Below are 66,856 nucleotides of genomic sequence, written 5' to 3'. Positions count from 1 at the left end.
GGGAACTGCATTCTCTTCTATTTTTATCGAGGCGGTTACGCCTTTAAGCGTGCCCAGTTCTTGTTGAAATACCTCTTTGGCGTTAGCTAAGATTGTTGACAATCGTCCAGGAGTGACGTCTTCATCTTTTTTACCGTCCACCGTCATTGCATGAATGGAGTACCAATCTAAGTTTATCTTCCTGATCCATTACCGTCCCAATAATGGTGGTCCACCATTTGGCAGTATGTAGAGATACAATTTCCGTATTTTCTTGCCGTTGTATTCGACAGGCACCCTTATTTTTCCTCTGGGGTATACTTTTTGCCCCGTATACGTCGTCAAGACGATGGATGTCTCTCTCAAGGGTATGTGTGAAAATAGCCGCTCGTAGTCTCGTCGATTCATGACGGTTAGCGCTGATCCTGTATCCAATTCCATTTTAACTTGGGACCCTGCTATCGTGAGGGTGACCCAAATGGTTCGGTGATCCTCTTTTGCGATTACATTGTGAAGTTTGAGACAGCTTAGTCTCCTGTTCCCGGATTCACTATCGCTCATCTGGTCTTCGGAATTACTGTCCATCATCTTTTGTACTTTCTTGTACGGTTCCTTAGTAGCCTTTTTGTTGTCGCTGGTCTTCTTCCCAGACCTGCAAACTCGTGCAATGTGTCCCATCTTCCCGCATTGCCTGCATATTTTGTCTTTGGACCAGCAGTCCTTCTGGTCATGGTTAGTTCTGCCGCAGCGATAACATTTTGCAAATCCCCGTGTCATTTCGTGGGTGCCGTATTCCTGTGGTTTTTGTTGAATTTCTGCAGCTCCCCTGGCTGCTGCTTCATACGATACTGCCACGCTGAAAGCCTTATCTAGCGTCAGCTCTTTCTCTGAGAGTAACTTCTTCTGTGTTCCTTCACTCAGGAGTCCACAGACAAATTTGTCCCGTAGGGTATCTGCCAGTCCTGCTCTGAACTGGCAGTGCTTTGATAGCTTGCGTAGTTCCGTAAGGTACTCAGCATTGCTCTCATCTTTATGCTGAGTTCTCCTGTGGAATTTAAATCTTTCTGCTATCAACAGCGGTGTAGGGTTTAGGTGTTCCTGTAGGACAGCAACAATTTCGTTAAAACTCTTCGCCTTCGGTTTGGCTGGAGTAATCAGGTCCCGCAATAAGCCGTACGTTCTAGCGCCCATTAAGTTTAGCAATATCGATGCCTTTTTCTCCTCCGCTATTTCGTTTGCCTCGAAATATACCTCGACTCTTTCCACATACGTGGTCCAGTCCTCTATTGTATTATCAAAAGCAGTGATACAGCCAGTCTTCGGCATCTTGCAAATCTAAAATGGTGCCTCCCGCGCTTTGCCTTCTTCCCTGATTTAACAAAATGGCGCCTCCCGCGCTTTGCCTTCTTCCCCGCTGATTAAGATGGCGCCTCCCGCGCTTTGCCTTCTTCCCCGCTGTTGCTAGCGCTGCTTTCCGCGGTTCCTGTTGCAACCTGCAGCTCCTCGCGGTTTCTTGCGCGTTTAATATTTCTTTTTTTAAATTATTTTCCCGTCGTGGAACAACCCTGTGGGACTCTTGCCTCCCTCTTCGCGGGTCTATACGCAGCCCGGCTTCGTAGCACCGGCCGCGCCCTGTGTGCTCCACCCTCTCTCTCTCTCTTCTTCCCGACAACGCTGCTCGGCCCCGTTGCAAACCACCCGCTCGAGTTCGCGACCGCCGCAGCCCAGGAAGGATCAGTGCACTACCTGCCACCAGCCCGATTAGCTGAAGCACCATCGACAGGAACCAGGCCCCGCTTCCGACAGCTTCTCCAGCAATCTTCAACTCCGATATCACAGGGGCGGCTTTGCCCACGGTCGACGCCCGTTTCTACTGCCTCTTACTTTCTTTTCTTTCTGGCCTCGACCTCTGCTCACTTCGCTGTAGGAATGGATCCCAGGAGGTGGTGCAGACTGTAGGTAGGTTCGTATCTGTTTGTCGCCAGTATTACGTCCGTGATTGATTGAGACACGGACAGCATGAGTTGAACAAAGCACATCTTTACTGATGGAAGTCAATAGTGAAACTGAAAACAACAGAGGCTCCCTAGCGCCTTTTATACAGGGGTGGTCACTGCCGGTACTGCAGTCTGAGACCAGTTATTCTCTTAAAGGTACATACACATCTGCGAGCTCCGTCATACATGCCGAGGCTTCTGATGAATCCCGTAGGCGTGGCCATGATTGTCCCGATCCTGTTCGAGTAGTGACTCCGCATGCTACCTGTGTACCTTAAACTTTTCCACTTGAAGGTTGAACATGATCCCTAAAAATGACTTTGGGATCCCATTCTTGTTGCCAAAAATGTAATATATGTGGGTAGAACAAATGAAGGACAGAGACAGGCAACACTTGTTAGTCGATGTGCTTGCCTTACTAGGCCAGAGCAAACTAAGCATGCTCATACTAAGCCACGTGACAAACCATGTGATAATACATTACAATGATCAAAAGCATGGTCCATGAGGTGGGTTTGAGGGACAGTCTTAAAGCAGGAGAGGGAGGTGGCAGGGGGATTGAGAGGGGGAACACCAGAGCATGTGGCCTAGATGGCTGAAGGTGGTGGTGGGGGATGCACAAGGCTATGAAGGGATTTAAACAGAAGGATGAGAAATTTGATTTGGAGACACTGGGGGACCGGGAGCCAGTATAGGTCTGCAAGGGCAGCGGTGCTGAACCAACAGGACTTGATGTGGGATAAGAGAGGGTACCAGAGTTTTGGACGAGCTGAAGTTTACAGCACACGAAGGACAGGAGACTGGCCAGGAGAGCATTACAATAGTTGAATTTGGAGGTGACCAAGGTTTGTAGACAAAATTGTCTCTTACAAAATCTAGAGACAGCCAGAGTAGTCAGTCAGTCAGGGTGGGCGTATGTTCCAACTTTCTGACATGTGTTAAAAAAGCATCAGTATTTGTTTGAAAATGCCATGAAATCAATAATTCAAGCCATTATTAGTCAGGTGGATCCAAATAATCAGTGCCATACTGGCGTTTCCATGTTTTGTAGGAAGATATTTGTAAGGCAGTGTATGGTTCAGAACACTCGTTATTATGTGTATAAATTGGTGAATTTAAAAAATGAACAGAATTGCCCTTTAACAAACTAAAATATTTTTAAACTCAAGGATTCAGAGTCAGTGGGGCACATTTGGCAGAGTTTATTCAAGTGTAACTTACTTAAATTGACAAAAAAATGTACCAATGTAACTAACAATGCTGGTTAAAAATAATTCTGCAGTCTTTAACCAGCAGATGGCACTAATGAAATGCACTGCCGGTATATTCATCCATATAACTATCTTGCTCCATTTTATTTTTGTATCATCACCAACCTTCTCATTGTGAAATAAACTTTAAAATATTGGGAAAAAATGAATATTTGAACTTTAGTTCTTCTACTCATTGCTGATGGTGAGGATATAGTGAATTTGTGGATATATAAATGAGATATGGGAATTCTTTTTTAGGAAACTGACAAAATGACCTGTTAAAGGGACCAGTGAAGAGTTTAAAGATTCAGAATACATATGAATAAAATAAAGAGCCCACCATTAATGTAAATATTAATGCTAACATACTTTGTTAAAGTTAAGTATTAAAATTGATGGATATAACTGTTTAAACTTATTGTTGCATCCAAAACTTTAGTTTTTTGGCCATTTGAGTGTCTGACTCATGAAGAAACACATCACCGTGCTTAAGAGTCTCCAAACCAAGCTACTGAGAAATAGGTAGAGCTTCTGTTTGCACAATATTGAGTGCGCATTCTCTCCCTGTAGTGACACATCTCCAGAAATCTGATGCATTGGTACTAAGAGCCAAAGTTTAGGGCCTCCCAGGAATGCTGCTGGAGTTTAACCATCTAAAACCACGTAGCTTACCAGCACAACGATTTGGTAAGCTTCTGATTGCTTGTCCAGCCAGGACTACCCTAATCATTAGCTTATAGGGTTGTCTGGAGCGGAGTGGAAAGAATCCCAGCCTTCAGTGATAGAACAATCACTCCAAGTCCCACTAATGAGCCAGATTGACTGGTCAATCATCAATAGTAACCTGGTGTACTCTTTTGGTACAGACCATAAACAAATAGACTGTAACTTAAAAAAATTAAAAACGTAACAACTTAAATTAAAATTTTGTTTCCGGGGGTGATGCACTCCAGTCCCTCCGCTGCCCACCGGTCGCGGAAGGCCTCGAGCGTGCCCCATCTCCAGGGTCACCCAGGCGCGAACATGGTAACCTGGTGTACTGCGGATTGATGGACCATGTCAAATGTCATGGAGAAGATGAGAATAAAAACATGTCTCAGTCAGTCACAAAACATGTCATTATTGACAAGAGTATGGTGGTTTCAGTGCTGTGGACAAGGTGAAATGAGGACTGAAGGAATTGTAACAAGGATCGTGGTCAGGTGAGCATGGAGCCGAGAGGTGACAACACATTTGAGGACTTGAGAGGAAGGCTCAGATATTGAATTTCCAAGTCTTCAATCTTTTTTCTCCAGGCATATCATCTGTAAGCCACGCTTACCCATCCCCAAAGGATGGTCAGTTGTTGGTCATTAAGCAGTTGAGAGGCATGGGTTTGAGCTCTTGCTAGACATACAGTAGGTACCTGGAGTTCCTTATTAACACAGTAGTGAGCAACACAACTCAGCATAAAATGCGTGTGTATTACCACCATCTCCTAACCACATCACAGGCACAGATAGCCCATCGAGCAATGTTTCCACAAATTGGAAGTGCGAAGCTTCAGCAGCAGCTGCTTGCATCTGCAACCCAATCATGGTAGGCACCAACCGATAGATACTTGAGCATGTGTTCCCATACCCGATCTTCAGATATCAACTAGCAGCTGTTGAACCAAATCTCAGTTTCCTCATCAGCAATATGACTGAAATCTATTTTCAGAGCTGTAGAAGAACCTTGATGTTCAACAACAACTTGCATTTATATAGTGCCTTTAACATAGAAAATACCCAAAGCACTTTCGACAGAAGAAAATGGATGTCAGACAGTAGTTAGAGAGTTAGGGGAGGTGATATAAAGCATGGTTTAATAGGTTTTAACGAGGCAGAGATGTAGTGAGGGAGAGCATTTTAGGGAGTTCCAGAGGTTTGAGCTGAAATCACTGAAGGCTAGGCCACCAATAATGGTCTCACAAATAGTCAGAATTAGAGGATTGACGGGCAAAGGATGGGACATAAAGTGGGAGAAGGTTGCAGAGATGGGGGTGTTAGCTCAGCATAGAAAGGAAAATTCCCAGTGATGAGCAGAAGAGCCTGTAGAAGCAGACAAGGTAAGAAAATACAGGCAGTCCAGCAGAGAATACAGTCTTGGTTGAAAGCACGGGGGGGGGGGGGGGGGGCGTGTCACAGTAAAGCCCAGAAACCAGCAGAGAAATGTACTTTGACCCAGGAGAGTGTATTTCTGTCCAAGACCAGACACAGTAGCAGAGAAAAAGCAAAGAAGCCGGTCACCTCCTTGCTTGTCCTAAAATTGCACATCATCAGATCAGGCATGCTGTGAATTGGGCGTACGAGATTGGGACCTGATTTTCTGCTCCACATTAGCAAAGCTCTGTGTTGTTGGCAGAATCTTGAAAAATCACAACTTTCCTGTTTTTAGCTGAAAAAAGCACACGTCAAGCTTTTTATACCATGTGTTCGATGTGGAGAAGTTCTTTGTACAAGTGCAGGAGATAACTGGAGAACACAAGGTAAACAAGAACGAACTTGCATTTAAATAGCATCTTTTACATCTTCAGGATGTCCCAAAGTGCTTCAATCAATGACGTACTTTTGAAGTGTAATCATTGTTGTATAGTAAGGAAACAAAGCAATTTGTGCACAGCAAGGTCCCACAAACAGCGATGAGATAAATGATCAGATAATCTATTTTAGTGATTTTGATTGAGGGATAAATGTTGGCCAGGACACTGGAGAATACAATATACTAAAAAAGATAGAATTTATATAGCGTCTTTCACAACCTCAGGATGGCCCAAAGCACTTTAAAGCCAATGAAGTACCTTTGAAGTGCAGTCAAAAATCTGCGTCAGTTTGAGAATTTATTACTGGCATTTACAGAGACTAATTGTAGTAGTTAGAAGATAGAGGTATTGACTTTATCCATTCAAAGGCATTATTAACACATTTACCATTTACTGAAGTTAGAATTGAAGCAGGATGCAGTAAAGGACCGGTGGACTCTTGTGTGGACACTAAAACAAATAAACTAACTTTTTTTTGAAAGTGCCTTTAGTATCCTCTTTTGTTATTCACCATCCTAAGGAGATCAAACTGATGGGAAAAGGGTACAGCAGTACAATGAGCTTTTTTATTTTACATATATTCTTAAAAAGAAAAATAATTTACATTAAGGGCAAGGAACTGCACCTAGGTGTGAAAACCATTACATACATTAAAGATCATTAATTTACCCAAGAGTGATGGTTATTGATGTGTTATAAATGTGCACACAATAGGAGATTGCAATCAATAAGACAAATAGGGTATTGGGGTGCATAAACAGCATCACTGAATGCTGGTCCAAACTCTGTAACCCCTTTGAGATAACAATGTATTCAGTTTAGCTGGTTAAGTTGCAGGTCTCCGGTCTCTCCCAATGCTGATCTGTGACCAGCTACCAGAAGGGACATAACAGAAATACTGTACAATGTGCTTCTCTTCCCCCCCCACATTTCACTCATCACCTACCTTTAACAACTGACCAGAACATTCAGAACTTTCTAAATGGGAAATTACAGCTGCAAATATAATTAGCCCACTGCGTGGTGCAGGATGTGATGCATCTTAATTACTGCAACATTTGACTTATGAAATTTCCTTTTACAATACCACTTTAGTGAATAGATTTAATCTGCGAAAGTAAATGAATTAAAGCCTTTTGTGTTTTTTAAATATTGCAAATAAAACATCTGGGTGGAAAAGATCTAACCAAGACATATTGCTTTAACAGCCATTTTAGTAGTAACGGTGGACAATTTAAATCTACACATCTTGTTAGAACATACTTCATCTAAAATTGTGCGCCATTGAAGGGAAAACTGAACAGGAGTTTTGGGGTTTGCTTTCAAGATTTCTAGGCGATCTTGAATGAGGACTTTAGAGAGGAAGGCTCAGATATTGAATTTCCAAGTCTTCAATCTTTTTTCTCCAGGCATATCATCTGTAAGCCACCCATCCCCAAAGAAGGATGGTCAATTGTTGGTCATTAAGCAGTTGATAGGCATGGGTTTGAGCTCTTGCTAGACATACAGTAGGTACCTGGAGTTCCTTATTAACATAGTGAGCAACACAACTCAGCATAAAATGCGTGTGTATTGCCACCATCTCCTGACCACATCACAGGCACAGATAGCCCATCGAGCAATGTTTCCACAAATTGGAAGTGCGACAGGGTTAAGTGATATATACACTTAATTTTTTTAAAAACTACCCTCTTTCCAAAGAAAGAAAATTCAAAAGAAGCTCGTAACATTTGCAAAGAAAATACTAACACACTGGCCAATTCAGCATGTGTGTGTGTGTGTCCAGGTTATCTTGCATACAAATAAGGATATCTGAATTCCCAAATGTGTTTTCTTCCCACTAAGTAGGAAGGTGGTGCACAGAGAAGTGTGTTGGAACAAATGTACAACCAATCTGCGATATTGCACTAGATCATGAACCTTTGCTTAGTGATTAGGATCTTAAAACAAGAAACATCTGGTCAGATCTAGGCTATTTAACAGAAAATTTAAAAATAACTGAAAAACACAGTTAAAATCTCTGTAAAACTTTATTTCTACACTTATGTTACCATTATGATTTGCAATATCCCAGAACGTGTAGCTGTTAAAAGGCACAATCCTATAGAAACTGAAGATAGGTTTGTTTTTGATATTTACATTACGATGGAAAGACGTGACACAGAAAACACATACCCCACAGCAGGATGTTTGGAAAACATGGCTTTTTATAATTCCAAGGTCCAACCAAGTAACTTTTGATTTTTTTCAAAATTTGAAGTACAGTACCTGAGAAGCAGAAATGAAGCCCAGCAAGGCAGCATCACACAGAAAATAACACTCAATAAAAATCATTTTTTTTGGTACAATGTTGAAAACAACCACCTTTTCAGGGAATGTAGACTCAAGATTATGAAGCATTTCAGCAGTCTTAGGAACAGGAATGACAGAACTAGAATTTATGACCTAAATAATATCTTGCTGTACCTCATCACATTGTCACATTTTCAATTATTTATAGGTAGTGTTAAGCATTTGTGTTCTGGAAAAAGTGCAGGCCAAAATACTGTTAAAACTGCTAAAGCCAGTGGCCAGTTCAACATTACTGCCCATTTCCTTGGATTTATTTGTTTTTAATCTTCTCCAAATAGAATTTAGATTTCATTAATTCTAATGTATGACACATACATGGACTACATTCATTGATCATTGTCAGAACCCAACACTGTCACAGATAGTCTTAATAGGCCCATTTTATTCTTACATTGGCATTATAATAAATGCAGATGTATTTTACTGGAGAACATGGTTTTGCAAGAATACTATATGACAGGCAAATTTGAGCATAATTAATAATGTGCCTTTCTGAATTTTCACTTTTGCACTTTGCATGAATAATGTGAGTTGCGTGTATACAAAAAGAATGCTCAGTAGCAGTTTTATTTTTGACTAGATTTTCACATAAGGCAGAGTTCTTAAGTTTTCAGGGTGAATCTGAATTGTTGTATACTATAATAAAAAAAAACATAAGCAAAAAAACCCAGCAAGTGCATCTTTTGTGTAAAAAGCTTAAACATAAGGAAATCCCAAGCAGTTTCTGTAAAAAAAAAACCATAGAAAAGTTTCTTGCAGTTGCACGTGAAGCAGAAGGGTGTGATTATTTGTACATAGGTACTACTGAACACCTACTAATTTCAGTTTAAAATGATTTCAGCTGTGAAGGGATTTAATATATGACAACAGATATGTTTTGTCTTTGTCTTGAGAAAAAGTGATTGATTGAAAACCACAACATGGTTGTGTGTGTGCATCCAGCCATTTAAAATACAGTTTAGTCTAAAGAAGCTAGAGTTGGAACAAGGCCTTTTCTGTGGGATTGACCATTTAGAAGTGTTAAATTACTGCTGATGTTTCCATATAATTTAATCCTATTTTTAAGAAAATTAAATAGTACCATATAACAGAGCAGATATGAAAGTAAGAGTACTTCACTTGCTCTAAAATGCTATCAAACCTTCACTCCATTAGAATGATCTAATTATAAGCTCCCCTAAAACACACAAAATCTTCAAAAACATATATTTAGAACTCTAACTATGAATACCATCTCAAATGCTTTTGTGATCCATATGATTTTACATTTGGATCTGCCATTGCATTCTGCTCCAAATCTGATGAGCTGTCATTTTAGCATCCAGTTTCTTCCTTCAGTAAAGATATTCGCAGCTTATTCAAATCAACAAAGCAGAGCTGTGTATGTGGCACACTAGTAATTAACGTAGGAGACAACACATGTAATGCAGTCAGATTCCTGATGCAAGCATGCATTTCCACACTTCCATTTTCATGACAATTTAGTTTAAAAAAAATCAGTTGTACCAGATATATACACCAAATAAGTTGCTTTGTAGTACAAATCACACCCGTCTACAGAAGGTATCAAGATGCATTTTACATTTCTCAAACACCCAAAAGCTAATTGAAAAGTAATTATTAAGCTCTTTTCTTTTTAAGAGAACTGCATGGTTATATACGTATATATTACACACACAATTCTACTGTTCAGATGAAAAGGTGCAACACCCATTACGAAATTATAAATTACTGCTTTTTACTCAACACTTTTCCTGCACAATCTGCATTAGACGGAATACAGAATTTGACCTGAGGGTAATGTTTCTTTGCTGAAGGTGACACTGGTCCTACAAATATAGAAGTAGCCAAGCAAGCACCGTCAAGGCAATACAGATTCACAAAAAGTGCACGTACTTTATATTGTTTAGGTAACACTTGCTCTATTCCTTGAATGATTTGAAAATAGACATTCAACAGATACAAATTCTGAATAAAAGTAACCTACAAGATTTAGCAAACTTAAGACCGAGACAACAGCAATTTACTTTTTATGTGTCAACAGTCTACAAATAGAAATGACCATACCACAATAGAATTCATAAAAGCCTAAAAATTTATTATGTCCTCAGTTACGAGTCTGACGGAGGATGTTGCTTTCAATCAAATTGATAACTGTTCAGAATCGACATTTATTGGCCGTTAGGAATCCTGTAGAACATTACTTTGTGTGACAAGGACCAGGGGCAGGGGGGGATGCTACAAAAGCACAGTTTGTGCCATGTTACTGCGGAGAACTTTCTAAACTCATTTCAAATGGCTCAGCAAGTTGATTAAGTGATTAGGGCGGGGTGGGGGCGCGGAAACAGCTTCTCAATTCACTGGACAATCCAGCACCCTACTGGAAACGTGCATATTTAACAAGGCCATGATTGGACTTGGATGTGATGCCCCTCACAGTAAAATAGCCTGCCAACACTCACTGAAACTCACACATGTATCATGGAAAATTGACCAAGGTACTGTAGAGCACCTCCCAGCAAGGTGTCAATAACTTCAGGAGATGGGGGAATGGAGTTTCTTGGCAAGGAAAAAAAATCCAGATTACAACCTTGTTTGAAATACTGTCTCGTGAACTGGCAAATTTTAGAAGGGAAAGCAAAAAATTGTGAATGCATGTAGTTTTTGAAAGAGTGAATCATAAATAATTTTAAATACTTATTCATTTTAATAGAATTCCATCACCTATCAAAATAAATGTTTGTGAAGCAATAGATTCTAAAGAAAAGTAAAACGTTTGAGATTTCTAAAAACCACGAGTTGCATCTTAAGTTGTAAGCCGTACAGCTGCTACCATATGGACAATATGCCAAAATCTTTATACCAATATCTGAAAAGTTACTAAACAGTTTTGTGCAGTTTACTAGTTATAATGAACATCTGAGATAATCAAAAGATTGCCTCAGTGGCATCTGAACATGATTTTAAAGCAACAGTTGAATCATGGGTCTCTTAATGTTGCATTAAATGAAAATAGATAGTACTATTGCAATATTTCAAAATATGAACATTTGTAAATTTCTTAAGTCTCTCCCCCCCACCGCACCCCGCAATTGACAGGCTTAAAAATACAGTAACTCGATGACCAAGATCAAGCCATTCACATTGCAGGTCTCCTCTCAGTTAAAAGGGAGATGTTTTTACACAGAATGGCATTGGTAAATTTTCTGACTGATTACTTCTCATCACTTCCAGATGGTGTAGCTTTTAAGTAATGAGAATGCATCCATCAGGTCATGAATTAGTTGCATTATTGAATTCAAAGTGTAAAACAAACACATTGGAAAATGCAAAGGTTGCTGTATATTTGCCTTCAGCACTTCTCAATCAAGTAAAAGGTCATCTTCAAACTGTTTTGCTTTCAGTTAGAATATTTGATTGTAAATTTGTGGAGGTAACTCTGTATTAATGGTCTTGACAGCATCAAGTGAATGGTCCCTTTTCCCATACGGTAGCAGACATAGCCCATCAGTCCCACAACAGTTGTTTTAACAGCAAACTTGAATACTTTAGTGGCTAATGATGGTGGAGGAACACTGTAAAAAAAAAAACACAATATATTGGTTAGTCAGGGAAGCAGCAAAAAAAAAGAAGTATTTCACCATATAAAGTAAAATTGCAAGCAGCAAACCTTGTTGAGAAGAATTCTACTGCATTAAAAATACAGTACAATAAGCTGCACATTGCACTGTTTTTGTGTAACCCATGGCAGGTCATAAGGGCACTTATGATCCCAACACTATCCTCACACTGTGCCAACACTGGCGTACCTTGGAAGGAGCTTCTGAATAGCAATCAGGCACAGGAAACTATGCTAATTTTCCCCTCTGTCTCACAGGATGGGAAGGATAATAGAATTGCTGTACCAGGTGACATTGGCTAACTCAGCAGAGACCATTAATTTCCTGGTCTTTATATCTTAATGCCCCACCAAATTGTGAATTTCCTGACCTTTTTGCCTAACTATAGGATGCATATACCCAATGAATTGGAAGTACTGCGTCCCCACAATACCTTATAACATGTGCATATCATATTCATCTCAGAAGGGTATTTACAGGTGAATGCACCTTTATTAAATTTACATTTGCATAATTTATTTAGATGCAATGACAAAACGACTTTGTTTCATACCAATCAATCAATCCCCAGATTAACCTCAACAAATGTGTATTTTAATAAGTAACCATCACAGAGCTCATTAAATTTATATCTGCAAGACCCACTGGCACTGTAATTTATTGTTAAATCATCAGTTCAGGAAGTAATCAGGGAGGGTGTCCCCATTACCAGCAGTTAATGATAAAACCACATACTGGTATTGATAAAGTATAGGCTGTTATTGTAATTCTGCTAAAGAGTCAGTGATTTAAACTAGTGCCACAACAAGCAGGTAAAGTATATGGTTGCTGTAGATATGCGCTGCTCAGAACTTCCAATTTTAATCTTCGTTTTCCAGATGAAGAAACATCACCATTTCAATCATACCTCTGGATTGATGCACCTGCTGGGCCTCCCAATGCTGCCTCAAAAAATATATTTAAAAAAAAGGTGGGCCTCAGGCCTCGTCCCTTCTCCCGCTGGGCAGTCCAGCGCCACCCTTGGCACCCCAGCTCTCGATCTGACTCCCACCTATGCCTGAAATGTTGCTGGCCTGCCAATACCACCTGGAGCTGCCCCGCCAGATCTTCCTGCTCCGAGGGAAAATCTTCACAGGAGTCCCAGCTCCTGGCCCAACTCCCACGACAGATCAAAATTTTGGCAGCTTGCCAGCAACACTTGAAGCCCCAATCCTCATCCAACTTCAGTTTTCTAGGAGGTTCACTCCTGCTTTGGTCTCCCTCGCTTTGAGATGACTTGCTGCATTTGGGCCGCCACTGTACTCTCCGTAGGCAACGCCACGGGCAATTTACTAATCAGCAGAAAATTATGAAAGACGTGTATTTTTAAAATTCTTTTTCAGTTTAAGATGTGGCATCCAAGTAAAATGTGTATTACAAACAGAATGAAAATGATAACTGATCAGGTACAAGAAGCTTTGCCTATTGGTAACTCTTTCAAACTAAATTTTATATTTTCAGGCCTTACAGCCAAGGATAAGATTAGTAATTTCAGTTTTGAGAAAAGATCATCTCATCTAGTCGCCCGTTAGATTTTGAATTAACATGGGAATCTATACATAAACACTGTTACTATTTGATCACTGCATATGATGTGAATCTCTTTACTAACGTACCAGTTTCAGTGCCACTTGCCACCACAGCAGCTTCAAGGCAAAATTGTTCCAAATGAAAAATTATGGTAAATTTTACCTCATTAATTCTTGAATATTTAATAGATTATTCCAGTTTTTTTCAATTCCAGGAACGTGACCCATTCCAACTACTCCTACCACAACAGATGGCATTTGCTGGCTGGGCTCAGCTGTGGAATGAACAGAAAAATAATTTATCAGATCCCAAGATGATAACTGCAGTGTACCCCAATAATCAATCCTTTTCAACCAGTGGTGGCCGTGCCTTACATAAGAACATAAGGAATAGGAGCAGGAGTAGGTCATTCGGCCCCTCGAGCTTGCTCCGCCACTCAAAAAGATCATGGCTGATCTGATCTTGGCCTCAACTCCACTTTCCTGCCCGCTCTCCATAACCCTTGATTCCCCTGTTTTTCAAAAATCTGTCTATCTCTGCCATGAATGACTCAGCCTCCACAGCTCTTTGGGGTAGAGAATTCCAAAGATTCACAATCCTCAGAGAATAATTCCTCCTCATCTTTTTAAATGGGCGACCCCTTACTCAAACTATGCCCCCTCGTTCTAGATTCCCCCATGAGGGAAAACATCCTCCCTGCATCTACCCTGTCAAGCCCTCTCAGAATCTTATATGTTTCAATAAGATCACCTCTCATTCTTCTAAACTCCAATGAGTATAGGCCCAACCTGCTCAACCTTTCCTCATAAGACAACCCCTTCAACTCAGGAATCAACCTAGTGAACCTTCTCTGAACTGCCTCCAATGCAAGTATATCCCTCCTTAAATGAGACCAAAATTGTACGCAGTACTCCAGGTGTGATCTCACCAACGCCCTGTACAGTTGTAGCAAGACTTCCCTACTTTTATACTCCAACCCCCTTGCAATAAAGGCCAACATTACATATGCCTTCCTAATTACTTGCTGTACCTACATGCTAACTTTTTGTGTTTCATGTACGAGGACCCCCAGATCCCTCTGTACCGCAGCATTCTGTAGTCTCTCTCCACTTAAATAATATTTTGCTTTTTTATTCTTCCTACCAAAGTGGATAACCTCACATTTTCCCACATTATACTCCATCTGCCAAATTTTTGCACACTCACTTAGCCTATTTATATCCCTTTGTGTCCTCCTCACAACTTGCTTTCCCACCTATCTTTGTATCGTCAGCAAATTTGGCAACAATACACTCGGTCCCTTCATCCAGGTCATTAATATAGATCGTAAATAGTTGAGGCCCCAGCACTGATCCCTGTGGCACCCCACTAGTTAAAATTTGCCAACCTGAAAATGACCCATTTATTCCGACTTTCTGTTTTCTGTTAGTTAGCCAATCCTCTATCCAATCATATATATTCCCCCAACCCCGTGAGCTCTTAACTTGTGCAGTAACCTTTTATGTGGCACCTTATCGAATGCCTTCTGGAAATCCAAAGACACTACATTGACTGGTTCACCTTTATCCACCCTGCTCGTTACATCCTCAAAGAACTCTAGTAAATTTGTCAAACACGATTTCCCTTTCATAAAACCATGTTGACTCTGCTTGATTGTATTATGATTTTCTAAATGTCCTGCTATTACTTCCTTAATAATAGATTCCAGCATTTTCCAATGACAGATGTTAGGCTAACTGGCCTATAGTTTCCTGCTTTCCGTCTCCCTCCTTTCTTGAATAGGGGAGTTACATTTGCTTTCAGCTGCCCAGGCCCCAAGCTCTGGAATTCCCTCCCTTAATATCACAGCTTCTCTTTCCTCCTTCAAGGCGCTCCTTAAAACCTAACTCTTTGACGAAGCTTTTGGTCACCTGCCCTAATTTCTCCTTATGTAGCTCGGTGTCAAATTTTGTTTTATAACACTCCTGGGAAGTGCCTTAGGACGTTTTACTACATTAAATGCGCTACATAAATACAAGTTGTTGTTTAACTGAATACCCTGGAAGATGCTGTTAACTTGGGAAACCTGATTGACACAAGATCATATACAGCAGGACAATTAAAAAAATATTGACTATAATAAAGAATATAAAGACAACTAGTAACTGTTTAGACTACACAATGAAAAATAATTGTAATGCATGCACCCATAAATCAGTTCCAATAGACAGATTTGTGGTGTTTCACTGCAGTCACGTTGGACCACGTTAGCATCCATACCTATCCTTAGCACAATTGCGTAAAAACTTGTTGATAACTAGATTTACTCCAACATGCATCAACTCGGGATGACTTTACCGGTTCTAAATTCTGGGACATTCGCCTTCTCATCAGACATTGACAATATGCATCACTGTTTAAAAAGCACAGTTTGCCAGGACATAGGAACAGGAGTCAGCCATTCAGCTCCTCAAGCCTGTTCATTAAAGTGGAAATACTTCGTTAAAGAGACACTGTTCACTGCAATTGCTTGTGGAGAATTTTGGCCATAACGTTAAGACTCATTGCAGGTATTGCACCATTTATTTCCACTCTTCTGCTCAAAGCCTTCTCCTACATTCTGCATTACACCTAGAAAGCGTTCCATTTCAAGAAAATTACGGAGGTAGGATCTATACGTTGCACAATTTGTTTCTCATTGGCAATCCCACTTTACATGATCTATATGCTGGAGAAAATGAGTAGCAGGAGGCTATAAAAGAAGCCAGATTAATCCGGCAGCACCAGGGGAGAGTCGGACCTTCCCAGCACTACCCATCCAGCAGGATCGATAGACCCTGGTGCAATTTGAGACCTTTCCCAGGAGCTCTGTCTCAGGAAGCTGCATATTTGAGGATTTCCCTTCATCTCTTATTTCCCTGAAGGCAGTGACTAATGCGGCAGTGTGATTTCATGGAAGATAGCAACCAGTCAGTGTCTCATCCAAGTGGCCATTCTTCCTGTATGAGCTTTAATTCTAAATATTGGCAGGCTAGGTGCAAAAATCACCACCAAGTCCTGTCCTTCCACATATGCACTTCTAGCTAGGAGTTACTGAAGAGCAATCTATAGAAGAGACCCTGGATGAGGCAAAGTGTAGCATCCCCACTGCTGCCTTGGCTGAAATCAGCTAACCCAAAACAGGTTAGAGATCAAACCTGGAATCTCCTTGGAATGCACTGGTTAGCATAATGCACCCCTTAATACATTTAGAGAATTGGCCATCAGGAGATACTTGTATATTCGAGTACTAAACAAAATCCCAATGACAAGACTCACTCCAAGTACAGATAATAACATTTTATTCAGGCCAGTTCATATGCTTACATCCTAAAGCCAGAGGTAGTTCTAATGGCTTTGCTGCTTGCTTCAGCATGTGGGCTAGATAAACATCTCGTTCGGCAACAATGGTACGATGAAGGTCAGGAAACTCTCCAATCATTTCAGACATCATCTGCTCCAGAAGATCTTTTTGTTTGCACTTTTCTACGTCATCTTTACTGAAACAGATAGATTAGTTAAACATTTATGGACAAACATTTTACTACCAATTTTCTCTGTTTGTCTTGCTTCTTTGAACATGCTAAAAAAAAAACAAACTTCCACATAATACACAGGATAATAATTTATAATATAGATATTAAAAATATATAAATAATAGACAGATTCCATTAGTGGGAAAAATTGTGGCAGATGGACTTCAATGTAGGGAAGTGTGAGGTCATCCACTTTGGACCCAAGAAAGAAAAAAAAGGGAATATTTTCTAAACGGTGAGACTAGGAGCGGTGGAGGAGCAAAGGGATTCGGGTGTCCATGGACACATCACCAAAAGCTTGTGCACAGATGAAAAAGCAATCAAAAAGGCTAATGGTATGTTGGCTTTTATTTCAAAGGGGTTGGAATACAAAGGGGAGGAAGTTATGCTTCAGTTGTACAGAGCCTTGGACAGACTCCATCTGGAGTACTGCATTCTGTTTCAGGGACTGCACCTTGAAAGATATATTGGCCTTGAAAGAGATGAGGGTATAGTGAAGCTTCACCAGAACTTATAGGGTTAAATTATGAGGACAAGTTGCATAAATTTGGCTTATATTCCCGTGAGTTTAGAAGATTAAGGTGTGATTGAATTGAGGTGTTTAAAGTGATTTGATACAGTAGGTAGCCATTTCCTCTGGTAGGGGAATTCAGAACTTGGGAACACAATCTTAAAATGAGAGTTAGGCCACTCAAGAATGAAATCAAGAAGCACTTTTTCCACACAAAGGATAGTGGAAATTTGGAATTCTCTCCCCAAAAGGGTGTGGATGCTAGGTCAATTGAAATTTTCTAGACCGAGATTGACAGAGTTTGGGTAAGGGTATCGAGGGTTACAGATCAAAGGCAGGTAAATGGAGTTGAGGTACAAATCAGTTTGATCTAACAGAATGCTGGAACAGGCTCGAGGGGCTGAATGGCCTACTCTGATCCTAGATGGTATCATAAACCGCAAGAGGAAAGCTTAAATGTTTTATTGTGATGATGATGAGCTCAATCCTGACAAATTACTGCCTTCGAACACATTCAAAATGATTCTGTACAACACGGATGCAATATCGTACTCTATTGCTATATTTTTGTTAGCACACAGCAAGCGTCGATGGCCTCTCATGATCTAACAAGCAGTTATATCAGGACTTATTTTACTGATCTGACAAGGAAAATAAATGTTTCTATATCTTTAGGCTAATCACAAAATATAAAGATTAACGTGACCACTTCTAAGTATTGACGTTTACAGAATATTGCAGGTTTACCAGTAAAACATTTTAAAAAATGAATGTAATATCTGGTTATGTTTTGTACTTCAGCAGAACAGCACAATACAATTTTATAATTTAAATTGTTTAGTTATAAATAGCATGATTGAAGCCTACAATTCCCTAGAATTATAAAGTATTTATTCATACCTGATAGGATCAGACAGGAAACAGAGACCCCAGGCTAATTTGACCTTTTGCCAGAGGGAAAGTGCAGCGATGGCCCTTTTAAAAGTGATGGGGATGGGCCTATCCCCAAGGTGAAACTTACAAAAAGGCACTTTTCCAGCCTGAAACACAGATGTTTGCACAGGTTTTTGAAATGCATATTTCATAAAAGTTTATATTTCAATACACCATCCTATATCTATAAACCTTTATCCAAGCAGATCCCATATGCCATGCAACATTATTGGCAAACTGGTTATGAAATTAGGATTCAAATAAATCAAGAAATTAAAAAAAAATTTAAGTACAGGAAACTTTTTTTTTATCCGGCACCGATGGGACCGACGTGGTGCTGGTTCATCAAAAATTCCAGATAACCGAGAGCTATAGTAAAAGATACGGAGAGCTGAGAGCTCCGTATAAAGCAACAAACCCTGTTGCTTAGCAACAGGTGCAGAACAATGGCCACAAGTTCCAAGCGTCTCTGTAGCTTAGCAACAGCTGCAGCCACACCCAATTGCACAGCAACAGATCGAGGAAGGCAAGTAATATGAAGTAAAACTTACCTGAACCTACTCCTGAATTTTGCCGGTTAACCGAGATTTCCGGTTATTTAGGTGCCGGTAAATCGAAAGTTTCCTGTATATATGGAATACTCTATATAGTTGTGCAAGTGGAATTTGAACAATAACCCTCAAAATGCTCATTCAACTAATTCTATTTGCACAAGTTGACAGGATCACAAAAGTTCTCCAATGAGGGTGACCATTACGGACACATATGTTCAGGAGAAACCCCTTCTTTTCTTGAAGTCTTGGCTCAGTGGGAACACTCTCACCTCCAAGGGTTCAAGCTTCACTCCAGGATTTGACTGACATTGCAGTGCAGTATTGAAGAAGTACTGCATTGTTGAAGGTGTTATCTTTCAGATGAGATGTTAAGAACAGATGTAGGGGTACACTAGCGTAGTGGTTATGTTACTGGACTAGTAATCCAGAGACCTGGGCTAATACTCTGGGGAACACAAGTTCAAATCCCATCATGACAGCTTGAGAATTTGAATTCAGTTTAAAAATGGAAATAAAAAACTGGAATCAGTAATGGCCATAAAGCTGTTGGGCCAATAAATCCCCATGACCTGATGGCCTACATCCTCAGGTTTTGAAAGAGGTGGCTATAGAGATAGTGGATAGTGGTTGTTATCTTCCAAAATTCCATAGATTCTAGAATGGTTCCCGCGGATTGGAAGGTAGCAAATGTAACCCCACTATTTAAGAAAGGAGGGAGAGGGAAAACGGGGAACTACAGACCAGCTAGCCTGACATCAGTAGGGAAAATGCTAGAATCTATTATTAAGGACGTGGTAACAGGGCACTTAGAAAATAATAATAGGATTGGGCAGAGTCAACACAGATTTATGAAAGGGAAATCATGTTTGACAAATCTGTTAGAGTTTTTTGAGGTTGTAATGAGCAGAATAGATAAGGGGGAACCAGTGGATGTGGTGTATTTGGATTTTCAGAAGGCATTCAATAAGGTGCCACACAAAAGGTTATTAAACAAAATTAGGGCTCATGGGATTGGGGGTAATATACTAGCATGGATTGAGGATTGGTTAACGGACACAAAACAGAGTAGGAATAAACGGATAATTTTCGGGTTGGCAGGCTATAACTAGTGGGGTACCGCAAGGATCAGTGCTTGGGCCTCAGCTATTCACAATCTATATCAATGATTTGGATGAGGGGACCAAATGTAATATATCCAAGTTTGCTGATGATACCAAGCTAGGTGGGAATGCAAGTTGTGAGGAGGATGCAAGGAGGCTTCAAGGGGATGTAGACAGGCTAAGTGAGTGGACAAGAACATGGCAAATGGAATATAATGTGGAGAAATGTGAAGTTATCCACTTTGGTAGGAAAAATAGAAAAGCAGAGTATTTTTTAAATGGTGAGAGATTGGGAAATGTTGGGTGTTCAGAGGGACCTGGGTATCCTTGTACACGAATCACTGAAAGTTAACATGTAGGTACAGCAAGCAATTAGGAAAGCAAATGGTATGTTGGTCTTTGTTACAAGAGAATTTGAGTCCAAGAGTAAAGATGTCTTACAGCAATTATATACAGCCCTGTTGAGACCTCACCTGGAGTATTGTGTACAGTTTTGGTCTCCTTACCTAAGGAAGGATATACTTGCCATAGAGGGAGTGCAACAAAGGTTCACCGGACTGATTCCTGGGATGGCCGGGGGGGGGGGAATTGTCCTATGAGAGATTGAGTAGACTAGGCCTATATTCTCTAGAATTTAGAAGGATGAGAGATGATCTCATTGAAACATACAAAATTTTTACAGGGCTTGACAGGGTAGATGCAGGGAGGATGTTTCCCCTGGCTGGGGAGTCTAGAACCAGGGGGTCACAGTCTCAGAATAAGGGGTCGGCCATTTAGGACTGAGATGAGAAGAAACTTCTTCACCCAGGGGATGGTGAATCTTTGGAATTCTCTACCCCAGAGGGCTGTGGAGGCTCAGTCGTCGAGTATATTCAAGACAGAGATCAATAGGTTTTTAGATATTAAGGGAATCAAGGGATATGGGGATAGTGCAGGAAAGTGGTGTTGAGGTAGATCAGCCATGATCTTATTGAATGGCAGAGCAGGCTCGAGGGGCCAAATGGCCTACTCCTGCTCCTATTTCTTATGTTGTCATAAAAACCTAACTACTTCACTAATGTCCTTTAGGGAACAAATCCTGCTGCCTCGTATGTGACTCTCGTCCCACAACATACTTGAGTCTGCCCTCTAAAGTGGCCTAGCAAGCCACTCAGTTGTATCAAATCACATTGCAGCAGTTCAAGAAGGCAGCCCATCACCACCTTCTCAGGACAATTAGGGAAAGGCAATAAATGCTGACCCTGCCAGCGACGCCCATATTCAGAAAATTAATTTTTTTAAAAGCCAATGGCACTGTTCAAAGAGTAGCAAGGAATTCTCCCGATGTCTTGGCCAACATTCACAATTCAACAAACACCATTAAAACATAATATTAAGATGTTGCTTATAGAGTATTTGTGTATCATTATAGCCACTCCACATACTCTTGTTCTTTATAAATAACTCAAATTTACACGACCTTAATAGTCATCTTAAATACACACTCAACTTAATCATAAATTTTGCTAAAATACATCACGTAGAATAAACGTAAGTTTATTGTATTTCACTGATATTGTGCAGTCCAGATAGATGAGCACAGGAGAGACTTCTCAATTCCAAGAGGCATAATGGCTGACAAGTTGAAAGCCTACCTCCTTGAAGGCCTCCCTGAATTCCCCTCCTGGGGCCATGCCCAGCTGTTCAGTGATGTGTGCAGAGACCTTCAACAACAGCATCTGCATCAATCCAGACATTACTCCATTCTATTAAAACAAGGACAGATACAAGTTTTCAAAAAGATGCAGAAAACTTTAAGTAGTCAAAAAATAATTCAGATGCCAACTACTGTACTACACTCAGTAGCTAAAACATTGTGTTATTCATCAAAAGAGATCAAAGGCTACACAAAGAACATTGCTTGATTTATTGATCGCTGTAGAAAATGACAACTTTTACAGATAACTGACCTCGCCTGAACAACCTGCAAATATGTTTATTTAAAAAGAATACCCGGTTTATTCTTTCCAAAAAAGATACTCTTCTGAAAGGTTTACTGGGAAATTCATTTGTTAAATTCATCTTGGCAATTGGAACAGCTTCCTGAGATTGTAAATTTGTGGGTCTGTAAGTGATTCTCAAAAGGACTTTCATTTTGTTGTCTGTCCACTTTACCATTTGGTTCATTTCTCGATTCAAAACAAGTAAATTCTTGAAAGAGCATAGAAGCATTCTGCAAATTAGAACTGTAATAAGATCAGGAGACTTGAAGTCAATTTTAATTTCTCTGTGCATTTGCAAAATCAAGTGCACTTTTGATATACGTAGATAGCTTCTCTCAAATTCCTCTTTGAAAACAATCAAGGGATAAGGGAAACAAAGCCATTTAACAAATTTGGTGAAAATAGGCACATAATTAGAAATTTAACAGAATCTTGGATTCAGATGATTTCACAAGGAATTTTCACTCATCACCTAGACCAGTTTAGGTTAAGATCTTCTCCATCCTCCAGTCAAGGTCATTATAGAATCATAGAATGGTTACAGCACAGAAGGAGGCCATTCGGCCCGTCGAGCCCGTGCTGGCTCTCTACAAGAGCACTTCAGCTAGTCCCACTCCCCCAATTATTGAAGAGGGAAAAGTGCAGTATTACTAGTCTTACCGAGAAGAGAAAAAGGAGAGAGAGAGAGAAAATGGAGAGGAGAGAGAGAGAAAAAAGTAGAGAAAAATGCAGACAGGAGAAAGAACAAACTTGCACATATATAGTGTCTTTCATGTCATCAGGACGTCCTAAAGTGTTTTACAGCCATTGAATTACATTTGAACTGCAGTCAATGTTTTTTAGGCAAACATGGCAGCCTACAAACAACAATGAAATTAATAATCAGTTAATCTGTTTTTGGTGGTGTTGGTTGAGGGAAAATTATGGTCAGGAGCGACATACCCTGCTCTTTTAATAGTGCAATGGGATCTTCTAGGGAGAGGTTTGTTTCATCCGAAGGAGAACACCTCCGACAATACAATACACACCCAGTGCTGCACTGAAGTGTCAGCCTAGATTATGTACTCATGTCCTGGGGCGAGCCTTAAACCCACAACCTTCTAACTCAGAACTTATATGACTGAGGCAAATTTGACAATGAGGATTGATGGGACTGGACAAATTATCACAACACATTTCTGGTAGATGCATATGCTATTTAGCTACCGAGGTGACAATTCAGAATGCATTATGGCTTGCTGTAGGCCCATTAAGAGCATTATCAAGTAGGATGATAAAATGCAATTTTTAAATTAAAAGCTACTCAAGTAACATTAATATTATAGGTCCATTTACAGATGGTAAGGAGGAACAACGATGATCAAATGCTCCAAGAACCATCACATGGACTGCTGGGAGCATAGAAGTATCAGGCCAAGGAAGACACTGGTCAAGGATGAATTATGCAAGACATAGGTTTTAATAGACACTTCTTTTGGAGTTGGCAAACAAAATTCAATGTGAACAAGTGCAAAGTGAGGAGACCAAGGAAAAAGAATAAACATTGGTACTATAAAGCTAAATGGTGTTAGTCTACAAGATACAGCACAGGAAAAGGATCTGGGGATATTGGTAGCCAGATCACTGACTCCATCTGCACAGTGTACAACAGCCGAAAACAGGATCTGGGTTATATTGCTCATAAGCGGCATTACTTCATCCCCATCTGCAGTAATGTTACAGTACTGGTCACAATATTACAGTGAGGACATTCGGACACCGGTAAAAGTGCAGCAAAGGATTATCCATCAGAAACCTGGTATCGAACACCTGAGCTAATAGAAGCTGAGTCTGTTTACATTATAGAAGACGGATTGATATATTCAAGATCCTTAATGATATAAACTTAAGCTGACCCTAAAAACAAGGGGGCACGGGATGAAGAGGACAGAAGCTGAATGGATAGATTAGATATAACTATTTAACAGAGAGCATGGTGAATGTTTGGAATAGAGTGCGAAGAGAGGCGAAATGAGGCTGATAACATCAGTAATTTTAAAGAGATAACTGGTCAGACATTTGGCAAGAAAACGATTCGATGGATACAGGCACCGAATGATGTATTGTGTTTTTGAAACCGGGGCTGGTCTAATGAACCAAAATGGTCTTTTCCAGTCATGTACATTCCTATGTTCCTTTGGCATTTTGCATAATTCACCTTTGAGAAAAGCTGTGAAAAACTTTGCAGCACATTACCACAGGTGAGTAAATAGGTGGAAGAGTCCATGATAAAGGAGACTACATGGTCTATAGAAAGAACGAGCTTTTAATAGAATCATAGTCTTTCAGAAGGGGGCCATTCAGTCTGTCTCCCCACCCCCCCCCCCCAATAACTCTGTAATTAGTTCTCTTCAAATACATGGCCGATTGCCTTTTTTAATCCCATATTTTCTTATATGTACTGTACATTGGCTTTTTTAGTTTTACATGATTCCTCAGTTTACAAGATACTTTCTCACCTCTTCAAATCAGCATGCAATGCTGAAATTAATTTTGAAGTATACACACACAAAACCAGAATTGCTACAAAACCCACCTTTTATTGGTATTGAGCATGGAAAAGTCAGACTAAATTGAGTACCTGTTTTATAGCTTGTTGCAACTTGTCCAGATTGATTTCTCTGGCTTCCTTTAGTAATGTCTTTTCATCCATCTTAAGCATGGAGACTCTGTACTGACAGAGTTCTACAACCACCACATCTGGCTGTACTTCTTGAATAGTCTGGAACAAAATATAAAATAATAAACACATCATGCTTACAGGAAATGTGTTTGTAACAGGAAGAAATTACCAGCTTGGATTTCACGTTCTTGAAGGTGAACCAATCGGATTCCATGAGCTGTTCTTTATGAAATGTGTTGGCATAGAATGGCTGCTGAATTCACCTACATTAACAGTCATGGCATTTCAAGAAAAAAAATTGCGTAAAGCGCTCAGATGTTTTGATTTGAAAGGCACTATAAAAATTCAAGTACCTATCTATAATAAGGATTTTACATCAGTGTGCAATTCCTGTCAACTTTTTTGCCCTCATTTTAAATTCTCAGGTCCACAACTGCAATGCAAACTGCCTATGTAAACTTGTTACACTGCAATAACACACCTACCAGTGATGGCACTGTATCAGCTTAGTTTTGCACCTCCTAGTTCATCCACCTGTACTGCAGACTACACTGGATCTCGACTCCATGTGCAACTAGTTTCTTTCATTATTTATCTATAGAACCGATTATAAACGGTTATTGTAGTAATATAAATGTTCAGAATAATTTTTACCCTTTACTGATACCCTACATAAGAATCTGGTTCCCAACTTCGAGAAAACAAATCTTCCCATCTTTTTGCAATGCATACTGAATAGGTGCTTGTAGCTGATACTGTGTTTTATTTTTTCTTACCCTCACCAAACTTTCTTCTCCCCTCATTAGCTGGAGGCATTGACCTTTTGCTGGCATACAAGTGCTACACATCCCAGTGGCTGCACTTCATGCAAGAGCTTGAATTGAGAGTGTTGGCAGGCTATTCAACCACAATGTGCATCACAGCTGATCCCAATCCTGCCCTCAGCTAGCATCCACTTCCAGCAGGGATTACTCCATAACAGTAAAGAGCAGGAAACCAAGATGATTTTCCCACCCTAATTTAGGTCAATTGTAATACTTCTCCTATTCTGAAAGGATCAGAACAAGAGTGTTTTTTTAATCTGAACCTATCTGGTGATGAAAAGCTGCATCAGCTGAGGTCAACTAACTCAGCAAAGACATTTATTTGAGAAATTTCCGAACCAAATCCGGCAGCTCTACCGCATTTTATGGCAGACTCAACCTGTGCAGTGAAAAGAAGCATAGCAGGATGCCATTTATCCAAACAAGTCAGGAAACATTCCTGTTTGGGTAACTGAATGACTCAGAGACTGATCATGTATGACTTTTGATGTAACAGAGTATGAACATACTTAATTAGTATTACGTACAATATATAGCATGACAAAATAATGATATATGGAAGACATACTGTGAGCTCCAACTAGTTCAGATAAACATTCTATTTAATATGATCAAAAATTATATGGTTTAATGATCAATACAAATCTTCAAACAATATGCACTCATACCATCCTTCCCGTCCTACTTGATTCTTGATCACAACTAACATTACACCTTTCTAAAATTAGTCAGTACAAAAAAGTATCTTACTAACAAGCGAAGACGGTACTTCACAGTAAAGATCAATACAGTGGCAAACAGCATTTGCAGATCATTTTAAATTTATTGCAGTGGATGTGCATACTTTATTATGAACACAGAACTCCCAGTATATTTAAATATTTCTGTTATAAACATTGTGGTATCATACAGGTTTAATTTCAGGAATAGGTATCAATACTAATGATATAGGATTTTAATATGTGGCCACACTTCTGTCCTGAATTAACTAACTATCCTCATCAAACAAAAGAAATTACATTTTTATATCAAGTACATCATTGACTGGAAACTGACTGCGAGGAGAGATGAATGTGTGTGTTGAAGGGTGACCGCACTACCATCGCCCCCCCCCCCCCCCCCACCCCTCAACAAAATCATTCATGTCTCTTGAAATTAGTTTTTGATCTCGAGGTTGTTTTGCATTAAATTAGAATATGCACAATGCATAAACAAACTGCAATCCTACAAGAGTTGAAAATTCCATTGCTTCAGTATTTATCCTTAGTTTAAAAGCTTTAACCTTAAACAAGTTTGTTTTTTATAAAAAAATAACTTTTTCCATTTTTACCTTTACAACATCTTTTCTGCTACTCTCGCTAAAGTGGGCTGTGCCAACTAGGTAGACCTTACAGCCATCGTCTGTGCAAAGTACAGTGACAGTGTCTGGTAGATTTGGTTTCCCTTGCCTCTTTCGCATCTTCATCTCCCACAGAAGTTTAAAAGCATCTTCATCTGCTGTAAGTAAATAAATATGTTAGTAATTTATCAGCCACACTAGCTCGTGGCAGCACAATTGTAACTGAGCTCCATAAAAATGAATACCATGCTGCAGACTCAAATTGCCAATGGTAGGAGACTGCACAAGTTTCTTTAAACTTCCTTAGAAGATGTGAGCGGCACCTTGGTCTAAGAGCCCAGCTCACAATAATAACATTTAAAGTTCTGAGTAATTAATTTTCTTACTTATTTTCATCTGTTAGTTTTGTAATGTATTGTTAAGCCACCTTGAAAGCCACTTAAAGAAGGGATCTTCATTCCAAGTTCACTTTCTTTAAAGGAATGTCTTCATGGGCAACAAACCTGTGCAAACATTTTTATTTGAGAAACAGTGGCCTAGAAATTCAGTGGGCCTTGCGCCCACTTAGCGCCTAAAGAGGTCTTCTGTGCCGGCGGGGTTGGTAGCGCGGAAATTGAGTGCAGCGTTAATGGCGGCGGTAGCCGGTAGCGCTGCGCCGGCACCGATGACGTCATTGGTGTGCGCAGCGCCCCGGTTCCGGCCCGACGCCCATATTCAGTTGCAGCCGCCTCTTCCGCAGCGGCCGCAAACAACGTTCGTGAAACACGGCCTTCATGCAGCGTTAGTGGGGCGCATAAAGGTGGAGGAGCGGCCGGCCACTTTTTCGGCAGCCGCCTGCCCGCACCTCCCTCCCCGGCCTCCTACACCACCCCCCCCCGTGGCATTGGTGGCTGATTCCCGCGAGCCCGGCACTTCTCCGTGGTGCCGGGCTCATTTGCCGGCAGAATCCAGCGGCGATCTCACGGCTGCAGGCAGCTCCTCCTTAAGAGGAGGAGAAGGCCTGCAGTACCCCAGCCTGCCGCACCGCATCGGGTGGCGCAGCGGCAGCTGGAGCGCTGAAATTCACTTTCAGCGCCCCAAGCGGAGGCGGGCACACCCTGGAACAGCGCCCGGTTCCGACTTGGGGCGCTAAAAGTGAATTTCTGGCGGGCACAACGGGCTCCGGGCGCTGCGCAAACTTTTGGGCGCAACTGAGCTGGCGGGGCCATACCTAATTTCTAGGCCAGTATTCCTACTGTTGTTGATACAGCAAATCCAGCTTAATCTTTTAATTATACTTAGAGCTGCCTGCTTGAAAAGTAGTGACTTTTCTTTAACAGTTTCCAATAGGGGGTGTCTGTACTTGCAGTCCAAAAAAAAACTGACATAGGTCTAAGCCTCAAAATCAAAATCCACTGGGACCTGGGTTTATATTGCCCCGTTACCTCTATCTCATTCATAGCTACAAATAGCAGCATAATCAACACATTTTTTCTCCTAATTTGTTAATATAAACCTGGTAAAGGAAAGAGGGACAATAAGTGAAACCCAGCTTTCTGGTTGGATCTAAAAGGTTGATGTTTGAAGAAGCAACATTTACTTCACTTTCCTGCAACTATAAACTGTGACAAAAGCATGGCCGCCACTGCCAGCTGTACCTCCTCAGCCATTCTACCTACGATTTGGCTAAAATAACTTGTCTACACTGAAGACATGTAGGTTGTCAAAATAATACACTTTCTAAAGAAGGCAATTTTGCCAGTGGAAGACAGAAACTTCAAATCCTGGAGCAACTGTAATATACACGAGATGCATTAACAACTCTACAGAGAGTGAACTTCAATACAGTTTTAATGTGAGTAAATTTTAAAGTTTTTTTTTACTAACTCAGCTTCCCAAATACTTACTGCAAAGTGTCAATTAAAATTCTAAGCACAATTTAAGTTTTTTTTTTATAAAAGGGAAGCAATAGTTAGCCAATACTGAAACTTCCCAACTCAGATCGTTCCCGATGAGCATGCTGGACCAAGCAGAAATTTGATCCAGATTACACCTGATGGGGCCGCTTGTGAAAGGTCCAATAGCTAAAGTTGGCCAAGCGTTTCCCTGCCAAATCTGGAAACCCAAAATGACAGGTCTCCAAATCAGTAAGAACTTTCTTGTTTTTTTTTTAAAAAAAGCTTAATTTAAATTATTTTCACTTTTTTTGGGTTGTGGGGGGGGGGGGGGGGGGATAGGGAGATAGTGGGGGAATATTTCTTCCATTGAAGCTACTCCTCTCTACACTTCTTTTTAAAATTGAGATACCAGGGTGAAGAACTAAAGCCCATGGAAATCACCAACACTGAAAAGAGTAAAGGAGATGAAGTAAATCAGGAAGTGGTAATTGTAACAGTAGGACAGAAAGGGCCATAGTTAAAAAGAGACAACTATCTTAAGACGCTGTAATATCCTCATGGGACTTGGTACTGTTTACGAGAGGTGACCATAATACAACCCCAGGTGATATCACTTGCTGTTACATTCTTAGCTTTACTGTAGTTTTTTCTGGAAAGTAAATATGAAAGACTTACACAAGTTTTGCTGAATATCTGACATATTCTGTGGTTCATCATCAGATACTGCTGGTGGTGTTGGGCTTGCTTCTGCCTAAGGACAAAAAACAGTGCTAATAGTTAATTTTAGTTCTTTAAGCTTCTGAAACTACAGGTAGACTATCCTTTATCCGAACTTCCGAAAACCGATAAAAACCGAAAGTTTTTTCGTTCAGCGTAAGTCGTGCGCACGACGCCAACCCCCGCCCCCGACAAATTTCCCAGTCTTATAAAATACCTTCTGAAATCCGAAATTTTCCGAAAACCGAAACACGGCTGGTCCCGAGGTTTTCGGATAAAGGATAGTCTACCTGTAGTACGTAACTTTCGGTCTTAAACCCAACAGACGTTCTGACATTAGTGCCATATTAGAATTGAACAATATTAATGGATACAGCAACCGCAGTATTTTGCTTGTTTTAATCTTAATGGAAATACTGGCAGATATCTGAGCCTGATTTCAAAGGCAGGACTCATTTTCCCATTTACATACTTATTCCCATCCTTTGCAGGTCACTCACATCTCAAATGTAAACTATTTTTAGCATTTATCATCTACTTTTATTCTGGAATATTATTGATAACGGCTATCAAAAGATGTACTATAGGGTAAATTTTGCAATATTCTGTTCCTGACAAGGGGCCTCATGAGACAGAAATGTGCATTGGAGAATCATGTGCTAAAGTCAGTGCAAGTGATTCGAAACACTCAACTTTCCAGTGATTTATTTTAATGGCTGGGAAATTAGGAGCGCCTTGAACCAGCACTATGACCATCACAACCAACTGTCTGATCTGCACTCCTATCAAATGAATCTCCCCACAGGAAGCAGAACAGAGCAAAATTTACTGGTATATGTCCTTTGGTGCAGTGTTTTTTTAAGCAAAGATATATATTTATTTACTCCATTTACAGTTTGTTTTGCCCCAACTCAGGAGATGTTTAGTTCAATGCGCCTCTTCATCATCTCCAGTCCCTTCTTGGCATTCTTCCTCTTCGCTCCACCTGGCCGCTCGCCACTGTATGGCAAATGCAGGGGGAAATCGATGTGCTTCTGGGAGTCTAGGCTCATTGCAAGAAACAGGCCGGAAAACATAATCCATTAGTGAGCCTGCTGAGCGACAGGCACTCTGGATAATTATGCCTTTCACTGCAATGTTTCTCAGCCTTTCTCCTGCACGTTTTCTGCTCTGATCAGCATTTTTAAGTGCACACCTCGATTCTAATTTCTTGCATTTGATGATGAATGGATCACTCTTTTTCAAAATGGTAAAAAGTTCATACATTTAAATACATAGCTTTAACAACAAAAAACACACAATGAAAATCTACATCATATATCTGTGCCAAAACTTCCTACAAAATTAGGAGTCATTCAGAGCTCCCATTTAAACACTGCTTTCTTGACAGACTTGTCCACAAATTCTTAATTTTTGGTTATCCCATTATTGGTTCTAAATTTAGTTAACAGCAAGCGGAGATTAGTCTTAGGTCATTGGCGCTACTTCTGGGAAGGATAAGACACTAAGGCCTAGAAATTCACTAGCCTTAGCGCCGCTTTTGAGGCGCTAGAGGGACTAGCGCCAGAGTTATGGCCAGTTCAAAAATTCCCTGGGGCCCTAAAGCGGCGTTGCACCGGTAGCGCTGCGCCGGCACCGATGACGTCATCGGTGTGCGCAGCGTCCCGGTTGCCATGCCGACGGGCCCCAGCGCCGAAATTCAGTTGCGGCCGCCTCGCCCGTGGCAGCCGCAACTAAGACTCTGGCAACAGAGTCCAACATGTGTTTGCGCCGGCGCATTAAAGGCCCCGCGGCGGCCGGCCGCTTTCCCGCCGGCCGCCTGCCCGCAGCTCCCTCCCCGGACTTCTCCCCCCCCCCCCCCCCCCCCCCGGAACAGATGCAAGCCCGGCACTTGTCCGAGGTGCCGGGCTCATTTTTAAACAGATTTGCGCGGGCCGCGGCCAGGTGCAGGCAGCTCCTCCTTAACGGAAGGAGGAGGCCTGCACTTCCCGAGCCTGCCGCACCGCAGCGGGCGCCGCAGCGCCGGAATAGCGCCGCAATGCGGCGCGTTGCGCCAGTTTTCAGGCGCTAAAACCCTTCAGTAGCGCCGGCAGCCGTTTGGGCGCGGCGCCACTGAATTTTTGGCGCACGCAAAGGGACTTAGCGCCGGCGCTAACTTCCGGCGCTAAAGCCCTGGCGCAGCGCAAACTCAATTTCTAGGCCTAAGTATAAACTGCAGTTTTCATTTAATAAAAACTGCAAAGAAGCAACACAAAAAGCAACTTTCTAAAGCTTTCCAACCAGTTGGAGTATAACAAACAAAAAGAACGCAGCTTTGCTTTAAATGTAAATCTAAATGCTTCCACCCAATGTGAGTAATGTGTAATTTTGCTAAGAATGACATTACTGATCAAGGTCAAAGTTCTCCATCCCCAACACACACAATAGTTGTATTGTAATAAGATAATTGTCAAAGGAACCAGAGGGGAGATGAGGAGAATTTTTCTTATGCAGTGAGTTATGATGATCTGGAATGCACTGTCTCAAAGGATGGTGGAAGAAGATTCAATAGTAACTTTCAAACAGGAATTGCATACATACTTGAAAAGGAAAGATTTGCAGGACTATGGGAAAGAGCAGGAGTGGGACTAATTGGATAACTCTTTCAAATAACTGGCACAAGCACGATGGGCCAAATAGCCGCCTTCTCTGCTGTAGGATTCCCAAACTAGTAAACACATCGACAACTTCTCTTTGTGTAGTATTCTATGAATCTCTCTCACAAAGTAAATAGTTTTTTAAATTCTATGGGGTAAAAATTGGGTTGCTTTGCGCCTCGCGTTAGTGCCCCGAGGGGGTGCAAAGCACCTAGCACCCGGGCGCAGCGCCGCTAACATTTCCCGTGAAATTCAGCGGGAGGTTAGCGGTAGCGCCCCATGGCACTGCGCCTCTGGCGATTACTTAATCACCGTGCGCAGCACCCCGGCCGCAAACTTCGCTCGCTCCCCCTGACCTACCGCCAGACGCTATGTCCGACAGGGTCAGGGTGCCATGTTTGCAGCCGGGGTGGCGCAAATTAAAGGGCAGGTGCTGGGCGGCCATTTTTTTTGGGCCGCCCGCCAGAACCTGCCCCCTTTCGTCTCCTCCTGCGGGGTGCCGGCCGTGATCGATCAGCCCAGCACTACTCGAGTGCCGGGCTCTTTTGCTGGCACCCTGCTCCCTGGTGGTCCAGCAGGGCCCCGGTGCCCGCTGTGCTAGGCCCCTCCCCTTTAATCAAGGGAGGCCTGTAGTACCGCGGCACTACGATCCGGCGTGCGTGGCGCTGCTGCATGTAGCGCCGCGATATTCAATGGGAGCGCCCCAAGATGGAGGGGGAGCGCTTCCAGTAGCGCCCCGCCTCCTGCTTGGGGCGGTACCATTCAATTTCGGGCATGGGGCGCTATCTTTTTCTGGGCGCTGTGGCTATTTGACAGCTGGGGCCATCAAAGTGGAGTCCAAGCCTGTCCTCCTTCAATGTTCAGGCACATGCATCCCTAGCAAGGAGTTGATGGGTTGCTGGCCAATTTTCCGCTCCTTAACTCAGGGCCAAATGTAATACCTCTGCTATTGCTTGATTGCGATCAACTAAAAGCACAGATTGAGGATCTATGTCCTGGCCTCTGGTTCAGTTACTCACTGGATAAACTCACAGCCATTGGGGACCTTGACATTAAATTCAATGTAATAAAACTTTACATCCACCTCTCACTCATTATTTCTCCCAATATTTGCAAGGCAGTGTTGCGCTTTGTCTCGCCTGTACCAATTTCTCAGTGAATGTTGTTCTAGTTATCACAAGAAATCGGACTTTAACTTTGTAGGAAAAAATGGCAAAAACCTACAAAGCCTGGGCCAGACATCAAATGTAGCTAATGGAAGCATTCAAGAGGAAAAAGCATTGCATGATGGTTTTTGGATCCTTTTCCAGATTAACAGAAATAATTCATTTAACATCTAAGCAGGCTAACAATTTTGCTATACCTAGCATACAGGAATTCATCCTCCTATATTAGCTAAATTAAAGGATAAAATCTTTTTGCTACTGGGTTTGTCCACATTTATTAATTAATTCAGCAAAGTGGTCATCAGGAATTGACCTTGTATGGCCAGACAAGACCGAAAATCAGAACCCTCCCATCTAAATTTATATAGTCCTCTAGAAACTGTGGCTGCGATTTTGCCGGCGCTCAGAGGGCGGGTCTGCTGTCAAAATCAAAATGATTGACAGCGGGTTGGGAGCCCACTCCGAACCCGCCTCCACGTAACTTTCCAAAGTGTCGGGTCTGCGAGTGCAGAACAGACCAGACACCAAGCGGCGGGGGAGGCAGTTAAGATAGTTAAATGCTTGTTAACTACTATTTTGCCAGCCTATTTCTATTTTAGCACATTTTGAACGAGGTTCACGTCGTTCAGAGATCACGTCAGGTACAGAGATCACGTCAGGTAAGTAGGTCGGGTGTTCAATCGAGCTGAATAGTTCACAGCTGCAAATGTAGTTTTAAAGCTAACATTTCACATCTGTTCACTTTCCAATGTCAGAAGTTGCTCATTTAAGGATTTGGAAGACACATTTGATCTTTATTAAGGCTGTAAGTGAGTGGTGCAAACTCTATATCCACTGTCACCTCCTTGGAATAACCTCTCTTCCCATTGACAGATTGCTTCTAACATCTCATCCTCACCTGCCATATATTAAAGCAGAATGGGAACGATTTATACTCTCATCTTGGTCCTCAGAATCTGACCACAATCAGCCACAGCAGCAGCAGCAGAATCAGGCACACCAACAAGAGCGCCAACCTTCTCCTCAACCACCTGCTGCTGCAGAGGGTAGAGGGCATCAGTGCAACTTTCAGGAGGCCATCAAACGAGTCTGAGGAGCGTTATAATCAAAGCCACATTTCCACCAGAAGTCTCATACAGCAAACAATAGGGTTGCTCAAAAAGTGCTTTAGATGCCTGGACAGATCTGGTGGAGCCCTTCAGTACGCACTAGCCAGAGTCTCGAGAACCGTCGCTGTCTGCTGTGCCCTGCACAACATAGCACTGCAGCGAGGATTAGCGCTGCATGAGGCACAAGGCGCAGAGTGCACAGCCTCTTCAGAGGAGGAGCAGAATGAGGTTCAGCATGAGGAACACCTGGAGGAGGCGGCTGTCCCAGTGCGACCAGAACGCGAGCACATTGATTAGGCCATCACGGGCAGCAATGACAGATTCACTTAACTTTATGCAGCACAGACATGTGGCTGCCACATGTGCATAAAGGTTGGCATCAACCCACTTCAACACCATAGAGCATCTCTACAATGAACTGTGCATTCCTTGCACTGTCACCATCATTGCTGGACATAAAAGGCGCCCTTACCTTTCACTCTGCCACTTATTGTGAGCACACATATGGCAACGAATGCAAACATTCAGAAAAAATTAATTTATTACAACAAAGTAAAAGAACAGAAATTTAACATTCATTTATAGCAAATCACCCAAGTGACTAGCCTTGTGACTATTTATGTGGGATCTTTCTTTTATGCGTGCTTCTGCGTGGTGCTACCCCTGTGGCTTCAGCAGATGTAGAGGCAGCCTGCTCACTTCCCTGCTGTGCCTGCTTAGATGCCTTTAGCGGTTGTCCTCTGGGTTTTGGAGCCTGAGGCTGTGCAGGGGCAGACTCGGCCATCACTGTCCGGGGAGGCATCTGGGGCTCTGACCGAGGGGTTGGCAAGGGGGTGGAAGTTTGATCGCTTGGAGAGGCGCCCCCAATTCTAAGTCCCCTCCCACCATCATCCTTTTCATGGGCCACCCGCACTTCTCTGCTAGCAAGTAGATGGAGAGCACCTTGCTGCACATCAGTGGGGCCATAAGGACCCATGTTTATCCTGACATTCCTCATAACAAGGACGTCCATGAACCTCTGATTTCTCTCCTCAATAGATGCCCATCTATGCTCCATAGATGACCATCTATTTAGAAGTGTTACCATGTTCTCCTGAGTCTGGCGATTTATGTCCTCCATGGAGATGGCCATCCTTTCCATGGCAGAACCTACAGTTGCCAGTGCGTGCGCCATGGAGTTGCTCATATTTGTGATGGACGCCTTTCTCTGCACACTCGCAGTCACTATGGTTGCAAACCCGGTCAGAGCCTCCTGAACTTGTTCCTGACGCTCCAGGACCGCCCTCTTCCTGGATGGCTCCCGAGGCTCAGCGTCTGCATGCAGCTCAGCAGAGCTAGAAGACTCCAGCGGCCTCCAATGAGGAGTCTCCACTGCTGTCCGTCTCCACCATCTGATCTTGCTCACTTGTGACTTCTGATACACCAGGTGACAACACTACTCTATCTCGCATAGGACCCACCGAGGTGTGCGTCTCTGCGCTGGTGCTGGTTGCGCTTATTTCTGCTGATGCTGCTCCCTCAGAGGCTGGAGGATCCTCTGAGGAGTGCTCCTACTCTTCCTCCTGGACAGTGGGGGGAGGCTCTTCATGGTCCTGTGGGAGAGTAACAACATGAGTTAGACATGTGATATGTCGATTGCAGACACATCCCATTATGCACATGATGAGCATTCAATTTCTCTTGACAGGTGACCCCATATGAGTCACTCATGAATGTCAACTAAGATGTATGGAAAATAATTCTGTCACCAGGTTGTTCTAACAAGCCCCTCTCTCCGTCCCCCACTTCAGGCTGGTCAACAACTCCTGTTATGTCAAGAGCTGCCGCCTCAGCGTTGGTGAGCACAGCCAATGATGGTGGTCCTCCTCCTGTTCTCTCCCTCTTATTGTGGGCTCTCCTTTCCTGCAATGAGGGAAACAAGAGAAGTTTGAGTGAGAGTGATGGTACGAGTGTAAAGAATGGATGGGATAGATGTTTAGAGGGAGACCATGATGGAGTGGGGTGCCAATACCAAGTTGCCTCCTTTTGAGTTGTTAGTTGTTGTCATTGCATAACAATGAGGGCGAGTGTGAGGGGTGCATAGTAAGATGGGGATGTGATTCTGTACGTAGGGAGAGATGGATGGGTGATGGTGCAAGGAACGTTGGGGTGAGTAAGGATGTGCAGGAGTAGGGTTGACAATGCAGAGTGATGGGGATGTGATGACAGGCACAGCAGAATAAAAGGTGCTTTTATACTCACTTTTCCTGAACGTAGAAGATCATTAAACCTCTTCCTACATTGCACCCAGGTGTGAACAAACACACACCTATCAGTAGCCTCTTCAGCTATTTGCAGCCAAGCTGCCTTCGTCTGCTGAGGTCTCCTCCTTCCATCCCCAGGGAATAGAACCTCCCTGCGTCCTCTGACTCCCTCCACAAGAACATGGAGGGAGTCGTCATTGAAACGTGGCACAGCCCTTTGTCTATCTGCAGTCATTGTTGCCTGAACCAGCACTCAGGAGCATTAAATCAGAACCGCGAGCAAATGGGGACATGGATCCTTTAAATATACCAGCAACAAACACGTCATCAGGTGACATCACCAGACCCGCAGCACCTTGTAATTGGGCCAGGTAACGCGCAGGGCAGGCTTAACAAGCCCAATCAATGTAAAATCCTGTTCGCATAGCGGCTGGAGCTGGGAGCGGGTCCGGTACTCGCCAACGACCTCTCCCGCCGCCGATGGTAAAATCGCGGCCAAAGACTTTAAAAAAAAAAGAAAGCTCTATATTAAATACCATAAATTAATTAAACCAGCCCACCTCCTGTTGGTCTTCCTCCATCCCCGAATCACTCTTCACTCAGACGGTCAACAAGAATCTATTGGTCAGGACAATAAAAGTCAAGTTATTATTCGACTATGTTGAACAGTGCGGCAGTGTGGAGGGAGAAATTCTCAATTACTATTTGTGTAATTGCAGTAATTTAATTCAATTATTTATGAAAACTAGGGTTTTCAAATTAAAGTGAAAACAATTATCTACTAGTCAATCCTATGCATACTGAAAATATTTGGTAGTTTTTGAAACATCAATATTTTCCATCATACAACACTTAAACTTAGTTTTAGTAGGGTGCCACTTAGCGAGAATGTAGCTGGAAGGGAATTGATGGATTCAGAAACAAACACGGAATTCATCCATCCCAAGTATGAATAAAGTACTGAATGGAGTTTCGGAAAATGTACACAACCTTTCATTTAAGTACACAACCAAGCATTCAGTGTGGGCAATGTGTTTCACCCTTTAAGAGGACGTGAATCTTGCCCAGCCTAATGGAATGAAAGGTTATTTTCTGTCCACTGTAATGGATGTAAGTTTGGGCTAAATAGCTTCTTTTGTATCGTATCATAAATGGTATGTTGCTTCCCAGTTGCTCGGGTTCAGGACGTCACGGAATGAATACAAAAGGCTCTTGAATGGCAAGGCAAGTAGCCAGAGGTTGTGGTTCATGAGGAAACCATAGACATAGATAGTATTAGGTTTGAGGTTCTGCAAAGGAATTTCAAGGAGTTAAGTTCTAGATTAAAGAGCAGAATCTTCAAGGTAGTAACTCTCTGGATTACTCCCAGTGGCACGTGCTGGACCAGATGGAGAAAAAAGATTAGGATTGTCAATACGTGGTTGGAAGGATGGTGCAGAGGACGCTTCAGATTCCTGGGATACTGGCACCTCCTCTTCTTCTTAAGCAGTCCCTCGGAAACGAGGATGACTTGCTTCCACATTAAAAATGAGTTTGCAGGTGACTGATGAGTCCAATGCGGGACCTACAGTCTCTGTCACAGGTGGGGCAGACGGTGGTTGAAGGGGCGGGTGCGTGGGGTGCTTGGGTTGACGTGCGCTCCTTGTGCTGCCTACTGGCACCACAGACGAGATGGCCTGTACCTAAACAGGAAAGGCACCCGTGTCCTTGCGGAACGGGTAAATAGTGCAGTGGGGAAAAAGTTAAATTAGCTGGGGGATGGGAGGGCAAAATTCACACTAAGTCAAAAAGTGCAAGAAAAAACCCACAAGGACACTGGGGGGTAGTTAACCCAAAATAAGAGTTCTGTACACAAATGCACTTGGCATAAGAAATAACATCAGCAAGTTAGATGCATAAATTCATCTTAAAGGGTATGATGTGGTAGCCATTACAGAGACCTGGCTACAAGCTGCTCATGATTGAGAGTTAAATATTCCAGGCTATAGGATCTTTAGAAAGGACAGGGAAAGGACGAATATTGATAAAAGTCACAATTACAGCAGTAGAAAGGGATTTCAGTAATGATGATCAGGCAGTAGAAACACTATGGGTAGAGTTAAAGAACAGCATGAGGTGACCCACTGTAGGAGTGATGTAGTGGGGATATATAAATATGGAGATCAGGGAAGCATGTAGCAAAAACAATGTGGTTATTATAGAACATCTCAAGTTGTAAAGGCAATTAATTTCTCGAATGTATACAGGACAGTGTTTTAGATCCGACAAGGAAGTACAAATACACAAATCATTAAAAGTAGCGACGGAGGTTAATAAGGCCATAAAAAAAGCAAACCAAGCACTAGGGTTTACTTCTAGAGGGATAGAATTGAAAAGTAGAGAAGTTATGCTAAACTTGTATCGAACCTTGGTTAGACCACACTTAGAGTACTGCGTACAGTTCTGGTCGCCATATTATAAAAAGGATATAGAGGCACTAGAGAGGGTACAAATTTTCTTTACAAGAATGATACCAGAACCTCGAGGTTATCAGAACCTTGAGGTTATACCCATCAGGAAAGAATGAACAGGCTGGGTCTCTTTTCTCTTGAGGGGTGGCCTAATGGAGGTCTTTAAAATTATGGAAGTTTTCATAGAATCACAGAAATTTACAGCACAGAAGGAGGCCATTCGGCCCATCGTGTCAGTGTCGGTAGAGTAGACAGAAAGAGTGAGTGTTTCTACTTGTTGGGGAGAGCAAAACTAGAGGTCATCAATATAAGATAGTCACCAAGAAATGAAATAGGGAATTCAGAAGAAACTTCTTTACCCAGAGCGTGGCGAGAATGTGGAACTTGCTACGACAGGGAGTGGTTGAGGCGAATAGTATAGATGCATTTAATGGGGGGCTAGATAAGCATATGAGGGAGAAGGGAATAGAGGGTTATACTGATAGAGTTGGATGAGGAAGGATGGGAGGAGGTTAGAGTGGAGCATAAACACTGGCATGGACTGGTTGGGCCGAATGGCCTGTTTCTGTGCTGTATATACTATGTAATTAGATTTAGTAATGAAAATGAATCAGGATTAGTTAACAATCTGATGGTAGGGGAACATTTGGGAATAGTGACCATAATATGAAGGAGTTGATATTAGGTTTGAGAGTGAATGGAAAGTCACAAACCAGAGTTTTAAATTTAAGTATGGCAAACCTCGAAGGGATGAGAAATGAATTGACCGCAGTAAACTGGGAAAACCTACAAACTATGAGAAGTGTTGAAGGAAATATTTAATAATTTAAGAGGAGGAACATATTGGCTCAGATTTTGCAGTCAGCAGTGAACAAACGGCGCCAGCCGTTAATTACACTTTGTTTGCCCACAGACTTTTTATGGGATTTGGCAATGGGACTTGCTGTGATTAGAGAGCAAAAATAGCATGGCACCCTCTACAGGGGATCTGGGACCTGCGTGAACAGGGCAGGCAACTGTGCATCTCCTTAACCAATCAGATTGAAGAATCCTTACTGAGGCACTCAGTCTGAACCAGGACCAGGAAGTGCAAGTTAGAATAGGTAATTCAATGTAAAATCATGTACAGAAAGTGAAATAAAGAGAGGGAAAGACAGATAGGATTGAGAGAGATAAAAAAAAACCAGAAAGAGTTACAAAAAAAAGTGTATTTTTTAAAAATCTCCAACATTAAAATCTCTACACTTGTAAAAGTTAATTTTCAGTGCCAAAGAGGTTGTTTGGCAGTAATTAATATTATCATGCCGTTAAAAATTTACTTGTACCAGAATGGAAAAGCCCCAACTTTTTCTGGTGAATTTAGTGTGCATCTATCACGCAAGTACAGTAACTTCACACCGTTCCATGTCGAGTCTCTTGGCGATATACTCTGGAGGAGCAGGGCAAATTGGACAGTAACTTCCTGATTTTCGTGTTAACTGTACGTGCATGTGCGGTCGGCAGAAGCTGCTATCCTATTTACACTTTAATAATAGTGAGCACTGATAGCCTCACTGTTATTTTTACTGCAAAATCCAGGCCACTGCATTTAATACAAGTAAAAAAAATGTAGAAAATAATGGGACTTAACATAGACAAATCTCCAGGACCTGATGGTTTCCACTCCAGAGTACTAAAATCAGAAAATAGGTGAGGAAATTGCAGATGTGTTAATGATACAATTTCCAAAGCTCTTTAGATTCAGAAATTGTGTCTATGGATTGGAAAATTGCAAATATACTCCATTATTTAAGAAGGGAGGGAGGGAGAAACCAGGTAACTATGAAGGGATAATTACAGTCCTAGCCCTTTTGGGCTATCCCAGATCAGGCGTATTCCCCAGACGTTCACCCTCAACTAAAGTTAGAGATAGCCGAATTCCATAAGACGCTTAAATGGGTCTAAAGGTTCAGGCTATCTCTCCCTAAAGGAAAGGAACGACTAAAGATGTTACCGTCCTCCGGATAGTATACTTTTAATAAGGTGAACTAGACTGTAACCTTCCGGATATTATGAGGGTCTGGAATACTCCCCCAGAATTCTGCAACTCCTTACAAAAGAGAGTGTACAGAATTTGTGGGTTCGCGAGTCTATACAGAATTACTCTGAGACAATTCTAAAAATATATAGTTTTAATTAAGAGCCGACATTCAGTTAACATCTGTTGAATCAGTCGCAACATTAACAATTCAAAATACAATTAGCTTACATTTCTTATTTCTCAGAGATCCTTATTCTCAAATCTTTACTTGGTTACATTTCTTATTTCTTACTTATTTCTAAATCCAGAACATCCACCAAAATCAATCTGACTTCCCGAGACTCATAGTTAAAGACTTACAGAGATGCCTTTGGAAAGTTGAGAAATGCCCTGCCTGTTCAGCGTATTCTGATTTCTGTCAAAAATGTCTTATTTTTATACCCTTTTGGCAGTGGTTTCTCTTTGATGTTCTCTGCTGATGTCAGCTAATTGTCTTTATTGATACCTCTTTTTGAATGCTTTCTATCTTTCTGTCAATTCAACTATTGCATGCATAATTATTTCTCTACCTTTAGGTGTTCCAAAAACCATCATAAAAACAATAACAGCTATGGTTTTTGTTTGATGTCATTCTTACAAAATGCTTTCCATTCAATTCTTAATATTGGTTTTACTGGTTTTTACCAGACATTGTGTCTTTCCTTATTCTCCAAGTTCAATATAAACACAATGCAATTGCTTGGTGTATCTATTGAAGTCATATCTTCAAAATCTTGTTGGTATGGTTTTTACTATGTCTATAATTTAAAGACACTTTGACCAGAGTGGTTGATGCATTTCTAGCTATCTCAATTGGTTGCATATTTAATCTTATGGTTCCTGTTTTCCAAGTTTAACATAAAACTATTTGACCAGCAGATTTTTCTTTTACTTGATGTCATGTTTTCAAAGGCACATGCCTCTTTTAATGTTTGTGTTTCTGTTCCAACGTGTTAGCTCTTAACACTTAAACTGAGCATTCTCATTGTGTTACCTCCAAACTCGAGACTCTTCGGAAGCAAGTCTTTGCTTTTCAATAGGGTCTTAGTTTCTTGGTCAATATCCCTTTCCCATTTCAAAGCCGGTTTACAACTTTGTTATCACCTGATCTTTATCTCAGAAGCCTGTATTTCTGTTTACAGCCTTGTCTGCTGAGACTTGTGTCTTTTAAACCCAGTATGTCTTTTATTAATATCAGAATTCTGTTCATAATATTGTGTATTTCTCTGAATCATGGCTATTCCTTCACAACAAGAGACCTGTCAGTTTAGCATCATTTGCAGGGAAGCTACTGGAATTTATCATCAGGGAAAGAGTGACTGAGCATCTTAAGTATGAGCTAATGAAAGAGTCAGCATGAATTTTTGAAGGGCTAGGTCTTGTCTGACTAATCTAGTTGTTTTTTTTGAGGAGGTCACTAAATGAGTAGCAAAGAGGAACTATGAAATGAAATTATCAAGGAACATAAAATTAAATAGTAAAATATTCTACAGGCACATAAATTAAAAAAGAAACTTGGGATGGGACAAGGGCCACTAAGGGATGGACAGGAATAAATCACAGGCAGCGATAGTGAAACGGCAGAAATATTACAACAACAACTTGTATTTAGACAGCGCCTTTGACGTAGTAAAACGTCCCAAGGCGCTTCACAGGAGTATTATAAGAAAAAAATTTGACACTGAGCCATAAGGAGAAATTAGGGCAGATGACCAAAAGCTTGGTGAAAGAGGTAGGTTTTAAGGAGCGTCTTAAAGGAGGAAAGAGAGGTAAAGCCCCGAGAGGTTTAGGGAGGGAATTCCAGAGCTCGGGGCCTAGACAACAGAAGGTACGGCCACCAATGATTGAGCGATTATAATCAGGGTGCTCAAGAGGGCAGAATTAGAGGAGCGCAGATATCTCGGGGGGGGGGGGGGGTGCGGTGGTTGTGGGGCTGGAGGAGATTACAGAGATAGGGAGGGGCAAGGCCATGGGGGGATTTGAAAACAAGGATGTGAATTTTGAAATGAAGGCATTGCTTACCCGGGAGCCAATGTAGGTCAGCGAGCACAGGGGTGATGGGTGAACGGGGCTTGGTGCGAGTTAGGACACGGGCAGCCGAGTTTTGGATGACCTCAAGTTCACATAGGGTGGAATACGCTTCAGTATTTACCAGGGAGACAGAGCAGGTGGACATGACATCGGAAGATGAGATTAGAAATGATATAACCCCATTTAAAATTTTAAAAAAAGGAGAAATATGAAATAACCTAATCAAGCTCAAAAAGAGGATAAAACCCCTGGTCCGGACAGGTTGCATCCATGCATTTTAAAAGAATCTAGCAAAGAGATAGCAGAGGCACTATTACTCATATTTAATTTGTTAGATAAAGGTGTATTGCCAGAAGACTGGTGCATAGCTAGCATTATATCTATATTTATTAAGAAGGGAGATCAAACATGTCCAGGGAACTATAGACCAGTCAGCTTAACATCGGTGGAAGAAAAAATAATGGAATCCCTACTAAAGGAGAAAATAGAAAAACATCCAGAAACCAAAAATAATAATGATGTGTCATAATTTGATGTATTAATTTGCAGAAGGCAAAATAAAATGATATATGAAAATACCACTTACTTCCCCTAGCACACACTGTACTCTCCGTGTGCTCCACTAATGCCACAGGAACAAATGAACACCAATTGCAGCAGAGATGCTGAAGCCTCATCACCATGCGAACCACCATCAGCGTTATTCTGCAAATAAAAAAGTTCAATAAAATTCACATTTTTAAAACTTCACAAATGAGATTGGGCCGTATTTTCCGATCGGAGGCTTCCCGTGTGCGGAGGCCTCCGATCTGGAAAAAAAAATCGATGCTCAGGTAAGGCTCCCGAGGTCCGAACATTTCCACTCCTGGGCCTCTCCAACTCGAAATGTGCAGGGCCCAGGTATCCCAGAGGCGCATGCGGTTTGCAAGCATCCCTGGGATCACGTGGGCCATGGGGAGCCAATAAAAGAAGGGAATCTCCCTTCATACACTTGACAGATAGACCTGTCAAATATATGAATGGAGATCACCCCAAAAACACTTTAAAGCATTAAATTTAAAAAATCACATTTTAAAAATTAGTTGAAATTACAATAAATTAAATATTTTAAACAAAAATTAAATTTTTTGAAAAAAATAATTAAAGTTTTTTATGGGGCTAAAATAAACTTACCTTTTTAAAAAAAAAAAAATTTTTTAAATGATAAATGAGTGAAATTACTTTTTTTCAAATCTTATGCTGGCGTAAGATTTCTAAGGGTTTTCCGCGGACAGAGGTTGTGCAGAAAGCGGAACTCCCTGCCCGCAGAGGCTCTTCTCCAGGACAGGCGTGCGATCTGTCAAGAGCATTCTTGACAGATCGGAAATGCCGGTTTTCAGCGCATGCGCTTGGCATGCCTGAAACCGGCATTTCTGATGTCCCTTCGATCGGAATATCCGGCCCATAATTCTTCAAGCTCTTCAATCACACCTTGGAGCCAATGTAACTTGCAGGCCTGCCAACACTCTTGAATTAAGTGGAATGCTCATACGCATGATTGAAATCTCTCACTATCCCAATCTGAAGGATCGCAATTTCATGCGTTTTCTCTGGTTCGCTATCCTACAAAATAAAAGGGAATGTTACGGAGACCAAGTTATCTTTGAAAAACGGAACGGACTTGCATTTATATAATGCCTTTCACGACCTTAGGATATCTGAAAGCACTTCACAGCGAATGAAGTACTTTTCAAGTACAGTCATTGTTATAAGGCAAACGTGGCAGCAAATTTGCACACAGCAATGTCTCACAAATGCAAATGAGATGATTGACCAGATCTGTTTTCGTGATGAGGGGCAAGTGTTGGCTAGGATGCTGGGAGAACTCTGCTGTTGTATTTTGAATACTGCCAAGAGCAGATTACTGTCACATCTGAAAGATGGCACCGCCAACAGTGTCGCACTTCCTCAGTACTGGACCGGTGTCGGCCTAGATTGCAATAGCATAATTTTGAGTGTCTTTATGCTGGACAGTGCAGGGAAGAATTGAACTAGACAGAAGGTCTCTGAATATTAATCTTTTTGCAGCACTACGTTGCTGACCCTCCACAGAGTCTATCTGACCTCTCTCTGATGGCTTCAAACACACTTGAATTTGAACAAAATAGGCAGAGAAAAACTTTAAAATGTCTGTTACAAACAAAATTTAAATTCAAGCCGAGAATGAGCTGCCAAACATATATAAGCAAATAAAATCCAAATGATGAGTTGAATGGTTCAGCCTCTCCCAGATACCTGGCCAAACACAGGGGTCCATATTTTGCGGTAAAAATAATGGTGATGCGATCAGCACTCACCGTTATTAAAGAGTAAATCAGACAGCAACTTCCGGCGACCGCACATGCGTAGTTAAACACGGAAACCAGAAAGTTGCTGTCCGAGTTGCCCTGCTCCTCCAGAAGCTTCACTATAAACAGTATCTTGTCGAGACTCGCCATTGAAACACATGAAGTTGCTGTACTTACATGAGATACCCACTAAACTCGCTGGAACTAGTTAGGGCTTGTCCATTCCAGTGTAAGTAAATTTTTAACGATGTGTTAAGTCTTAATTACTGCCAAACAACCTCACTGCCACTGAATATTAATTTTTCTGGTGTTACATTCTGTTAGATTTTAATCATAGTTGGAGATTTTAAATTAAAAAATTGTAAAAAGAATTTTCAAAACCTTTTCTCTCTTATCTTTCTCTCTTAATCCCAGATTTCTTTCCCTCTCAATTTTGCTTTCTGTACCCGATTTGACATTGAATTCGTTATTCTAACTGACAATTCCTGGTTCAAACTCTGCGCTGCTCATTAACCAATCAGATTTGAAGAATCGTTAAAGAGCTACAGTTGCTTGCCCTGTTCACACAGGTCCCAGATCCCTTGTAGAGGGCGCCGCGCTGAAATGGATTTCTAGGCATTGCAAGTTCCAGTTTAAAAGCCCATAGAAAGTCTGTGGGCAAGTGTAATGAACAGCTGGTGCCACTGACCCCAAAATCCAGGCCAAAGTCTATATTCTGAGACTACCGTATCCAAACAGTCGTTTTCTGTACTTGAACCTGTTTTTAACCCCAATATTTATCATGACAGAAAGAAAGAAGCCAATACCAAATTACATTCAGGAATACTTGCAAAAAATTTTGCCTCACCAATTTCCCCAATCATTTCCTGGGTCTCACTAGCTCCTGTCAGGTTCCATGTCCACAATCTTAGTGCATTCCAGTTCACACATCCACAAAACACTGATCTCCTAGACCCATTACATACTGGCCTCCAATTGGAGTGGTGGCATAAAGAAAGGCGTGTCGTGCATATGGAAGACATAGGTCTGTTTGAAAACCTATTTGTAGTATAACGTAGTATAGAAGTGACTCTCTACAGAGATCCTAGCTAGCCCCATTGATAGTTACTGCATTTTGCTTAAAATAGGACAGGTGCACTGAGATTTCCAGAATATTCTCTGGTTGACTTATAGCAGAGGTATATTATGGAAATGCTGAGGCTGCTTGTACCCTGCTCACAATGGTCAGAGCACCAGTAATTATTGGGATTAAAGCGTGCAGGCACAACTGCTCCCAAGTTCTGTCTGTAAATAAGTTTCTCTCAACGTAGGCTCAAGTCTGATTCACTAATAAGGTTATTTCCTCCAACTTCAAGCTCAACAAAAGATGTAGTTATCGAGCACTTGGACTGTTGTTATGCATAGTCTTTATGATTCATTTAACAATACCATTACAAGCACTGAAAAAGAGTGGATCCAAATTAAATACTCATTGCACAATTTGTTGTGCAGTTACATGTTTGGAAGAAGTAGATGTTGTGCAAATCAATCATGGTGCAAGAGTGGCATTATTGAAAAAAATGAAATACATCATTCAAGGAAGCTCATTAAACTTACAGTATATAAAGTAACAATTTTTGCTTGGAAGAAATCTGCATTATACCTGAATAGAAAAACTACCATTTGTACTTTGAACATACAATATAAGGAGCCCTGATCATTGCAGGTGTGTGTGTGTGTGTGTGTGTGTGAGAGAGACTGTAGATAGCAGAGATGCACTGTCACTTTTTGGCAGATTACAAGGTTAGTCATAGAGTCATAGAGTAATACAGCACAGATAGAGGCCCTTCGGCCCATCGTGTCCATGCCGGCCATCAAGCCCTGTCTAATCTAATCCCATATTCCAGCATTTGGCCCGTAGCCTTGTATGCTATGGCATTTCAAATGCTCATCCAAATGCTTCTTAAATGTTGTGAGGGTTTCTGCCTCCACAACCCTTTCAGGCAGTGAGTTCCAGACTCCAACCACCCTCTGGGTGAAAAAGTTCTTTCTCAAATCCCCTCTAAACCTCCCTCCCTTTACCTTGAATCTATGCCCCCTAGTTATTGACCCCTCTACTAAGGGGAAAAGCTCCTCAGCATCCATCCTATCTATGCCCCTCACAATTTTGTACACCTCAATCATGTCCCCCCTCAGCCTCCTCTGCTCCAAGGAAAACAAACCCAATCTGCCCAGTCTCTCTTCATAGCTGAAGCGCTCCAGCCCTGGTAACATCCTGGTGAACCTCCTCTGCACCCTCTCTAACGCGATCACATCTTTCCTGTAGTGTGGCGACCAGAACTGCACACAGTATTCCAGCTGTGGCCTAACCAGTGTTTTATACAGCTCCATCATAACCTCCTTGCTCTTATATTCTATGCCTCGGCTAATGAAGGCAAGTATCCCATATGCCTTTTTTACCACCTTATCCACCTGTTCCGCCGCCTTCAGGGATCTGTGTACCTGCACACCCAGATCCCTCTGACCCTCCGTCTTGCCTAGGGTCTTACCATTCATTGTGTATTCCCTTGCCTTGTTAGACCCCCCAAAGTGCATCACCTCGCACTTTTCCGGGTTAAATTCCATTTGCCACTGTTCCGCCCATCTGACCAACCCATCTATATCGTTCTGCAGACTGAGGCTACCCTCCTCGCTATTTACCACCCTACCAATTTTAGTATCATCCGCGAATTTACTGATCATACCCTTTACATTCATATCCAAGTCATTAATGTAGACCACAAACAGCAAGGGACCCAGCACCGATCCCTGTGGTACCCCACTGGCCACAGGTTTCCAGTCACAAAAACAACCTTCGACCATCACCCTCTGCCTTCTGCCACTAAGCCAGTTTTGTATCCAATGTGCCAAGGCACCCATCTTGTACTAATACTACATTCCATTGATTTTCTCTTTTGGGTACATATGATGCTATTGTAATCCCAAATAAACGTGTGCCAAACAAATTCTGCGATATTCCTTTTAGGCTATGACATTTCCATCATTTTTAAATTTCTTATGGTCACTTTTTAAAGTGTATAAAAAGTTTCACAAATATGGTACATCACACTAAGCTGCCCACCAACGTTTAAGCATCACTGTAAGTCAATGAAATAAACGTAATTGTCAAGTTACTCAAGGAGCAGTGCATAGTTGAATCAAAACTGCATCCCACCATATGGTAAAAAAATGCTCCTCGTCAATTAAACATATCCTATATATATATTGATTCTGCCACAAGATCGTACCCAAGGACGAGCCCAAAACAACTCACCGTCGTCAGTAAGCACATACAAACGGACTGAAGACTTTAGAAAAGACCGAGAGTCACAAAGAAAGTACAACTGCAATACAGACCATATTGCTAAACATCATACGCGACTCTCGGACAGTCAGAGTGCCGCGCACATTGCACCCTGGGACATGGAGTTCCGCCCACCTGCCTTTCGCCTCTGATTTGTAACCACTGACGTCACGGAGAACTACAACACCCAGCGATCAGCGCGGCCTTCTGCTCATGCGCAGACGTCCCCGCACGTCGGTCTCCTTAGGCCCGAGCGTCCACGCGCTTACTCATCGCTCACCGCGAGCAGCCGCGCTCGAAATGAAAGTAAAGCTGGCGGGGACCACCCCTACCTTTAAACAGCCGCCAATGGGAGCCGAGGCGCGGGGGCGGCAGCTGCGTGGCGGCGGGAGAAGACTGCGGAAATGTGAAGCGCCGGAGCCGCCGCTCGCCAAGAGCCGGCGTCTCCGGGTCCAGGTCCGATCCGCTCGCGCGCTGCCTGCCAACTGGCCGCAGCAGCCAGGCGACCCCGCTCATCTGTGACGTAACTGCGAGCGAGCTCACCGACCGCCTCTGTCAAACTTGTTGGTGCCAGCCTCAAACTTTTTGCACCAAGTTGGCTGATAGTTTTAAATCAGTTTTTTAAAACTGTATATTGGGTTGAATAAATTATTGACTCCACCAACGTGGCTTTTGGAATACTTTCTCCTTCAGAAAATGTTAACTCAAACTATTGAGAAAACTCATAAGCAGTAATACAATATTGTTCTGACAAAAGGTCACGTTAACTCTCTTTTTCTCTTTCCACAGATGCTGCCTGACCTGCTGCCTATTTCTAGCATTTTCTGTTTTTATTTCTAAATAAAATATTGTTCCTTTTTTTTTGCACTAATGTATGAGTGAGCATACAATGAATGATGAGAAATAAAATGCATCTATACCAAGCTAAAGTTTGACGTGTAAAGGAATTTGCAACATAGGTGGAGGTACTGTATGCTGTTGCTTGTAAACATAAAAGTCTGAAGGGGGAAATCCAAACGTTGAAGGCTCAAAATTGTTGGTATATTTCTAAGCGGATCTGGAGGCTTGTCATTTTTTTTACATTAAATTATTTATTCTGGTTAATATTAAACATGTTGTACTTCACAATTGATACAGGTGTTATCCTTAAAAAGGAAAACGAAACTGACATTTGGATTTCCCCTTCCTCTTACCCAAAGCATCTCTCCCATCCTCCCTTTCAGTTTCTGCCTCCTTCACTCTTGCCCTGCATTGCCATCCAATTCCCCCTTCCCTTACCCTATATTGCCATCCATTTGTTTTCCTTCCCTCTCCCTTCAGCACCACTCCTATCAGAATCCTGGTGCTTCAACAGTTGTTGCAAAAAACAAGGGGAGAGGGATAAACCCGGCAACTACAGGCCAGTCAGCCTAATGGCGGTGGTGGGAAACCTTTTAGCAACAATAATCCGGGACAAAATTAATTGGCACTTGTAAAACTACAGGATAATTAATAAAAGTTAGCATAGATTTGTTAAAGGCAAATTGTGCTTGACTGTTCTGATGAAAGGTCTTCGACCTGAAAAGTTAATTCTCTCTCCTCAGATGCTGCCTGACCTGCTGAGTATTTCCAGCATTTACTGTTTTTATTTGTGTTTGACTAACTTGATTGAGTTCTTTGATGAAGTAACAGAGAGGGTTCAAAATCAAATCAACTTTTATTGTCATTGTTAGTGCACAAGTGCAGTACAACGAAATGGAGGCTTGCGGCTCCTGAGAGTGTACATTTTAGATGAAGACATTTAAACATTCAACATACATTTGGCTTGTAGTATATTAACATAAACATAACCATAATAAAGTGCATTGGCAGATGTGCAGGCTTTAGAGTTTATTTGTGGAGTTCAGTAGGATGACAGCCCTGGGAAAGAAGCTGTTCCTAAATCTGGTCGTACGGGTGCAAATGCATCTGTAGCATCTCCCAGATGGCAGGAGGGTGAACAGACTGTGGCTGGGGTGGGTAGGGTCTTTGATGATGGACCGTGATGAGGGTAATGCGGTTGATGTGTATATGGACTTTCAAAAGGTGTTTGACAAAATACCACAGAATAGACTTGTAAGTAAAATTAAAGCCCATGGGATTAAAGGGAATGTGGCAGTGTGGATACAAAATTGGCCAAGGGACAGAAAGCAGAGTGGTGATGAATGGTTGTTTTTCAGACTGGAGGGAAGTATACAGTGGTGTTCCCAAGAGGATGGTATTAGGACCACTGCTCTTTTTGATGTATATTAATGACCTGGACTTGGGTATACAGGGCATATTTTCAAAGTTTGCAGATGATACAAAACTCGGAAATGTAGTAAACAATGAGGAGGATAGGAGCAGACTTCAGGAGGACATAGACTGGTGAAATGGGCAGACACATGGCAGATGCAATTTAATGCAGGGAAGTGTTAAGTGATTTATTTTGGTAGGAAGAATAGGAGAGGTGCTATAAACAAAATGGTGAAATTTTAAAGGCAGAAACAGAAAGACCTGGGGGTGTATGTACGCAAATCTTTTAAGGTGGCAGGACAAATTGAGAAGGCCATTAAAAAAGCATATGGGATCCTTGGCTTTATTAATAGAGGTATAGGGGTCGATTTTCGTTCAGGTGCGGGGAATTGGCGGTTTCCCCGAATTTAGTGATTCCGACACGATTGTAAATGGGTCTGTGAGATTGATGCAAATTTAACACAATTGGCCAATTGAATTCCAGCGTGTGGGAAGCCTTGGCAATTGAGGATTTCCAGTCAGAAAGTCGCAGAATATGACATCATCATTGCTGCTGCTTTTAAGGTTCACAGCAAGCCTTGCTTCCTCTGTAGGCTTCCAACCTTCCACATTAAGATGGCACAGGAGCCTGCGGGATGAACGGCCAGTGGGAGGGCCAGATCTGCACCCAAATTTGATGAGGCGTCACTACAGGCATTATTGGATGGTGCTAGGGCCCACAGGGAGGTCCTCTTCCCTTCTTCAAGGAGGAAGAAGCCTCCCAGCCAGACCAAGGCTGAGTGGCTAGAGGTGGCAGGTCAAGTCAACTCCTTGGGGCTAACACGAAGAACGTGGTTGCAGTGCAGGAAAAGATTCCATGACCACCTTCGCACTGGAAAAGTAAGTACTGTATGATGTTTCCATCACCCTTAATCTGATTCCCATTGCCTTTCCTCACCAGCACTCAGCTTTAGCAATCTCTTCCTGCACATCCCACTAGACACTCATATCCATGCACCCTTACCCATTCCCTGTCTCTCTATGCTCACATTCACAGAACTATGCCACCATGCAGCCCTCACACCCTCTCATTCTGATGCTCTGAACACAACTGACAACACACAGGGAGGGCCCTTGGTCTTGCAACCTCACTCCATCTTTGTCTCCGTCTAAGTATCTATGCTATGCAATCTCTGCACTCACTCCTTCATTCTCACTCAACCTCCACTTGTCTCCCTCATTGCAGGAAAAGAGAGCTCACAACAGGAGAGAGCGAGCCAGGACAGGAGGAGGGCCGCCCTCATTAGCCCAGCTCACCCCCTGGGAGGAAGGCGTCCTGGAGATTGCCGGGGCTGACCGAGATGTGGACGTTGGGGAAGGACAGGCAGGAGCATCCCCGCAAGCTGGTGACAGAATAGTTTTCCATCTCTCTCATTGGCATTGCATGAGTTGCTGATAATGATTCTGAAGCTACATCATATGGACTTATGATCATCTGCAGAATGCAATGTGCATGTAACCTTGGCATCACATCTCTATAACTTTTTCCTTGACTCCCCCACAGGACCATCGAGAGCCCCCGTCCCCACTCTGCAGGAGGAAGAGCCTGAGCAGCCAGACTCCTCAGAGGAATCTGCAACCTCTGAGGGCGCAGCGTCATCAGCAATAAGCGCACCCAGCACCTGCACAGACACTCACACCTCGGTGCGACCTTCGGGACATAGAGTAGAGTTGTCACCTGGTGTATCACAGCTCACAAGTGAGCATCAGCAGATTGTGGAGACAGGGACAGCAGTGGAGAGTCCTCGTCGGAGGGCGCAGGACTCTGACAGCTCGGCTCAGCTGCATGTCAACCCTCTGCCTCTGGGTCCATCCGTAAGATCAGAGGTGATGGAACTCCAGGCACAGATGCAGGAGTCTCTGGCAGGTTTTGTCTCTAGGGTCTCTGCGAGTGTGGAGCGAATGGAGGAGTCCATAGCAAACATGAGCAGAGCCTTTGTGGAGTCATTGGCGCATGAACGCATCACCACGGAAAGGATGGCAACCTCCGTGGAAAGGATGGCTATGGCCATGGAGGAGCTAATTCGCCAGTTGAAAACATGGTGAGTGTTCAGCATAGACTGACATCTCCGGAGGAGCGATGGTCAGCTATTGAACAGAGAAACCAGACCTTCATGGCAGGCCCTCTGAGTAGGACTGCCATTGTAGAAACAGGTCCCCATGGCCCCCCTGATGTGCAGCAAGCTGCTCTCAAGCCACTTGCAGGCACTGAGGGGGACCTGACCCATGAGAGGGAGGTTGGTGGCAGACCTCAAGGAAGTGGGGGCTCCTCTCCAAACGCTCACACTTCCATGCCACTGCAGAGCTCTTGGTCAGAGCCCCGCCGGAGTCCACACCCAACAGAGATAGAGGTTTCAACCCCTGCACAGCCGCAGGAGCAGCAGACTGCTGGCGAGCCTTCACAGGCTCGCCATCCCAGAGGACGCCCACCAAAGGTGTTGAGACAGGAGCAGCAGGAAAGTGAACAAGGGGCCTCCACATCTGCTGAAGCCACAAGGGAACAACTATGTAGGAGCACGTGTAAGAGGAAAATAAAGCACTAATAGTCACAAGGGTAGTCACTTGGGTGAAATGTGTTTATTTTAAAAATGCCATCAGTTGGTTATTGTAAATAAAATTTCTGATGGCAGCTTCTGCAGTTGTGGCGTGTGTCATTTCGCGAATGGGGCTGGAGGTCCTCTAATGCCACGAGGGGAAGGAAAAAAAGGCCTCCCATGCATCTGGTAGGTGCCTCAGTTGAGGAAGCGCTGAGTGAGGGTGGCGAGAGGGGTCTCGCAGGAGGTCACACTGGAGAAGTGTGTGAGGCTCCAAACTTCCACAGCTGTGGTTATGCCTTCTAAAAGTTCCCCCAGGCCTGAGACAACAAAGTCCTGCCACCTACAAATGATGACTGATCAAATATCCTCTTTAATGTTGGACCTGCAGCTGATAGTCAGCAAGCCAATAGTGTTCACGCCAGGTTTCACAGGCGTCATCCCCGCCAGGTGTGTTTTGCGTGGGGAAAGGGTTAAACAGGCAAGGGCCTGTTAAAATGGGATTATAAAGGCCAATCAGTGTTGCTTAAGGGCCCTAAAGACCAGTCCCGCCTGTTGCAGGTGGGACTGATTCGGGTCAATCAGACACACCTAGGTTAAAATGGCGTGGAGGCAGAAACCAGGTGGGGGGGGGGGTGGTCGCGACCCCTAGGTTTTGCGATTTTAACCCCCCCCCGTACGCCTAAAAGCCCGCCTCACGGCCCAATGAAAATCGAGGCCATAGAGTACAAAAGCAAAGAAGTTATGCTAAACCTTTATAAAACACTGGTTAGGCCTCAGCTGGAGAATTGTGTTCAATTCTTGGCACCACACTTTAGAAAGGATGTCAAGGCCTTAGAGAGGGAGCAGAAGAGAATTACTAAAATAGTACCAGGGATGATGGATTTCAGTTACCTAAGAGCAGAGAAGGTTAAGAGGAGATTTGAAAGAGTTGTTCAAAATCATGAAGGGTTTTGAGAGAGTAAACAAGGAGAAACTGTTTTCAGTGGCAGAAGGGTCGGTAGCCAGAGAACACAGATTTAAGGTGATAGGCAAAAGAACCAGAGGCGACATGAGGATTTTTTTTTACACAGGGAGTTGTTGCAATCTGGAATGCACTGCCTGAAACGGTGGTGGAAGCAAATTCAATAGTAACTTTCAAAAGGAAATTGAATAAATACTTGAAAGGAAAAAATTTGCAGGGCTATGTGGACAGAGCTAGTGAATGGGACTAATTGGATAGCTCTTTCAAAGAGCTGGCACAGGTGCGATTGGCCAAATGGCCGCCTCCTGTGCTGTATCATTCTATGATTCGATCCATACTGTAAGCAGTTACTCTTGTTCTAATTAGAGTTACCACCAACAGTATGGAGGGGCCAAAACCATTTGCATTACAGGTAGGAGTGATACATAGAAACATGGAAGATAGGAGCAGGAGTAGGCCATTCGGCCCCTCGAGCCTGCTCCGCCATTCAATGAGATCATGGCTGGTCATCCAAATTCAGTACCCTGTCCCTGCCTTCTCCCCATACCCCTTGATCCCTTTAGCCTTAAGAAATATATTTAACTCCTTCTTGAATATATTTAATGAATTGGCCTCAACTGCCTTCTGTGGTAGAGAATTCCACAGGTTCACCACTCTTTGGGTGAAGAAATTCCTCCTCATCTCTGTCCTAAATGGCTTACCCCTTATCCTCAGACTGTGACCTGTGGTTCTGGACTCCCCGGCCATCGGGAACATCCTTCCTGTATCAAGTCTGTCTAGTCCTGTTAGAATTTTATAAGTTTCAATGAGATCCCCTCTCATTCTTCTAAACTCCAGCGAGTATAAGCCCAATCGACCCAATCTCTCCTCATACGTCATTCCTGCCATCCCAGGTATCAGTCTGGTGAATCTTCGCTGCACTCCTGCCATGGCAAGAACATCCTTCCTCAGATAAGGCGAGCAAAACTGCACACAATACTCAAGATGTGGTCTCACCAAGGCCCTGTACAACTGCAGCAAGACATCCTTGTTCCTGTACTCGAACCCTCTCGCTATGAAGGCCAACATACCATTTGCCGCCTTAACCGCCTGCTGCATCTGCATGCTTACCTTCAGCGACTGGTGCATTAGGACACCCAGGTCTCATTGCACTTCCCCTTCTCCCAATCTATTGCCGTTCAGATAATAATCTGTCTTCCTGTTTTTGCCACCAAAGTGGATAACCTCGCATTTATCCACATTATACTGCATCTGCCATGCATCTGCCCAATCACCCAACCTGTCCAAATCATACTGGAGTTTCTCGGCATCTTCCTCACAGCACACACGACCACCCAGCTTTGTGTCGTCTGCAAACTTGGAGATATTACATCTAGTTCCCTCGTCTAGATCATTAACATATATTGTGAATAGCTGGGGTCCAAGGACCGATCCCTGCGGTGCAATATATATTGCCACTCGGAAAAAGATTCGTTTAATCCAACTTTTTGCTTCCTGTCTGCCAACCAGTTCTCTATCCAATTCATTACCTTGCCCCCAATCCCATGTGCCTTAACTTTACACGCTAATCTCTTATGCGGGACCTTATCGAAAGCCTTCTGAAAGTCCAAATACACCACATCCACTGGTTCTCCCTTATCTATTTTACAAGTTACATCTTCAAAATATTCCAGCAGATTAGTGAAGCACGATTTACCTTTTGTAAATCCATGTTGACTTTGTCCGATCCTGTCACTGTTTTTCAAGTGCTCTGCTATTACATCCTTTATAATGGACTCTAGCATTTTCCCCACTACCGATGTCAGGCTTACTGGTCTGTAATTCCCCGTTTTCTCTCTACCACCTTTTTGAATAGTGGGGTAACATTAGCTACCTTCCAATCCATGGGAACTGTTCCAGAGTCTATAGAATTTTGACCAGCAATGCATCTACTATTTCTAGGGCCACTTCCTTAAGTACCCTAGGATGTAGATTATCAGGCCCTGGGGTTTATCGGCCTTCAATCCCGTCAATTTCCCTAACACCATTTCCCTACAAATACTGATTTCTTTGAGTTCCTCCCGCTCATTAGACCGTATGTTCCCCGACATCTTTGGGAGGTTATTTGTGTTCTCCTTTGTGAAGACAGAACCAAAGTATGTATTTAATTAGTCTGCCATTTCTTTGTTCCCCATTATAAATTCCCCTGATTCTGACTGCAAGGGACCTACGCTTGACTTCACCAATCTTTTTCTCTTCACATATCTATAGAAGCTTTTACAGTCAGTTTTTATGTTCCCTGCAAGCTTATTCTCATACTCTATTTTCCCCCTCTTAATTAATCCCTTTGTCCTCCTTTGTTGAATCCTAAACTGCTCCCAATCCTCAGGTTTACTGCTTTTTCTGGCCAATTTATATGTCCTCTCCTTATCCCTAATTCCCCTTGTTAGCCACGGTTGATTCACCTTTTTTGTTTTATTTTTATGCCAAACAGGGATGAACTGTAGTGTATGTGCCTTTAAGAGCCCCCTGTGTACTGTAATGCCAGTAATGGCCACTCGGGCTATATAAGCCTGTATATTGTGTTGTATCAGTTAGTTCACCTCCAGACTTTGTTCAGTAAACACCTGTGAAACCAACTCCTGCCTTCAGTGTCTCTATTAACACACGGATACAACAGTGGCGACGAATTGGAAACGGACTTACCTGCAGCACCTCAAGGACATCAATTCCTCAGACGTCCAAAGTCGAAGAAAAGCAAGAAAAAAAAACTGTGGTTTCACCAGCTAGCTGAGCTGGTGGCAGGTACTGCAGTAATCCTTCCTGGGCGGGCTGGGGCTCCATCGGCTGGCTCTGCGGCGAGGCCAAGCAGCGAAGGCGGAGGCAAGCAAAAACAGACGGGGGGGAGCACTCGGGAGACGGCCGGCGCTGCAAAGCAGGTCGGCGTTCGAACCTAGCAGAGGGGGGGAAAAGTCCCAGAGAGTCTGGCAGGAACGAGTCTCCACCTGTAAATAATTTTTTTTTTTTAAAAACCGTGGAAAACAGCGTTGTCAGCAGCAGCAGCGGCGGGAAGCGCCATATCTTTTCTGCAGGAAAGTAAGAAAAGCGCGGGAAGCGCCATTTTTTTTCCAGGATGCCTAAGGCTGGCAATATTGATGCTTTTGATAATATCGAGGATTGGACCACACATGTGGAAAGAGTGGAGGTATATTGCACAGCAAATGGAATAGAAAATGATAAAAAGGCATCAGTACTTCTAAGTCTAATGGGCGCAAAGACATACGGGCTGTTACAAAATGTAATCACTCCAGCCAAACCAAAGGACAAGAATTTTAAGGAAATTGTTGATACCCTACAGGAGCACTTAAACCCAACACCGCTGCTGATAGCGGAACGATTCAAATTCTTCAAGAGGAATCAGCACAAGAATGAAAGTAATGCTGATTACCTCACCGAATTTAAAAAGCTATCAAAGCACTGCCAATTCGGGGCAGGACTGGCAGATTCTCTTCGAGACAAATTCGTCTGCGGTCTCCTAAGTGAAGGAACACAGAAAAGGCTGCTTTCTGAGAAAGATTTGACACTGGACAAGGCTTTCAGTATGGCTGTATCATACGAAGCAGCCGCAAGAGGAGCTGCAGAGATACAGCAAAAGACACAGGACTTCGGCACCCATGAAATGACACAGGGTTTCGAGAGATGTTATCGCTGCGGCAGATCCACCCATGACCAGAGGGACTGCTGGTTCAAGGACAAAGCATGCAGGCAATGCGGAAAGATTGGACACATTGCACGGGTATGCCGATCTGGACAAAAAAAATCCACGGACAGGAAAAAAAAAATCAATAAAGAAAAGTACAGAAAGGTACAAATGATGACGGACAGTAGCTCCGAAGACCAGAAGAGCGATAGCGACTCCGGAAACAAGAGACTAAGCTGTCTCAAATTACATAATGTAATTGCCAAAGAAGATTACCAGACCATTTGGGTTACCCTCACGATAGCAGGGTCCCCAGTTAAAATGGAGCTAGATACAGGATCAGCTCTGACCGTCATAAATCGACGGGATTACGAGCGGCTATTTCCGCATATACCTTTAAAAGACACATCCATTATCTTGAAAACATACACGGGGCAGAAAGTATACCCCAAAGGAAAAATAAGGGTGCCTGTTGTATACAACGGCAAGGAAATACAGAAGTTGTATTTATACGTTCTACAAGATAGTGGTCCACCGCTGTTGGGACGTGAATGGATCAGGAAGATACGTTTAGACTGGCACTCCATTCAGGCACTGACGGTGACCAGTAAGAAAAAAATGACGATGACGTCATACCTGAACGATTAAAAGACATCTTGGCCAACGCCAAGGAAGTGTTTCAAGAGAAACTAGGAACCTTGAAAGGCATCACCGCCTCAATAAAAGTGGGAGATGTGGCAATTCCCAAGTTTTTTAAGGCAAGGCCGGTGCCATACGCAATTCGTCCAGCAGTCGAGGCAGAGCTGGAGAATTTGGAAAAGGCAGGCGTATTATCCAAGATCGATTGGAGCGAGTGGGCAACACCCATCGTCCCGGTCATGAAGAAAACGTTGAATAATGATAAATCTGAAGAACAGAGAAAAATTCGCATCTGTGGAGACTTCAAGGTGACTGTAAACCCGGTCCTTCACACGGTACAGTATCCTCTTCCGAGGATAGAAGATATTTTCGCCTCACTATCCGGAGGGAAACGTTTCACCAAAATTGACTTGGCACAAGCATATCTACAGATGGAGGTTGAAGAAGCCTCTAAAAAGTATCTCACGATAAATACACACAAAGGCCTGTACCAGTACAATCGACTGGTTTTCGGAGTAGCATCAGCTCCAGCTATCTGGCAAAGAGCTATGGAGCAAGTCCTCCAAGGGATTCCGGGGACTCAATGCTACCTAGACGACATCCTTGTAACAGGAGAAAACGACAACGAGCACCTTGCCAATTTGGAGCAGGTGCTCACTAGGCTGAGAGAACGGGGCCTATGAGCAAATCGCCCCAAGTGCGAATTTTTCCAGAAACAAATATCATATTGTGGCCACATAATTAATAAGGAAAGGTTGCATAAGTCACCTGAAAAAATTGAAGCGGTCATAAAAGCCCCAGCACCTGAAAATGTTTCACAATTAAGGTCGTTCCTGGGATTGATAAATTACTATCATAAATTTTTACTGAACTTATCAACTCTTCTGCACCCTCTTAATGAACTGCTACAAACAGGAGTAATTTGGAAATGGAGCGAAGACTGTAAACGTGCCTTCCATAAATGCAAAGACTTAATCACGTCCAAGGAAGTTTTGGCTCCTTACAACCCATCACTGCCAATCAGATTGGCGGGCGATGCATCCCCTTATGGCGTAGAAGCGGTATTATCGCATAGATTCCCTGATGGCTCGGAACGGCCGATAGCTTTTGCGTCATGCTCATTGAACTCAGCTGAGCGTAACTATGCCCAAATCAACAGGGAAGCACTCAGCCTGGTATGGGGAGTGAAGAAATTCAACCATTACCTACACGGACAAAAATTTACCTTGTTGACTGACCATCAATCCCTCATCTCCATATTCAACCCTAAAAAGGGTGTTCCCATTATGACAGCGCAAAGGCTACAGAGGTGGTCCCTTTTTCTAGGGGCACACAAATATGACACAGAATACAAAGGATCAAAACAGCATGGGAATGCTGACGGTTTATCGCGCCTACCGTAGACCCAGTGGAGATGTTCCACTCTACCATAGTCGAATGTCTACCAGTAACAAATTCTGCCATTGAAAGGGAAAGGAGAAATGACCCGACTCTCTCATGAGTCTACGATTTAACAGTGAAGGGATGGCCAGCACATGGCAAACCACTGTTGCCAGCATTCTCGCAAAGAAGAGAACAGCTGTCAGTGTGCCGAGGAACCTTGATGTGTGGATCCAGAGTGGTGATTCCACCCAAACTCCAGGATAAAGTGCTAAAGGAGCTTCACGAGGGGCATCTGGGGGGAGTGAAAATGAAGAACCTAGCCAGGGCATTTGTATGGTGGCCAGGTATCGATGGAGACATCGAAGAAATGACCAAGAGCTGCCTAGGATGCCAGAAGGTCCAAAACGCTCCACCACAAGCCCCTCTACATCCATGGGACTGGCCCTCATCTCCATGGCAAAGGGTACACATCGACTTTGCTGGTCCATTTATGGACTCAATGTTCTTAATCGCGGTTGATGCACACTCCAAGTGGCCGGAGGTAATAAAGATGTCCTCCACCACCATGGAAAAAACCATCACAGTATTAAGGACCATATTTGCCAGGAATGGGCTGCCTGAACAGATCTGTTCTGATAATGGACCGCAATTTGTGTCCGAAGAATTCAGGAAGTTCTTAAAAAACAATGGGGTTAAGCACTACACGTCCGCCCCATACCATCCCGCCACCAATGGATTGGCTGAAAGGTTTGTCCAGACCTTCAAGAAGGCCATAAAGGCCATGGGTAATGAAGACATAAAACTTCAGCATAAGGTAGATAACTTCTTGTTTGCATACAGGAATGCAACACATATGGTTACAAACCAAACTCCCGCCATGATGTTCTTCAATAGAAGCCTAAGATGCCGGCTGGATTTGATCAAGCCAAACATCAGAAGGGATGTGGAGAACCGGCAATTTCAAGGCATGAATGAAAGGCCAACTAGAACCTTCCAGATAGGTCAACAAGTTTTGGCCCGGGACTACCGTACCGAGAAATGGCAGCCTGGAACTATTTGCACACGATTAGGACCGCTAATGTATACCGTGGACATTGGAGAAAGCATAATAAGGCGCCATGCTGACCAGATCATAGAGTCATCCGAAAAGGGACAACCTACACCACAACTCTATACGCCTAATGATGAAGTAGAGATACCCATAGTATCTACCTCCGATCCGGTGATACTGGAACCAGATGAACCCGACACTGGCATTCAAGCCGAATCAGCCTTGCCAAAAGAACCTACTACACCACCAGAAACTACGACACCACCGAGGCGTTATCCGGACCGAGTCAGGAAGCCTCCAGAGAGACTGACTTATAATTGATTAACTGCAGCAATGTGTAGATTATTGTTCTTGTAACATGTAATTAATGATTACTTAAAATATTATGTACTGGTTGGCTAAAAGGGGAGGAATTGTAGTGTATGTGCCTTTAAGAGCCCCCCTGTGTACTGTAATGCCGGTAATGGCCACTCGGGCTATATAAGCCTGTATATTGTGTTGTATCAGTTAGTTCACCTCCAGACTTTGTTCAGTAAACACCTGTGAAACCAACTCCTGCCTTCAGTGTCTCTATTAACACACGGATACAACATGAACAAATTCTGTAATTCATCCATGCGATCTTTAAATGTTTGCCATTGCCTATCCACCGTCAACCCTTTAAGTAACCCAATCAATCCTACCCAACTCGCGCCTCATACCATCGTAGTTTCCTTTATTTAAATTCAGGACCCTAGTCTCTGAGTCAAATACTTCACTCTCCATCTTAATGAAGAATTCTATCATACTATGATCGCTCCGCCCCAAGGGGCCTCGCACAACAAGATTGCTAATTATTCCTTTCTCATTACATTATACCCAGTCTAAGATGGCCTGATCTCTAGTTGGTTCCTCGACATTGGTCCAGGAAACCATCCTGTATACACTCCAGGAATTCCTCCGCCACAGTATTGTTACTAATTTGGTTAGCCCAATCTATATGTAGATTAAAGTCACCCATGATAACTGTTGTGCCCTTATTACACACATCTCTAATTTCCCGTTTAATGCCATCCCCATCCTCAGCATTACTGTTTGGGGGTCTGTATACAACTCCCACTAACGTTTTCTGTCTCTTGGTATTTCTCATCTCTACCCATACAGATTCTGCATCATCAGAGCTAATATCCTTCCTTACAATTGTGTTAATCTCCTCTTTAACCAGCACTGCTACCCCACCTCCTTTTCTTTTTTGCCTGTCCTTCCTGAATATTGAATACCCCTGGATGTTGAATTCCCAGCCTTGGTTACCCTGGAGCCATGTTTCCGTAATCCCAATCATATCATATCCGTTTACATCTATTTGCGCAGCTAATTCATCCACCTTATTACGAATGCTCCTCGCATTAAGACACAAAGCCTTCAGGCTTGTTTTTTTAACACTCTTAGACCTTTTAGAATTATTATTTACTATGGCCATGTTTGATTTAAACCCTTGATTACTCTGACTGCCACTTTTGCTTTTCTCCTTTCTTTTGCTTCTATCCTTGTTTTCCTTTCCTCTGTCTCCCTGCACAGGTTCCCAACCCCCTGCCATTTTAGTTTAAACTCTCCCCCACAGCACTAGCAAACACTCCCCCTAGGACCTCGGGCCCAGTCCTGCCCAGGTGCAAACCGTCCGTTTTGTACTGGTCCCACCTCCCCCAGAACCGGTTCTAATGTCCCAGGAATTTGAATCCCTCCCCCTTGCACCATTCCTCTAGCCACGTATTCATCTGAAATATCCTTCTATTTCTACTCTGACCAGCACATGGCACTGGTAGCAACCCTGAGATTGCTACCTTTGAGGTCCTATTTTTAAATTTGCCTCCTAACTCCCTATATTCAGCTTTTAGGACCTCATCCCGTTTTTTACCTATATTGTTGGTACCTATATGCACCACGACTGTAGTGTATGTAACTGTTCTACCATTAAGAGAACTATTGTATGTAACCGTCCCCCTTTAAGAGAACTATTTTAGGTGTGGCACTATTTGATCTTGGCTGCTGTATACTGTAATACCGACGGTGACCACACCGGTATATAAGTGCTGTGTCAGGATTTATTGGGCAGATTCGCCCTGACCTTCGAATAGTAAAGTCCTGTTAAAGTTACTCTTGTAGTCTGTGTATTAATTCAACATAATACCCACAGACTTTACAGTGGCGACGAGTTTGATCTTACCCTGCGGCAACAATACTTCCGAAGCAGTTAACGAGCGTCGAGAAGAGGCACCCGCCCTCGTCGTTCTGCTGAGAGAAAACTCGAGTCTGCAGAGCAAGGAAGAAGGAAGAATTCAGACACGAAGCCTTCCGTCAGCAACAGGCACTGATTGTCACTTCTGCCACGGTGGTGAGTGAGCCGATCAGCACGAGAAGCAAGTCGGCCACGGTGACTGTGAGTAAAGGGAAAATAAAAAAATAAACGGAGGGTAAGGGCGGTGAACTTGACCACGGTCGGGGGAAAGGAGCCGGACAGAAGTCGGCCCAGAGGCGCTGAGACTGGGGCAGCGTGGAGCACGGAAGCCGCGGTACAAGCGGGCTGGGAGACGCAACGGCGTCGTGAGACAGCTAGACCGCGACCGGCGAAAAAGGCCGGGCAGCTACCGAGGCCACGAGGCGCTGCGACCGGGATCGTAAGGCGTGGGAAGATATAAAAATAAATAAACCGCGGTGAACTCAGCCGCAGCCGGGGAGGAAAGCACCGGACTGCGAGAGCACTGGGAGGCGCGATTGGAGTGAAAAAGGCCGGGCAGCAACCGAGGCCACGAAGCGCTGCGACCGGGATCGTAAGGCGCGGGAAGATATAAAAATAAATAAATCGCGGAGAACTCAGCCGCAGCCGGGGAGGAAAGCACCGGACTGCGAGAGGGCTGGGAGGCACGATTGGAAGCCGCTGAGGGAGAGACAGAGCCCGAGTGAGCGGGAGAGACAGAGCCCGAGCAAGGGAGACTGAGCGAGATCCAGCCCGTGGCTGGAACTGTTCGCCGTCAACGGGTTGTACCCAGCGCCGGTTGCCCTGCCGAGAAAAGGGAACAACAGAGCCCGAGCGAGGGAGACTGAGCGAGATCCAGCCCAGCGGCTGAAACTGTTCGCCGTCAACGGGTTGTACCCAGCGCCGGTTGCCCTGCCGAGAAAAGGGAACAACAGAGCCCGAGCGAGGGAGACTGAGCGAGATCCAGTCCACGGCTGGAACTGTTCGCCGTCAACGGGTTGTCCCCAGCGCCAGTTGCCCTGCCGAGAAAAGGGAACAAAGAATGCACTGAAGCCGACGCGCAGGCTGCGAACCCCGAAAGCCAGCGGTCGTCGCCCGAGGGAAAAAGCTTACCCTCCCACCAGGAGAAGACAAGCGCGGGAAACCGCCATTTTGCCAGTAGGCGGGGAAGAAGACAAGCGCGGGAAACCGCCATTTTGCCAGTAGACGGGGAAGAAGACAAGCGCGGGAAACCGCCATTTTGGAAAAAAAAAGTTAACGAACAAATTCGTTGTTTCGCAGAAAGATAGTGAGAGATAGTGAAGATGCCTAAGCATGGTAACATCAACAACTTCGATTCCGAGGTGGAAGATTGGGCCATGTACGTAGAACGTATTGAGATATATTGTGAGGCCAATAAAATAGCAGATGATGATAAAGCTCTCACCTTATTAAACGCAATGGGGGCCAAGACATACGGGCTATTGAAGCATCTTCTATCACCAGCTAAACCGGCGGATCAGACTTTCGCTAATATTGTTACTGCCCTGAAGGATCATTTGAACCCCACACCACTGATGTTGGCGGAACGATTCAAATTCTATGCGAGAACACAACGGAAAGAGGAAAGCAACGCGGAATACTTGGTCGAACTGCGTAGACTAGCGAAATACTGCCAGTTTGGGGAAAATCTGACAGAAGCATTGAGAGACAAGTTCGTGTGCGGGTTGTCGAAGGAAGGAACACAAAAGCGTCTGCTCGAAGAGAACGATCTTACACTTGATAGGGCTGTCCTTATTGCAGCATCGCATGAAGCCGCAGCGAGAGGCACAGCGGAAATGCAGCTGAAGGCAGCGGTACTCAGTGTGGATCAAATTACTTCGGGTACATCGAAATGTTATCGTTGTGGGAAGACAACACACGACCAGAACCAATGCTGGTTTAAAAACCAGGAATGTAGAAAATGTGGCAAGCTTGGTCACATAGCTAAGGTATGCCGGTCAGGGAAGAAGACCAACAACAACAAAAAAAAGTCACCGCAGGAAAAGTACAACAAGGTACACAAGGTGGCTGAGAAGAGTTCAGATGAACAGAATTCGGATTCAGACCCAAACGGCCAGGAACTGGGTAGTCTGAGAATTCACAATGTGAGTAAAGAAACCGACCTACAAACTATATGGGTCATGCTAAAAATAGCCGGAGTCCAAGTGAAAATGGAATTGGACACAGGATCAGCCCTATCAGTCATAAATCGAAAGGATTACAACCAGCTATTCTCACATATACCCTTGAGAGATACTAAGTTTGTATTGCAGACATACACGGGGCATAAAGTATACCCCATGGGAAAGATAAGAGTCAAGGTGAGAGACAGGGACAAAGAACACCCAGGAATGGATTTATATGTACTACCTGAGGGAGGACCACCACTTCTAGGATGGGAGTGGATCAAGAAAATAAACATGGAATGGCACTACCTAAAAGCAATAACGAGTGAGGACTCGGTGCAGACAATCAGCTCAGACTCTGAAACGGATGACGATAAGACCAGCCCAAGTACGAAAGACAAGTCTAAAATGGACTTGCTGACTAAGGTTGGAAAAACGAAGGTGTGCATAAATGCTTATGCTCCAGAGGAGAACAAAGTTGCAGAACAGAATTCCACTGAACAACAACAACAGAGTTTGACAGCGAATTCTGAGTCTGTCCAGGTTACAGACATATACATTACTGAGGAACACCGAGCTCGAACTCAACTCCATTGCAAATTACGACAGCAATTAGAACAATTGAGTTGCCGTCTCGAGCAAGAGATGAAAGCAATGCAAAAGTTCTTGGACACCGAATGGGAGAATCTGGAAAGACAACAGAAGCAGCTGAGGGAGAAAAGGGAGCAGGAGCACACAAACCGTCTGCGCGAGGAGGCCAAACGAATCAAAGCTGATTCGGGTTCTGAAGGTGCGTGCTCTAATCTGGTGGAACATGATGTTCAGCAACTGAAGGCGCTTGTTAGCAGGTTGCAGGCAGAAAAGGCTGAGTTGGTCGACATGACTTCCGAGCTCCTACTGAAGTTGGGTGCAGCATCACCGGACGATTCAATTGTGGAAATTCGAATGGTGGAGGCTGTGGATGATGGCGAAGTAGAAACAGCAAAGGAGCCCCAGGGCAAGGTTATAAACAGCCCTGCAGCTAATGGGAAACTGATGATGGCAGAAGAATTAACAGTCAGCCAACTCCTTCATATGCTGAGGGACAAGACTCTAAAATGGAAAAAACTTGAACACGAGCCTCAATCTTCAAAGAAAAGGGGTTCGGAGCTCTCAAAAGTTATTGAAATAGCTGAGGTGGCAACACAGACTGAGAAGACTGCAGC

General features: G+C 43.1%; 1 protein-coding gene across 6 annotated transcripts; it reads right to left on the bottom strand.

Annotated features, from left to right (window-relative positions):
• Positions 1-7,803: 7,803 nt before the first annotated feature.
• Positions 7,804-49,243, bottom strand: trabd (TraB domain containing). Of its 6 annotated transcripts, XM_086010333.1 has the most exons (12): positions 49,062-49,241; positions 43,667-43,785; positions 40,621-40,662; positions 37,101-37,158; positions 29,345-29,420; positions 26,784-26,950; positions 24,588-24,728; positions 21,620-21,730; positions 18,299-18,438; positions 16,679-16,851; positions 13,496-13,607; positions 7,804-11,719 (listed from the first exon to the last, which is right to left on the bottom strand). In XM_086010333.1, exons 4-12 carry the CDS (start codon positions 37,119-37,121, stop codon positions 11,545-11,547), a joined length of 1,116 nt encoding a protein of 371 aa, XP_085866459.1. In that variant the 5' UTR covers positions 37,122-37,158; positions 40,621-40,662; positions 43,667-43,785; positions 49,062-49,241; the 3' UTR covers positions 7,804-11,544. The 6 variants fall into 6 exon arrangements, with proteins under 6 accessions (XP_085866459.1, XP_085866460.1, XP_085866457.1 ...); XM_086010334.1 differs by lacking the exon at positions 40,621-40,662 and having other exon boundaries at positions 26,784-26,947; positions 49,062-49,243; XM_086010331.1 differs by lacking the exon at positions 40,621-40,662 and having other exon boundaries at positions 48,865-49,241.
• Positions 49,244-66,856: the final 17,613 nt, after the last annotated feature.

The sequence above is a fragment of the Somniosus microcephalus genome, chromosome 17 (genome assembly GCF_052327205.1).
Source record: "Somniosus microcephalus isolate GS21.2 chromosome 17, FLI_Smic_1.0, whole genome shotgun sequence".
Lineage (NCBI taxonomy): Eukaryota > Metazoa > Chordata > Chondrichthyes > Squaliformes > Somniosidae > Somniosus > Somniosus microcephalus.
Note: the sequence above shows the minus strand (reverse complement) of the source record. Positions and strands in the feature narration are given on the sequence as shown.

Excerpts from the sequence above, each read along its gene's own strand:
- trabd (XM_086010331.1), bottom strand. The coding sequence starts at position 37,121 with ATGGAGGAAGACCAACAGGAG. Across the intron at positions 24,729-26,783 it reads GCAGAAAAGATGTTGTAAAG|ACTATTCAAGAAGTACAGCC; the intron begins GTAAAAATGGAA and ends ATTTTGTTCCAG. Across the intron at positions 16,852-18,298 it reads TTCCTGTCTGATCCTATCAG|TAAAGATGACGTAGAAAAGT; the intron begins GTATGAATAAAT and ends TATCTGTTTCAG.